Source organism: Oncorhynchus tshawytscha, linkage group LG07 (assembly GCF_018296145.1).
Source record: "Oncorhynchus tshawytscha isolate Ot180627B linkage group LG07, Otsh_v2.0, whole genome shotgun sequence".
Lineage (NCBI taxonomy): Eukaryota > Metazoa > Chordata > Actinopteri > Salmoniformes > Salmonidae > Oncorhynchus > Oncorhynchus tshawytscha.
The window spans coordinates 20,403,127-20,475,215 of NC_056435.1; the positions used below are offsets into that span (position 1 = coordinate 20,403,127).

The window sequence follows — 72,089 nt, forward strand, 5'->3', positions numbered from 1 at the left end:
TTTGGGCTGGTCTGGAGCAATGAAGTAGTGACTCAGGGTACAGTACTAAACCACAAATTACCTCTAAATCCCACAGAATAGTCACAAAACTTTTAGTGGAGCAACCACTGTACCAAGCAGTCAAACAGGGAAATGGCTTCAATTTTTCCACCATTCATTTTTCCCATAGGGAATTTTAGAAACACTTAAAATAAGGTCTGTGTTTTGTGTAGGTTTACCCTGGCTTGACGTTCTGACAACCATGTAAATCTCTCTCGGACAATATGACTTTTATTATTATATTCGGCTCGATTTACGTTCAGATTCGAAAATGCTAATTAGCATCAAAGTAGACATCATGCAAGACTACAAATCCCTGCAATCTCCAGCACATCTTCTCTAGCTGACACCTTTGCTAACAGGTATTGTGTCAATTTAAAACTTGCACAAGACAGTTCAAATAATTGTCAATTTATTCCAATGAACCATTGCATTTCTGTTCAAAATTTTGTAACAAGACTGCCCAAATGTGCCTAATTGGTTTTTTAATCACTTTTCAAGTACACTCTCCTCAAACAATATCATGGTATTCTTTCACTGTAATAGTTACTGTAAATTGGACAGTGCAGTTAGCTTAAATTCTTGTTAATCTTTCTGCCAATATCAGATATGTCTATGTCCTGGGAAATGTTCTTGTTACTTACAACCTCATGCTAATCGCATTAGCCTACGTTAGCTCAACTGATCCTGAAGAAATTAAAGAAATGTAGCCAATTTCTTAATTACTACATTTAACTACCATTAGATAGTTAATCCAGAGATTCTTACCTTTGACTCGATTTGGCAGTCTCATCCAGATCATCATGGCATTTGTAGCTCTTCATGATAGCCACATTTAGCATCTAATTAGCAGTTAAACATTTTTTGGGGGGTAAATACAGGCGAATATATCGCGATTTTAGAGATATACACGGTTATCAAAACGTCTCGCCAGGGTAACCGTACCTACACGAAACACAGCCCTTATTTTAAGTGTTTCTAAAATCCCCTATGGGAAAAATGAATGGTGGAAAAACGATTGGAACCACTTCCTTGTTTGACCTCTAGGTTTTATGGGTATTATGACTCATACTGTGGTACTCTATTGAGTCTTAACATAGCAATCAATGGTTCAGTACAGTGTATTGATACATACTGTACCATAGATCTGGCAGACGACTGCGATGAAATTTCTCTGGACCGCGACCACAGATTATTTATAGCATGCGTCATTAGATGAGCACGGGAAAAAAGAAGCAACAACAGTGTTTCGCACTCATACATATTTCTCAGCACATCAGTGTTTAAAAAAAAATATTATTGTCTGTTTACACGGTGTATACTGGTTTGGGATTTAAAAAGGTACCTTTGCAGTTACATGTAGCCATTGTTAGTTTGTATTAGCAACGTGGAAGAAAAGATATTCGTAGCTTCAAAACGAGAGGCCTGCTAGCTACTGTTTGCTTGTTGCAACAAGAACCAGCTACAAGAAACCCTCACGAGTTGGTCTTGTTTGAGCAGAAACGTTTTCCACAAATTTCAGGTACGTTAATGTTCGCTACTTGTATATCTGAACGTTGTCTTTCGTAACACGTTGTATAACTAGTTAATTAACTTGCATACAGTATCTTAGTACAGTAACTATCTACGTGTGTGGTCATAGATTGCTACAGTTGTTACCTCCCCTGTCCATCTGTGCTAGCTAACTAACGTGGTCAAGTCAAATAGGGTCTTTGGTCAAATGAACAACCTTAGCTAACCAAGATCAGCCGGTGTGTCAAACACACAGGCCGGTCGGATTTAACTAACTAGTAATGTTATGTGGAGTAAACTGAAACGTAACTGTTCGCTAATTAACTAACTATGTTAGCAGCATGTGTTGGCTAGCTAATGTTAGCTTAGGCAGCAAGTTGTGGTACAATAAATGCAAACAAACTTGCATCAACGGGGTGTAAAATCCACGGTTCTCGTAAGACTAACGCCGTTTATTATGACCGTGTTTAAATTATGTTTATCTTCCCCTCTAGTGCTCAATCATCATGGCTGATGACTTTGACATAGAAGCAATGCTTGAGGCTCCATATCGAAAGGTGGGTTTTGGCCTAAGGTATTGTTTGTGATTGTAATGCACTTTATTGTAAATACTGTGGTGGTCTATGTCACTTCTTTGCCCCAGACCCAACATTTCTAGCCTATTCTATGTGTGTTTCTGATGTGATGCTGCAGTTCCTTTTCAGACTATGAATAAATGCCCATCTATCTCTTTTTGTAGACTTGCCTAACGATATCTCACCTCTACTTCCATGAATTCCAGTGTGATCTGTCAAAAAATGAAGGTAGTAATTGCCCAATGTATTGCTGTACTGTGGTCCCCTTGGTAACATAATTGTGGTCATTGAATGGCCAGTCTACAAGGCGAATGCAGTGGATGCACAATAACATTTAATTGAGGGACTGGGTTCTTGATCAGGCCTAGTTGGCATTCTCCTTTATCTCAACAACTGGGCTAATGTTTTGTGCATGGACTATGCCGAACCTGTCAACAAATGCCTAAACCATCTTCTGAGCATATGGGTGTTAACCAAGAGTTTGACAGCTGTCAAACAATGTCTGTCACATATCTGTGAAGTTTGTCAAAAAGTAGAGAAGTGTTCAGAATAGATTCCATATTTTAGCCTACATGGCAGACGATTGTAGGCCAAACCTTCTGACTGTTTCACCTCACATACAGCCTTTCTGCTTTGTGATAAACTGCAGAACTTTAGCCAGCTCGATTAGAAAAACACAAATGCCCATCGGGCCTGGTCGAGAAGCCAGTTCCTTTAATTTAAAAGACATACCATGGAGACAGTATTCAAATATCTGTATGCATGGTGTGGTTGTTCCACATGATTGACTTTACCCTGCTATTGATTTAAGACCGATATAGTGAAATCGGTCTCTGTAATGATAAAGGTTTGGTAAGCTGACACATTATTGAAAACATGATTGCATGTCCTTTACTTTCAATACATGAGATGTGTATGGTTAAGTACAGGACGCAGGTATGTTAGTTCACAATGTTCACTCTCATTTCTCATTCTAGTGAGGAAGGAAGTGTGGATTTTGTTGTTACACTGCATTCACCAACAAGTTATACATTTTACATAACCTGTATAACTGAAAATTGCTTTTTCTCCATGATTGACCAGAATGTAATTTTTTTGCATGCTCATTCACGAGGAGTAGATGTTTATTTATTCATAAGTCCATTATATTTGCCACACTTTGATGTAAGGCCTATATTTAATAGAGTACAAACAGTAGGAAACATGGAACTCTTCTATGCTGCTGGCGACAGTACCAACTAGGGAGTTTCATATACCTCATCTTATATTTAATCATGACTTTCCTTGGTAGTTGATATTACTAAGCAGTGTGAATCCCTGTTTGCTTCAGGGCGAGATGTGTGACAGAGGTGGCATCGAGCTCTTACAGTCCACGAACGAAAATTGGTGAAGACCACTGGAATGGCACCCCCCCCCACACTGGAAATCGATCAGTTTTGGGTTGCTAGCATGGCCACATTGGTCTTAGGCAAAGAATAGCCTTGGAACTGATCTGGATGGGGCTGCTTAAGAAAAATGCACCAGAGATATGACTTTAGACATGGATAATTACTCATAGAACTTGACTAGATGCTAAATGTCTCATCGACAGTATGATTGGAGAGAGAGAGAGAACAAGTGAATAGACACTATTTAAAAGCCCCTAACTGTAGATCTCAGTCCCCATGTAAACTTTAGCATGAATACTTTTTTTAACAATTATTATATTTTCTCTTGTTCCCACCCCCCGTTTATCCTGACAACTTCAAATGTTGCCTCTTCGTCCTCATGCTGTTCTTCTATCGACCCTGCTTAGGATGAGATCAAGCACAGTAGTCCAAATGGGCACAAGGAACGCAGCAAGAAGTAAGTGAAACAGACATGGTGTAGTAACAAGCAATGCTCACCCAAATCTATTTATTATTTTGACAATTGTTCTAAAATGTTTATTGATCTTTACTTATTCACTGCCTCACATTGAGTCATTCTCTTTCCTCAGGAAAAAAAATAGCAGGAGTCGAAGCAGAGACAGGAAGAGAAGCAAAAGCCGGGATCACAAGAAGAGCCATGACCACAAGCAGAGCCGCAGCCACGAACGAAAGCGGAGCCGCAGCAGGGAGAGGCGCCGGAGCAGAGAGCGCAGCGGCCGCTACAGGGACCACAAGACCACCTTGTATGTATGCATGCCTCATCTGGTGTCAGTATTTCCCTTCATTCTGCATCACCCTAGTTTTAGAGGCTGCTGCCCTATGTACCATAGTCATGGAACACTGGTCACTTTAATAATGTTTACATTCTGTTTTACCAACTTCATGTATATACTGTATTCTAGTCGAGGCCTCCTATTTAACTATTGCTGTACATATACTATTCTTCAGATACACTACATATTCTATCCATGTTGTCTTTATATATATATATATACAGTGGGGCAAAAAGTATTTAGTCAGCCACCAATTGTGCAAGTTATCCCACTTAAAAAGATGAGAGGCCAGTAATTTTCATCATAGGTACACTTCAACTATGACAGACAAAATGAGAGAAAAAAAATCCAGAAAATCTCATTGTAGGATTTTTAATGAATTCATTTGCAAATTATGGTGGAAAATAAGTATTTGGTCATCTACAAACAAGCAAGATTTCTGGCTCTCGCAGACCTGTAACTTCTTCTTTAAGAGGTTCCTCGGTCCTCCACTCGTTACCTGTATTAATGGCACCTGTTTGAACTTGTTATTATAAAAGACACCTGTCCACAACCTCAAACAGTCACAGTCCACTATGGCCAAGACCAAAGAGCTGTCAAAGGACACCAGAAACAAAATTGTAGACCTGCACCAGGCTGGGAAGACTGAATCTGCAATAGGTAAGCAGCTTGGTTTGAAGAAATCAACTGTGGGAGCAATTATTAGGAAATGGAAGACATACAAGACCACTGATAATCTCCCTCGATCTGGGGCTCCACGCAAGATCTCACCCCTTGGGGTCAAAATGATCACAAGAATGGTGAGCAAAAATCCCAGAACCACACGGGGGGACCTAGTGAATGACCTACAGAGAGCTGGGACCAAAGTAACAAAGCCTACCATCAGTAACACACTATGCCGCCAGGGACTCAAATCCTGCAGTGCCAGACGTGTCCCCCTCCTTAAGCCAGTACATGTCCAGGCCCATCTGAAGTTTGCTAGAGAGCATTTGGATGATCCAGAAGAAGATTGGGAGAATGTCAGATGAAACCAAAATATAACTTTTTGGTAAAAACTCAACTCGTCGTGTTTGGAGAACACCATACCTACTGTGAAGCATGGGGGTGGAAACATCATGCTTTGTGGCTTTTTTTCTGCAAAGGGACCAGGACGACTGATCCGTGTAAAGGAAAGAATGAATGGGGCCATGTATTGTGAGATTTTGAGTGAAAACCTCCTTCCATCAGCAAGGGCATTGAAGATGAAACGTGGCTGTGTCTTTCAGCATCACAATGATCCCAAACACACCACCCAGGCAACGAAGAAGTGGCTTCGTTAGAAGCATTTCAAGGTCCTGGAGTGGCCTAGCCAGTCTCCAGATCTCTACCCCATAGAAAATCTTTGGAGGGAGTTGAAAGTCCGTGTTACCCAGCAACAGCCCCAAAACATCACTGCTCTAGAGGAGATCTGCATGGAGGAATGTGCCAAAATACCAGCAACAGTGTGTGAAAACCTTGTGAAGACTTACAGAAAACGTTTGACCTCTGTCATTGCCAACAAAGGGTATATAACAAAGTATTAAGATAAGTATTTGGTCAATAACAAAATTTTATTTTCCACCATAATTTGCAAATAAATTCATAAAAAATCCTACAATGTGATTTTCTGGATTTTTTTTCCTTCTCATTTTGTCTGTCATAGTTGAAGTGTGCCTATGATGAAAATTACAGGCCTCTCATCTTTTTAAGTGGGAGAACTTGCACAATTGGTGGCTGACTAAATACTTTTTTGCCCCACTTTACATACATGCAGACATGCATACATACACAGTTGAAGTCGGAAGTTTACATTCACTAAGTTGACTGTGCCTTTAAACAGATTGGAAAATTCCAGAAAATTACGTTGTGGCTTTAGAAGCTTCTGATAGGCTAATTGACATCATTTGAGTCAATTGGAGGGGTACCTGTGGATGTATTTCAAGGCCAACCTTCAAACTCAGTGCCTCTTTGCTTGACATCACGGTAAAGTCAAAAGAAATCAGAAAAAAATTGTAAACCTCCACAAGTCTGGTTCATCCTTGGGAGCAATTACCAAATGCCTGAAGGTACCATGTTAATCTGTAAAAACAATAGTACGCAAGTATAAACACCATGGGACCACGCAGCCGACATACCGCTCAGGAAGGAGTCACGTTCTGTCTCCTAGAGATGAACGTGCTTTGGTGCGAAAGTGCAGCTCTTTCCCAGAACAACAGCAGACCTTGTGATGTTGGAGGAAACGGGTACAAAAGTATCTATATCCACAGTAAAACAAGTCCTATATTGACCTAACCGGAAAGACCCCTCAGCAAGGAAGAAGCCACAGCTCCAAAACCGCCATAAAAAAGCCAGACTACAGTTTGCAACTGCACATTGGGACAAAGATTGTACTTTTTGGAGAAATGTACTCTGGTCTGATGAAACAAAAATAAGATTGTTGGCCATAATGACCATTGTTATGTTTGGAGGAAGAAGGGGGAGGCTTGCAAGCCGAAGGACACCATCCCAACCGTGAAGCACGGGGGTGGCAGCATCATGTTGTGGAGGTGTTTTGCTGCAGGGGGGACTGGTGCACTTCACAAAATAGATGGCATGATGAGGGAGGAAAAGTACTTGGATATATTGAAGCAACATCTCAAGACATCAGTCAGGAAGCTAAAGCTTGTTCACAAATGGGTCTTCCAAATGGACAATGACCCCAAGCATACCTCCAAAGTTGTGGCAAAATGGCTTAAGGACAACAAAGTCAAGGTATTGGAGTGGACATCACAAAGCCCTTGACCGCAATCCCATAGAAAAGTTTTTGGGCGAACTGAAAAAGCGTGTGTGAGCAAGGAGGCCTACAAACCTGATTCAGTTACACCAGCTCTGTCAAGAGGAATAGGCCAAAATTCACCCAACTTATTGCGGGAAGCTTGTGGAAGGCTACCCAACACATTTGACTCAAGTTAAACAATTTATAGGCAATGCTACCAAATACTAATTGAGTGTATGTCAACTTCTGATTCCACTGGGAATGTGATGAAAGAAATAAAAGCTGAAATAAGTCATTCTCTCTACTATTATCCTGACATTAAACATTCTTTAAAAAAATGTGGTGATCCTAACTGACCTAGACAAGGGATTTTTACAAGTATTAAATATCAGGAATTGTGAATAACTGAGTTTAAATGTATTTGGTTAAGGTGTATGTAAACTTCAGACTTCAACACTAATGTGTGTATATATATATATATTGTACCAGTCAAAAGTTTTAGAACACCTACTCATTCAAGGGATGGATTTTCTCCATCTTTGTCTCAGCCATTGATGGAAAGCTATGCCTTTCTGATCAATTTAAAATCAAGCTGAATGTGAATGAAACTCACATTACCTTGTACAATTTTATTGCTAGCATAAACTTATTTGGCAGATGTTATTGCGGGTGTAGCAAAATGCTTGTGTTCCTAGCTTCAACAGTGCAGTAATATCTAACAATACACACATCTAAAAATGTTAAGCATGAAATAAAAAAATATATAAATGTTAGGATGAGGAATGCCCAAGTCTGGAGTATGAATCTCATTCAAGGGTTTTTCTTTATTTTTCATATTTTCTACATTGTAGAATAATAGTGAAGACATCAAACCTATGAAATAACACATATGGAATCATGTAGTAACCTAAAGTCTATTTATATTTGAGATTCTTCAAAGTAGCCACCCTTTGCCTTCACAGCTTTGCACACTCTTGGCATTCTCTCAACCAGCTTCACCTGGAATGCTTTTCCAAGTTCCCACATATGCTGAGCACTTGTTGGCTGCTTTTCCTTCACTCTGTAGTCCAAACTCATCCCAAACCATCTCAATTGGGTTGAGGTCAGGTGATTGTGGAGGTCAGGTCATCTGATGCAGTACTCCATTAAGCTCCTTCTTGGTCAAATAGCCCTTACACAGCCTGGAGGTGTGCTGGGTCATTGGCCTGTTGAAAAACGAATTGTAATCCCAGTAAGCTCAAGCCAGATGCAGCGTATCGCTGCAGAATGCTGTGGTAGCCATGCTGGTTAAGTGTGCCTTGAATTCTAAATAAATCACAGACAGTATCACAAGCAAAGCACCATCACACATATCCTCTGCGGCAGAGGTAACTCTGGGACTTCCTTTCCTGTGGCGGTCCTCATGAGAGCCAGTTTCATCAGTGTGCCTTGAATTCTATCACAGACTGTGTCACCAGCAAAGCATCCCCACACCATCACTCCTCTTCCTCCATGCTTCACGGTGGGAACCACCTACTCTGTGTCTCACAAAGACACGGTGGTTGGAACCAAAAATCTAAAATTTGGACGTATCAGACCAAAGGACACATTTCCACCGGTCTAATGTCCATTGCTTGTGTTTCTTGGTCCAAGCAAGTATTTTCTTCTTCTCTTCTTATTGGTTTCCTTTAGTAGTGGGTTCTTTTCAGCAATTCGACCATGAACGCCTGATTCACACAGTCTCCTCTGAACAGTTGATGTTGAGATGTGTCTGTTACTTGAACTCTGTGAAACGTTTATTTGGGCTGCAATTTCTGAGGCAGGTAACTGTAATGAACTTAACCTCTGCACCAGAGGTAACTCTGGGTCTTCCATTCCCGTGGTGCTCCTCATGAGAGCCAGTTTCATCATAGACCTTGATGGTTTTTGAGACTGCACCTTGAAGAAACCTTCAAAGTTCTTGAAATTATCCGCATTGACTGACCTTCATGTCTTAAAGTAATGACGCACTGTCATTTCTCTTTGCTTATTTGAGCTGTTCTTGTCATAATATGGACGTGGTCTTTTACCAAATAGTGCGATCTTCTGTATACCACCCCTACCTTGTCACAACACAACTGATTGACTCAAATGCATTAAGAAGGAAAGAAATTCCACAGGGTAATAGGGATTTTTTAAAATTTATTTTTTACTCTCATCAGACTGAAACTTTACCAGTTGTAAGAATACATAAATACAAGATGTTATTGTACTACACATTTTATTTATGTATTTTAAATATGCAAATGAGGCAAACCCTCATATGTGCTACTTTGCATATTATGAGAATCTGTTTCTCAACACATTGCTTCAAGGCAGAACGTTTCTTGTTTTTATTGTGATCAGACTCTCAATGGTCAGACTTTTACAGATCAATTTATCAAAATATTGACATTTCATGGAATTTTGTATGTAAGGCGGATGCATATTTTGTATATATTTCCACATAAAATGACAAAACGACAAGATCTATTAAAAAAATTGCCTCTGTAAAAATCTGACTACAAGACCTAACAACCTGTGGAATAATGTGAATGTACGTCCATTGAAGACTGAGAAAAATAAATTGAACATGTCATTTTGAGAAAATGGCCGATTTAAAGAGTTTTGCTGCTCTAGGGATGTAATTATTGTTTAGATAACCTTATTCACTATTATGTATTGATTTACTTATAATTTCATCACTCTTTATGTGATGTGCAATGCAGAGAACGCTGGAAGAATGATCATTTAATTACGATAGTGAGTTATTGTAATGTTTGTTTGTGTCAATTAATCCCATAAAGGATGGGTTGGCGATTTGACACGAAAATACAATTGCATTCATTCATTCGATAGGGTAATGCAATTAAAATGTACTTTCCATAAATATGACAATTTGTCACATTTAATTCAACTCTCATTTATATATCACTTCTAAACTGTTTCAAGCAATAGAGCATATGCTTTGAATACTGGTCTGTTGGGCAAGTATGCAGTTTTGGGACAATTCTCATATCACTTTGCTCAATTTATCACATACAATGACTTTGTATGGCTGTTGAAATGTGCAGAACATTAATCAGCAATGCCTGCCCCATATGTAAGGCCCTCTTTGAGTTGTTGCTGGTGCCCCTTTATTTTTCTTGACTGTGTCATGGGACCTGCGCTTACGCTTGGCACTCTCCATTGAAGCAGCATCAGCTCTCACAACTCCTCTCTGATTGCTTCCAGTGTCACCAAAGTGCTGTCAAGCCACAATTTGTTCATCACATTTGATATAGCAGTGGCTTCAACATTGAACGTGGCTACTGCCATAGTGGTTGCTCCGTCAATGCGGCTTTTGCCCATGAAGACAGTTTTGGGGTATCGTGACCATATTACAGAGTTCAGACAGTCATTTGCATTCTGGGTTCCTCCGTGCTACATTCTTTTGAGGTTATCATTTGACATTCTATGATAAACAGTTACCATTTTCTGTGCAACCTCTCACATTTTTTAAATTATACTCTCCAAGGTTTTTGTGACAGGGTGGATCTTCATTTCTATGGCTCTCTGGTACCAGCACCAATGCTCACAACTGTCCTGTTGTTGAAAGTGAATCCTCTCTTGTGCCAAGTGCCATCAAAGGATACATGAATGTCTTTGATGGCATCCTCATCTTCCTTCAGCAACTCTGCTATGTCTGGGTCTATATCTGCATATGCTCTTCTAATTATCTTTGCAGCACTCTCCATTGACTGTAGCCCTCTCTGAATATCTGCAACTAAAGTGTGGGGGGGGGACTTATGTCTGTCGACATTAGTCATAACTGCAGGACTAAATATCAGCATGTTACCCATTGTAAATATTAACATATCTGCATGTAGTTACTTTATTTAAAACTCATTTCTCTCTCAGCCCTATGACACTGTAGGCCTATGTGACAGTCTCATTGTATAGTTATGTTTTCCTATCACTCTGTTTTATTAACTTTGAATACATTTGCTGGAGCAAGGAAATAAATATTATTTATACACAGCAAGTCACCTGACAATAATGACCTACTCTCCCTTTTTATTTACCTGTCATTCTCCTGTCATGTCTCTATGAGCTGAGATGCAAGGAAGGAATCCCTAGGACTTATTTTCTTGAGCTGCATAACCAAGTCCAAGTTCGTGGGCTAGAAGAACCATCCTCACATTTCTATCAAATGCCACATCTCCCCTGGAGCACTCCTGCAGCCTGGAGGAAGTGGAAACACACCTCAAATTCATCACGATCACCTTCACAGTCTGCACATTCTATCACGACAGAATCCCTGGTTGGTGGGGTCTATGGTGATTTTTTTTTTTCAGTCCAGTGTTTAGACCCTTAGGGCAAATCAAATTGGTATATTTGTGACGTGGAATAGAAGACACTGTTGGCTGGCTGATTGCTGCTAGTTGTCATCTTCATCTCGACTAATTTGTGTCTCTAAGTCTGTACTTAGAGTACTAAGTACACACCCCTGAGGTGCCCCAGTGTTGAGGGTAAGCATGGCAGACGTGCCTTACCACCTTGGGGCGGCCCGTCAAGAAGTCCAGGATCCAGTTGCAGAGGGAGTGTTGAACGCTGAGCTGTAGTCATTCATTGATTTTATTTAGCTAGGCAAGTCCGTTAACAAATTATTATTTACAATGACAGCCTACCGGGGAACAGTGGGTTAACTACCTTGTTCAGGGGCAAAACAACATATTTTTACCTTTTCAGCTTGGAGATTCGATCCAGCAACCTTTCAGTTACTGGCCCAACGCTCTAACCACCTAGGCTACCTGCCACCCCAGATGAACATCATTCTCACATGGGTGTTCCTTTTGTCCAGGTGGGAAAGGGCAGTGTGATTGAGATTGCGTCATCTGTGGATCTTTTGGGGCAGTATGCCAATTGGAGTGGGTCTAGGGTATCCGGGAGGATGGTGTTGATGTGAGCCATTTTCAGCCTTTCAAAGCACTTCATGGCTACCGACCGTGAGTGCTACAGGGCGGTAATCATTTAGGTAGGTTACCTTCGCTTCCATGGGCACAGGGACTATGGTGATCTGCTTTAAAAATGTAGGTATTACAGACTCAGATAGGTTGTCAGTAAAGACACTTGCCAGTAGGTCCACTCATGCTTTGAGTACACATCCTGGTAATCCATCTGGCCCAGCGGCTTTGTGAATGTTGACCTGTTTAAAGGTCTTGCTCACATCGGCTACCGAGAGCGTTCTCACACGGTCATCCAGAGCAGCTGGTGCTCTCGTGCATGCTTCAGTGTTGCTAGACCCGAAGCTAGCATAGAAGGCATTTACCTCATCTAGTAGGCTTGCGTCACTGGGCAGCTCGCATCTGGGTTTCCCTTTGTTTTCCGTAATAGTTTTCAAGCCCTGCCACATCCAACGAGCTTCGGAGCCGGTGTAGTAGGATTCAATCTTAATCCTTCATTGACTCTGCTTGTTTGATGGTTCATCTGAGGGCATAGAGGGATTTCTTATAAGCGTCCAGATTAGTGTCTCGCTCCTTGAAAGCTGTGGATGTTGCCTGCAATCCATGGCTGCTGTTTGGGATATGTACGTATTGTATAAACTGCCTTAATTTTGCTGGACCCCAGGAAGAAAGCAGAAGCTAATGGGGATCCATAATAAATACAAATGCGTACGGTTTCTGTGGGGACGATGTTGTCGATGCACTTATTGATGAAGCCGATGACAGAGGTGGTATACTTCTCAATGCCATTGGATGAATCCCGGAACATATTCCAGTCTGTGCTAGCAAAACAGTCCTGTAGTGTAGCATCCACGTCATCTGACCACTTCCGCATTGAGCGACTCCTATACTTCCTGCTTTAGTTTTTGCTTGTAAGCAGGAGTCAGGAGGATAGAATTATGGTCAGATTTGGTATTTGGTAGCATTGCCTTTAAATTGTTTAACTTGGGTCAAACGTTTCGGGTAGCTTTCCACAAGCTTCCCACAATAAGTTGGGTGAAATTTGGCCCATTCCTCCTGACAGAGCTGGTGTAACTGAGTCAGGATTGTAGGCCTCCTTGCCCGCACACGATTTTTCAGTTCTGCCCACAAAATGTATACGGGATTGAGGTCAGAGCTTTGTGATGTCCACTCCAATACCTTGACTTTGTTGTCCTTAAGCCATTTTGCCACAACTTTGGAGGTATGCTTGGGGTCATTGTCCATTTGGAAGACCCATTTGCGACCAATCTTTAACTTCCTGACTGATGCTTCAATATACCACACCATGATGCTGCCACCCCCGTGCTTCACGGTTGGGATGGTGTTTTTCGGTTTGCAAGCCTCCCCCTTTTCCACCGAAAACATAACGATGGTCATTATGGCCAAACAGTTCTATTTTTGTTTCATCAGCTCCTTCCTGAGCGGTATGACAGCTGCGTGGTCCTATGGTGTTTATACTTGTGTACTATTGCTTGTACAGATGAACGTGGTACCTTCAGGCGTTTTGTAAATTGCTCCCAAGGATGAACCAGACTTGTGGAGGTCTACAATTGTTTTACCTGAGGTCTTGGCTGATTTCTTTTGATTTTCCCATGATGTCAAGCAAAGAGACACTGAGTTTGAAGGTAGGCCTTAAAATACATCCACAGCTCCAATTGACTCAAATGATGTCAATTAGCCTATCAGAAGCTTCTAAAGCCGTGACATCATATTCTGGAATTTTCCAAGCTGTTTAAAGGCACAGTCAACTTAGTGTATGTAAGCTTCTGACCCACTGGAATTGTGATACAGTGAATTATAAGTGAAATAATCTATATGTAAACAATTGTTGGGAAAATTACTTGTGTCATGCACGAAGTAGATGTCCTAACCGACTTGCCAAAACTATAGTTTGTTAACAAGAAATTTGTGGAGTGGTTGAAAAACGAGTTTTAATGACAACAACCTGAGTGTATGTAAACTTCCGACTTCAACTGTAGCTCCTCTGTTCTGCCGGTGCATGGAAAATCCCGCCAGTTCTATATGATCTGTGTTGTCATTCAGCAACGTCTCGGTGAAACCTAAGATATTACAGTTCTTAATGTCCCGTTGGTAGGATAATTGTAATCGTAGGTCATCAATTTTATTTTCCAATGATTGCATGTTAGCAAGTAGGACGGATGGCAGTGGGAGTTTACTCGCTCGCGGCGGATTCTCAGAAGGCAGCCCAATCTGCGTCCTCTTTTCCTTCGTCTTTTCTTCACGCAAATGACAGAGATTTGGGCCTGTTCCCAGGAGAGCAGTATAGCCTTCTCGTCGGACTCGAAGGCACACCTGTTAATTGAAATGCATTCCTGGGGACTACCTCATGAAGCTGGTTTCGAGAATGTCAAAAGTGTGCAAAGCTGTCATCATGGCAAAGGGTGGCTACTTTGAAGAAACTCAAATATAAAATGTATTTTGATTTGTTTAACACTTTTTTTTTTGGTTACTACATGATTCCATATGTGTTATTTCATAGTTTTGATGTCTTCATTATTATTCTACATAGTAGAACATAGTAAAAATAAAGAAAAACCCTTGAATGAGTAGGTGTGACCAAACGTTTGACTGGTACTGAACTCCGGACTCGGACATTCCTCGTCCTAATATTTCTATTTTTTTTCTTCCATTCTTAACATTTTTAGATGTGTGTGTATTGTTAGATATTATTACACTTACTGCAAGGAACACAAGCATTTTGCAACACCCGCAATAACATCTGCCAAATAAGTGTATGCGAGCAATACAATTGAACAGGGAAATGGGAGTCTCATTCACATTCAGCTTGATTTTAAATTGACCAGAAAGGGATAGCTTTTCGTCAATGGTTGAGACAAATATGGGGAAAATCCATTTATCCTTGCCGGGTGTACACTATATGACTTTCAAAATCCTAACATCTCGTCGCCTCTCACATTAAACTATCTTTCCTGTAGTTTTTTGTCCTGTCAACGTAGTGGTGCGCACACTAAACAATGTGGCACAGATCGGAGGAAGGGGGATGCCTAGTCAGTTGTAAAACTGAATGCATTCAACTCATGTGTCTTCCACATATAACCCAACCCCTCTGAATCAGAGAGGTGTTCGGGGCTGCCTTAATTGACATCCATGGCGCTAAGGGGCAGAATCACAGATTTTTACCTTGTCAGCTCTGGGATTCTATCCATCAACCTTTTGGTTACTGGCACAACGCTCTTACCCACCAGGCTACCGGCCGCCCCACACCCTTGGTCATGAGGATTCTTGACACTGCGCTGTCTCGCGAAAACAAATATGTAATTGTAAACATTCAGTCAGACATTTGCTCTTGTCATGCAGAGTTGAAATATCTAGCCAATACCTTTTAAAAATATATATATATTATTATTTATTTTTTGTGATATCCAATTGGTAGTTACAGTTTTGTCCCATCACTGCAACTCCCGTACGGGCTCGGTCAGGAGCCGTGCATCCTCCGAAGCACGACCCCGCCAAGACGCACTGCTTCTTAACAATGCTTGCTTAACTCAGATGGTTGCATAACCCTTTCTCTGGGAACTGAGAGGTAGTGTGAAAACTACTGTGTTCCCTGGCGCTCGCAGTGCAATCCTTTAGCAATGGAGCCGGGTTGCCAAAGTCCCACGGAACCGTAAGTAAACAAACTCGTAAGGGTATGAAGCTGAATTCTATGGTCCCCAAGCAACCAAGTATACCATTCATGGGGAGACTATGCATGCGCGGAAAATCTTCCCCAGCTAGTGGGGTGTGTAGGTGCTGAGACTGTTGTATGCCTGAGGCAAGAATGCCTTCTGTTGGCATGCAGTGTTTTCTACCAGCGCCGTCTGTCGGCTATACAGCAGACTAGTCATTTTTAGCCGGTTACTTTTTAGGCTTTTCAAATCGCTAGTCAGAAAATAGTCTGCAGAGCCCTATCCTGCTAGAATGAACAATATGCACCATCTAGCGATCTATTGATGGGACAGTCGCCTGTCAGTCACAAAGTGTATTGCAGATAGCTGAGAATAATGCCAATGAAATGGAAGCTTGAAAAAAAGTGCAACTGCCAACCCTACCACTGTGTAGTGAGGTCAAAAACAAAGAGCTGCTGTATAGTGGATAGGTATAACAAACGTAGAGGAATTCTTCCTTATCAACCCGTTCTACCTAGAGAGATGTCTATGCTGAACTGGAGAGAGGGTAGGGCAAAGAGCATGGAGTTCTTTGTGAACTGCCTCTTATAGGCTAGGGTGCTACTCCTAGGCTTTCCAGTCCTCCAGCCTACCATGGGGCTTGAGAGGTCAGAATTTCACTGTGATAGCAGCAAAGGACTGTTTGTGTCTGTGTCTGCCCTGGTTCTGGGACTTCGCCTGGGTATTAAAAGTTGGCTTTTCCGTTCTCCGTCCGGCGGGACATTGGACCACTCGATGCCGAGATTGGCCGCGGCTTGCTTGCAGATGTCGATGAGCGTGTAACCTGGGAGGGATTGGCAACCTTGTTACCGTCTGTGCCCTTGGCTAGGTGCCTGGGGACAGGTGCTGTGCTTGGGAGGGAGGTTGCGGGGGCTCCCCCTCACTTGCTCCATCCTCGGGCTCAAAGTTGGAGAAGCTGCTATTAGCTTGAGCCTCGTATCTCCCCTTCTCACAAGATTGTGTCTTCGTTAAATGAGGGAAGAGAATTAAGGTTATCCATCTCCTCTGCCCAGCTTTGTACAGACGAGCGCTTGTCCCCTATCCTGGGGGGTGGCTCGGAGGCGGGGGTGCACAGAGCAGGAACAATCTTTTTGAGTCTCTTGCTAACCTTCGACACCTTCGACACGACTCTGGGTAGTCGACTGTTTCTTGAGTATGCTTGTGTCCTAAACAGGCAAAGCATAGAGATTGCTCTTTCTCTGAGATGCGAGAGCAACAGGGGGTAGAGCTGGGGCTCAGGTGCCTGTCTTGTGTCATCCTGGCAAGGTTAAGCGGTAGCAATGACTCTGTGGAGAGGTTAATGGCACCCAGTAAGCCGGAGAGCACCGCAAGGTGGAGTTGCTCTGTAGGCTAGCAGTGGTGTAAAGTGCTTAAGATGAAATACTTTAAAATACTACGTATCAACTTCTTAGGGCTGAAATCCCATTAACGGGATCGATATGACAACAGCCAGTGGGCGCCAAATTCAAAACAACAAATCTCATAATTAAAATTCCTCAAACATACATGTATCTTATACCATTTTAAAGGTTATCTTGTTGTTAGTCGCACCACAGTGTCCGATTTCAAATAGGCTTTACAGCGAAAGCACCACAAACGAAGAGCCAAAGAGTTCCAGCCAAAGAGTGGAGTCACAAAAAGCAAAAATAGAGAGAGAATTAATCACTAACCTTTGATGATCTTCTTCAGATGACACTCATAGGTCTTCATGTTACACAATAAATGTATGTTTTGTTCGGTAAAGTTCATATTTATAAAAAAAAAATCTCAGTATACATTGGGCGCGTTATGTTCAGTAGTTCCAAAAACATCTGGTCAATTTGCAGAGAGCTACATCAATTTACAGAAATACTCATCATAAATGTTGATGAAAATACAAGTATTATACATGGAATTAAATATATACTTCTCCTTAATGCAACCGTTGTGTCAGATTTTAAAAAGCAAATCATGCTATAATCTGAGAATGGTGGTCAGAGAACTCATATACCTGCCATTTTGGAGTCAACAGAAGTCAGAAATAACATTATAGATATTCACTTACCTTTGATGATCTTCATCAGAATGCACTCCCAGGAATCCCAGTTCCACAATAAATGTTTGATTTGTTCGATTAGGTCCATTTATGTCCAAATAGCTACTTTTGTTAGTGTGTTTGGTAAACAAATCAAAACTCACAAAGCGCATTCACTAGTTGCAGACAAAATGTCAAAAAGTTCTGTTACAGACTGTAGAAACTTGTCAAACGATGTATGGAATCAATCTTTAGGATGTTTTCAACATAAATCTTCAATAATATTCCAATCGGAGAATTCCTTTGTCTTCAGAAAAGCAAAGGAACGGGAGATACCTCTCACGTGAAATGCGTGTGACCAGCGCGTGACTGCTGCCAGACCTCTGACTCATTCAGCTCTCATTCGGCCCCACTTCCCAGTAGAAGCATCAAACAAGTTTCTAAAGACGGTTGACATCTAGTAGAAGCCTTAGGAAGTGCAAGATGACCAATACCCCACTGTATCTTTGATAGGGGCTGAGTTGAAAATCGAAGAACCTCAGATTTCCCACTTCCTGGTTGGATTATTTTTTAGGTTTTTGCCTGCTATATGAGTTCTGTTTTACTCACAGACATCATTCAAAAAGTTTTAGAAACTTCAGAGTGTTTTCTATCCAAATATAATAATAATAATAATAATAATATGCATATATTAGCAACTGGGACTTAGGAGCAGGCAGTTTACTCTGGGCACCTTATTCATCCAAGCTACTCATTACTGCCCCCCAGCCATAAGAAGTTAAGTAGTTTTTTTTTGTATCTTTACTTTACCATTTATATTTTTGACAACGTACTTCTACTCCACTACATTCCTACATTCCTATCCTACGCTTTGCGGTGGAGTCCTTGAGGGTCCACCTGTGAACAGGTAAGTAGTAGAGCAGAGGTCCTAGTCAGTAGCTGAAGAGAATAGAGGCTCTTAATCATATATGTAAGGAAGCCAAAAAGAATGGAAGCTGGGAGCAGACTACGGACCCTAATGTGAAGTGGAGTGGTCCACTATTGGCCGTTGCTCCTGTCTCTCTACGAGAGATGTGTGATTGGATATTCATGGACTCCGCTCCTAAAAGCGGACGCTACCCATAATTGAGAGACCTAACGAGTAATTGAAATAGAATTCATTCTAGGTAATGCAATACAACATCAACGTGACACTGGCTTCTTATCTGGTGAGCTCTCATTGGCTATTGCTTTCCACCGTTGTCAAAACTTGTCATTGCACATCTCACTACAAGAGCATTGCATATTTTGTGCTGATAAAATAAAAGGTTGGAAAATATCTGGACGGTTCAAAGACTGGATCAGTGGCACACAGATTGTGTCTCTGAGGGAGGAGAATTAACGCGGACTGAGATTAACCTTGTTTTCAATCGCAGCTCTGGGCCGAAATGTAATGGTGTTTCCAGAGGGAAGATTGGCACCCCACCTGTCATCAAGCTAAGGTTTCTATTTCACAATTTTTCTGTTGTTTGTGTAGGTAGTTTTGTGCTGTGTGTGTGTGAATGTGATGAAGCAACTCAATTAGATGCTAATGGAACCCTTTCTTTCAGCCGAAGACGTTCCAGGAGCCGAAGCCCTTTCAAGAAAGAGAAGAGTCCTGTGAGGCAAGTGTTCCTTGGGGAGATGACGCAAAAGACCTCAATCAGGTTGACGTTCCACTTTTAAAGCTTGTGTACCCTTGTTCGACAAAGTAGGCTTACAATTTTGATAATACCTTTTTTGACAGACATACAGTGGGGCAAAAAAAGTATTTAGTCAGCCAACAATTGTGCAAGTTCTCCCACTTAAAAAGATGAGAGGCCTGTAATTTTCATCATATGTACACTTCAACTATGACAGACAAAATGAGACATTTTTTTTCTCCAGAAAATCACATTGTAGGATTTTTAATGAATTTATTTTCAAATTATGGTGGATAATACGTATTTGGTCACCTACAAACAAGCAAGATTTCTGGCTCTCACAGACCTGCTGTCAAAGGACACCAGAAACAAAATTGTAGACCTGCACCAGGCTGGGAAGACTGAATCTGCAATAGGTAAGCAGCTTGGTTTGAAGAAATCAAATGTGGGAGCAATTATTAGGAAATGGAAGACATACAAGACCACTGATAATCTCCCTCGATCTGGGGCTCCACGCAAGATCTCACCCCGCGGGGTCAAAATGATCACAAGAACGGTGAGCAAAAATCCCAGAACCACACGGGGGGACCTAGTGAATGACCTGCAGAGAGCTGGGACCAAAGTAATAAAGCCTACCATCAGTAACACACTACGCCGCCAGGGACTCAAATCCTGCCTTGCCAGACGTGTCCCCCTGCTTAAGTCGGTACATGTCCAGGCCCGTCTGAAGTTTGCTAGAGAGCATTTGGATGATCCAGAAGAAGATTGGGAGTATGTCATATGGTCAGATGAAACCAAAATATAACTTTTTGGTAAAAACTCAACTCGTTGTGTTTGGAGGACAAAAAATGCTGAGTTGCATCCAAAGAACACCATACCTACTGTGAAGCATGGGGGTGGAAACATCATGCTTTGGGGCTGTTTTCTGCCAAGGGACCAGGACGACTGATCCGTGTAAAGGAAAGAATGAATGGGGCCATGTATCGTGAGATTTTGAGTGAAAACCTCCTTCCATCAGCAATGGCATTGAAGATGAAACGTTGCTGGTTCTTTCAGCATGACAATGATCCCAAACACACCGCCCGGGCAACGAAGGAGTGGCTTCGTAAGAAGCATTTCAAGGTCCTAGAGTGGCCTAGCCAGTCTCCAGATCTCAACCCCATAGAAAATCTTTGGAGGGAGTTGAAAGTCCGTGTTGCCCAGCAACAGCCCCAAAACATCACTGCTCTAGAGGAGATCTGCATGGAGGAATGGGCCAAAATACCAGCAACAGTGTGTGAGAACTGTGTGAAGACTTACAGAAAATGTTTGACCTCTGTCATTGCTAACAAAGGGTAGATAACAAAGTATTGAGAAACTTTTGTTATTGACCAAATACTTATTTTCCACCATAATTTGCAAATAAATTCATTAAAAATCCTACAATGTGATTTTCTGGATTTTTTTCTCTCATTTTGTCTGTCATAGTTGAAGTGCACCTATGAAGAAAATTACAGGCCTCTCTCATCTTTTTAAGTGGGAGAACGTGCACAATTGGTGGCTGACTAAATACTTTTTTGCCCCACTGTATGTAGCATAAATGGTATCGTAACATACGTCACCATACTGGGATTTAAAACGTAGGCCCACAGTAAATTTTCCCCCGAAACTTGCAGACAGGAGCAGGCACAAGATTTTTGTTCTGGGTTATCCAGATTACCATTTTGCTGACAAAATATAGTAAAATATAGTAAAAAATAATATAGTAAAATATAGTAAAACATATAGTAAAACACAAGTGCTTTTACAGTGCTTTTACAACTTTTACAGTGCTGATACAAGATTGGGGCCACTGGAAAACAAAAAATGGCTTTACCACATAAGAGTAATTCAATGCTTTGTTTCTACAGGCAGCCAATAGACAACCTGACTCCAGAGGAAAGGGACGCTCGCACAGTGTTCTGCATGCAGCTGGCAGCCAGAATCCGACCACGTGACCTGGAGGAGTTCTTCTCTGCAGTGGGAAAGGTGAGTGTCTTTACTTGTAATGTCATTGTCATTCTTGCCAAAAAAAAATGTGGCCACCGATTTGCTAAGCATTTGCACCAGGTGAGATGTTTGCTCCAGTTTTTTTCAGAAAGTTATTTAACACCAAAGTAAACATGAAACTTTGCAATTTACAATAGTTAAAAAAAAATTATTCTAACCTTTTAGTTCAAGCCTCAATGTTTTATTTAGAAAAGATGGGTGTTAAAAATGTAAATGTATTTAGGTGTTATTCACAGCCAACAAGAGCAATGGATTTAGCAATGTCTTCTCTTCTTATGCTCCATCCATTCTAAAACAGATTATTTTGTTAATTTTCAAGGTGAGAGATGTGCGCATGATCTCTGACAGAAATTCGAGGAGGTCGAAGGGGATTGCTTATATCGAGTTTGTGGAGGCCAACTCGGTGCCACTGGCTATAGGATTGTCTGGCCAGCGACTTCTGGGGGTGCCAATAATTGTTCAGGCCTCACAGGTAATGGTTAGTAATCATCTCACAGGGATTTTATTCTTTCTATTTATTTGAACTAGGGCTGTCAATGTTAACACGTTAATTACTGTTACATTTTGAAATCTTCATGCCGCAATTAAAAAGTAACACATTTAAAGAGCAACTGCCCCTAAAAAACAACTTCTCATTTAGAAAACAGCCCATGTGTCATCAATATGAGTCAGAAACATTTATTCTGTCAAAATTGACTACAAAGTGTAAATAGAATAATTATATTGAATTCAAAACCGCTACTGGTCTTGACTGCTTCACAACATAAATGAAGGTTGTAATACCTGATTGTAATACCTGTGGTAAATTTGAGTTGACTTTGGATATCCTTATTGGGCTAGTTGGGAACCATTGGCAAATTACACAATGTACATGGGACAATGTGTTAACTGTAAATTGTAGACATGCCTATACAAATATTAAAAGCATTTAAAAGGTGTGCAACATGAAAAGATTGTCTCATATACATTGTAATTTATTGACAGTCCCTAGCCCCGGAGATGATCTATCCAAAGTTAAATTAATTTTGCCACGGTCGCACACCAACCGGCTGAAGCTAATTGGCTAAATAATTTGGCTAACTTGTCCCACCTACGAACACACACATGAGTCACCCACATCAAACCACCCTCTGAATTTAGTCATGGCCACTAACTTGCATTTCTTAATTAACCAAATCTTAAACGAGGCCAAATCATAAAGTGCAGTCACCCTTTAATCGCATATCAATTTTTTTAGACCACAGTCTGTTTCACGACACATTCCTTTGAGCGCACACACTCTTTGCTCTCGACAGCAAGCAACCTTTCTTGTGGTGGAGAGACCATCCACTATGCGTGCAGCTTTCAGCTACAAATGTTAAGGAAAACTTACAGAAAGTTCAACCATAAACACTTTCTCAGGTATTTCTTTAAATCATAGCAAAAACATATTTGCACAGAAGTAGCTAGTCAGTTATGCTAACATTAGCTAGCTGGCTAACCAAACAAGAATATTTAGAATGCCATGGCTGATTGCCTCTAGATTCAACACTAATTTCCCACAATGATTTGAATTAAAACAGAACTTCAATTCCATTTAGCTATTGTTTTTGTTGTCTCATTTCTAGTACAGTAGCAGCTTGTGACTAGTTCATGTTGGGCATGGATAAGAAGTAGCCTAGGCAAGATCTAATAGCTGTATGATATTTTACATTTATATCACACCTGAGGCGAGTTCAACAAGGCTTCTGTTTGTGGTGAACATGTTGCCAGAGTAACAATTTCAGTTGAATGAACATTGCAAAATGTTATGGTGAAGCATCAAACATTTACTTTTTGTAAGGATTACTGTGACTTTTTAGCGACAATGTTCAAACTGAAAATGACTTCGCTATTCCTACTAAATATAGTGGAAAGTCTACATAGCCAATTAATATATTTTTTTGCGCCAGTTAAGACCTGAAACACACACTTATGTTCGCGGCACACTACCTTCTCAGACTGTTAGCTAATGTTACGAACGGTCGCTGCTACCACAAAACAAATGGATTATGTTAACTATTTCCCTTGTTGAATGCACCTTGGCTGAGATGTTATTGTCTTAGAAAACAGTTTATTTTGAGGTTTCGGTGAGGTTCTGTTGACATGCATTGAAACGTGTGGCCTTTTAATGGATTTCTTTTCCAAATTACTACCAATGAACATACAAATTTCCTAAAACTTCCTAATACGAAACATAAAATACTTTAAATAAGGTGTGGGACATCATTGGTCTATTACATTTCAGCAAGTAGCAGGTCTATTATGCACCAGCAGCTAGAATTTGTCCATCCACAATTCAACTGTGGGAACATGGCAACTATCAACAGCAGACAACTGAAAGAGCTGGCCTGTACTATACGAGAGATTGTTTGAGGAGATTACCTCTGCCCTCGATTTACAATGAAAACCTGTAAATGAATCACTGGTTGTGCTCACTGCTAAATTGGATACCTGTTCAACCGAAGTGTAAAGTCTGGAGAAGACAGCCAATGCGACTCCATGACCTGAAAACAGCGCAAGCTATGTTTGAAGGGATAATCAAACTCTTAAAAGAGAAAACAAGTCTCTGAAAGACTACAACTTGTGTTGGGTGGTACTTCCTGCTCTGGGCCACAGTCTCTTCCCCCAAGGTGGGCTTTTTTGAAAAGGAGGCAGACACTAACAACACAATCCTTTGTTTAGGGACAATGAGGGGACATTGGGAGCTGCTTTTGAGAGGAAAGCTCAGTCAACATAGTGAATGGGTTGGGGGCCTAAAGTTTTAGGAGGGCAGTTCTTACACAGTATGAAATCAGAGTGTCTTGTTTGTAAATAATTCATGGGACAGTATTGTAGGATTTGGCTATACCGACATCTATGGATAGCATAATTGTGTTTGTCAAACAGGTAGGCCTACCACGTTTTTGAATAGGAAGAAATAGGCTCAAATTCTAAATGTAATTCTATGATTAGGCCCAGAAAAAAAATTGGTGCACGCGTGCACATATAGCGGGCATAAAGGAATTTTACTTTAACCCCTGTATCGGAAAGTTACAATGTTTCAATCACTGTGCAGCCAACTGCCTATAGTAGGTAACAGTTTATTTCCAATAAAGACACCTGTTATCACACATGGCACGACCCGACCATTGTTACAATTAGAATAAAAATAACATCATTTAATAATCCTGTAGAACTGTAAAAAGAGTGAGATCATTTGAACTTTGGAAACAAGTGCTTTCATAAATGCATGGCGGGCCTCGTTTGGCTGGAGCAGTGTAAAATGTTTTTTTTTTGTCAATGACCCAGCCTTAACTAATTTTGTTTATTTACATATCGAATTGGATTGTCCAACATTAAATTTCATCATTTCTTCATTTTGTGGCCCACATAGTGGTATCTTCCCTCTGCTGTCGTGCTGCATTGCAGTCAGCAATATTTTCTCTTGGTAGCTTCTCCATGGTCCTTAAATCAAATCAAAGATACCCAGCATTTCCACATTCAGCCTGTCGGTGGTCCCATGTAGCGCAATGTTCTGGGTGACCATTACGCGTATCAGGGCTATGAGCCTCTGCAGCACCTGCTGCCAATGGAGAGTCTCTCCGTCAATAGCCCGTTGGGATTGGGCATTGATAGTTTGCTTGGACACCAGCCTGTTCTCCAGCTCCTTCCACCTCCAGAAACTATGTAGATGGTCATGCAACTTCTCATGTGAGCTGAGGAGGTGGCACAGATTCTTCCAGTACCTGGTTTCATCCCTGACCAGCTCAGATTTGCCCTCATGTGAAAACATTTTGCAGCAAAAACAGAAGGCTGCATCATTTTGCTTGGAATAAATGAGCCATGGTCTCTCCACTCTCACCCCGTTTCCCATCCTCCTATTGTACCTTCTCCGCTGTGCAATCTGGTTTCCGAGCCGGTCACGGGTGCACCTCAGCAACACTCAAGGTACTAAACGATATCATAACCGCCATCGATAAAAGACAGTACTGTGCAGCCGTCTTCATTGACCTTGCCAAGGCTTTCGACTCTGTCAATCACCATATTCTTATCGGCAGACTCAGTAGCCTCGGTTTTTCGGATGACTGCCTTGCCTGGTTCACCAATTACTTTGCAGACAGAGTTCAGTGTGTCAAATCGGAGGGCATGCTGTCCGGTCCTCTGGCAGTCTCTATGGGGGTGCCACAGGGTTCAATTCTCGGGCCGACTCTTTTCTCTGTATATATCAATGATGTTGCTCTTGCTGCGGGCGATTCCCTGATCCACCTCTACGCAGACGACACCATTCTATATACTTTCGGCCCGTCATTGGACACTGTGCTATCTAACCTCCAAACAAGCTTCAATGCCATACAACACTCCTTCCGTGGCCTCCAACTGCTCTTAAACGCTAGTAAAACCAAATGCATGCTTTTCAACCGATCGCTGCCTGCACCCGCATGCCCGACTAGCATCACCACCCTGGATGGTTCCGACCTTGAATATGTGGACATCTATAAGTACCTAGGTGTCTGGCTAGACTGCAAACTCTCCTTCCAGACTCATATCAAACATCTCCAATCGAAAATCAAATCAAGAGTCGGCTTTCTATTCCGCAACAAAGCCTCCTTCACTCACGCCGCCAAGCTTACCCTAGTAAAACTGACTATCCTTCCGATCCTCGACTTCGGCGATGTCATCTACAAAATGGCTTCCAACACTCTACTCAGCAAACTGGATGCAGTCTATCACAGTGCCATCCGTTTTGTCACTAAAGCACCTTATACCACCCACCACTGCGACCTGTATGCTCTGGTCGGCTGGCCCTCGTTACATATTCGTCGCCAGACCCACTGGCTCCAGGTCATCTACAAGTCCATGCTAGGTAAAGCTCCGCCTTATCTCAGTTCACTGGTCACGATGGCAACACCCATCCGTAGCACGCGCTCCAGCAGGTGTATCTCACTGATCATCCCTAAAGCCAACACCTCATTTGGCCGCCTTTCGTTCCAGTACTCTGCTGCCTGTGACTGGAACGAATTGCAAAAATCGCTGAAGTTGGAGACTTTTATCTCCCTCACCAACTTCAAACATCAGCTATCTGAGCAGCTAACCGATCGCTGCTGCTGTACATAGTCTATTGGTAAATAGCCCACCCATTTTCACCTACCTCATCCCCATACTGTTTTTATTTATTTACTTGCTCTTTTGCACACCAATATCTCTACCTGTACATGACCATCTGATCATTTATCACTCCAGTGTTAATCTGCAAAATTGTAATTATTCGCCTACCTCCTCATGCCTTTTGCACACATTGTATATAGACTCCCCCTTTGTTTTCTACTGTGTTATTGACTTGTTAATTGTTTATTCCATGTGTAACTCTGTGTTGTCTGCTCACACTGCTATGCTTTATCTTGGCCAGGTCGCAGTTGCAAATGAGAACTTGTTCTCAACTAGCCTACCTGGTTAAATAAAGGTGAAATAAAAAATAAAAAAATAAAATTGTAGTGGGCCACCGAAAATATTTGTCTCATCTCTTGGGAAATTCCCCACCTTATTCTGATATTGCCCAGCATGCACTAAAATGTCCCATAAAGATCCATTCATATCTTTTGGCCACTCCCCAGGATCGTTTATGTTTTTTGTCTGGGAGTTGGATTTAGCAATAGCAGCACCACTGTCATTGGGGACGTAGAAAGACAAATCTGAGTCCGTGTCCCAGATAGTAGGGTCTCCGCTGGCATTGTTTGGAGGTGTGGCTCAACTGGTGCGACAACCTATTCTTGTCCACCCAGAGAGCGGTCATCATAGGTGGAAATGGATGGCTCTGTCTCTGTGAATTTATGTCCTTGTGGAGACTTGTTCTCGACAAAAATGTTTTTTACAATTTTACCATTATTTAACCAGGCAAGTCAGTTAAGAACAAATTCTTATTTTCAATGACTGCCTAGGAACAGTGGGTTAACTGCCTGTTCAGGGGCAGAACGACAGATTTGTACCTTGTCAGCTCGGGGGTTTGAACTTCCAACCTTCTGGTTCCTAGTCCAACTCTCTAACCACTAGGCTACCCTGCTGCCCCGGGCCCCAATGGCTTGATGGGCATTGCTGCACGCTGATACATTTCAGCAGCGAATCTCTTTGGCTTAGAGATTGTGCCTTTTCTCTCATTATTTCTACAATATTTTTTATATATATTCGCTTCCTGGTAGTTTTTGTCTCTTAGACATGGTAGCAAATTTGGTTGCAAATCTCTGAACTTCGGGAGAAGCGGGAATGGGGTGGGAATGGGAACTGCAGTAACAACTATGAGCTGGTTGCTTGGGTACCGCCGGCGGTGTAGTAGCCGATCAGGGGTACCAGAGGGCAGCAGCCAATTTCCAAATTGCCGCCCCAAATTCAAGTGACCGCTTCAAATCAAATTGTATTTGGCACGTGCTGAAAACAACCTTACAGTGAAATGCTTACTTACAAGCCCTTAACCAACAATGCAGTTTTAAGAAAAATACTTAATAAAATAAGAAATAAAAGTAACAAATAATTAAAGAGCACCAGTAAAATAACAATAGCGAGGCTATATACAAGTGGTACTGGTACAGAGTCAATGTGTGGGGGCACCGGTTAGTCGAGGTAATATGTACATGTAGGTAGAGTATTTAAAGTCACAATGCATAGATAATAAACAGAGAGTAGCAGCAGCGTAAAAGAGGGGGTGGCAATGCAAATATTCTGGGTAGCCATTTGATTAGGTGTTCAGGAGTCTTGTGGCTTGGGGTTAAAAGCTGTTTAGAAGCCTCTTGAACCTAGACTTGACATTCTGGTACCGCTTGCCATGCGGTAGCAGGGAGAACAGTCTATGTCTAGGGTGACTGGAGTCTTCGACAGTTTTTAGGGTCTTCCTCTGACACCGCCTAGTATAGAGGTCCTGGATGGCAGGAAGCTTGGCCCCAGTGATGTACTGGGCCGTACGCACTACCCTCGTAGTGTCTTGCTGTTGGATGATGATACAATCAGTCAGGATGCTCTCGATGGTGCAGCTGTAGAACCTTTTTAGGATCCATGCCAAATCTTTTCAGTCTCCTGAGGGGGAATAGGTTTTGTTGTGCCCTTTTCATGACTGTCTTGGTATGCTTGGACCATGTTAGTTTGTTGGTGATGTAGACACCAAGGAACTTGAAGCTCTTCACCTGCTCCACTACAGTCCCGTCGAGGAGAAATGGGGCGTGCTCAATCCTCCTTTTCCTGTAGTCCACAATCATTTATTTTGTCTTGATCACATTGAGGGAGAGGTTGTTGGCCTGGCACCACAAAGCTAGGTCTCTGTCTTGTTGTTGTCAGTGATCAGCCTGTTGTGGCCAACTTTTTTTTACCTTTATTTAACTAGGCAAGTCAGTTAAGAGCAAATTCTTATTTACAATGACTGCCTAGGAACAGTGGGTTAACTGCCTTGTTCAGGGGCAGAACGACAGATTTTTACCTTGGCAGCTCGGGGATTTGATCTTGCAATGTTTCGGTTACCGGCCCAACACTCTAACCACTAGGCTACTTGCCGCCCTAACTTAATGATGGTGTTGGAGTCATGCCTGGCCGTGCAGTCATGAGTGAACAGGGAGTACTGGAGGGGACTGAGCACGAACCCCCGAGCGGCCCCATCAGCGTGGCGGATGTGTTGTTACCCTTACCACCTGGGGAGGGCCCGACAGGAAGTCCAGGATCCAGTATCCAGTTGCAGAGGGAGGTGTTTAGTCCCTGGGTCCTTAGCTTAGTGATGATCTTTGAGGGCACTATGGTGTTGAACGCTGAGCCATAGTCAATGAATAGCATTCTCACGTAAGTGTTCCTTTTGTCCAGGTGTGAAAGGGCATTACGGAGTGCAATAGAGATTGCATCATCTGTGGATCTGTTGGGGCGGTATGCAAATTGTAGTGGGTCTACCGTTTCTGTGTTGATGTGAGCTATGACCAGCCTTGCAATGCACTTCATGGCTACAGATATAAGTGCTACGGGTCGGTAGTCATTTAGGCAGGCTACCTTAGTCCCTGTGCCCAATAACTTTATGGTGGCTGCTTGAAACATGTTGGTATTACAGACACAGACATGGAGAGGTTTTAAATGTCAGTGAAGACACTTGCCAATTGGTCAGCGCATGCTTGGAGTACACGTCCCTGTAATCTATCTGGTCCTGCGGCCTTTTGAATGTTGACCTGTTTAATCAATAAAGTAAAAATTTGACGTACGTATCTGATCATCGTGCTTATTACTGGCAGATACAGATGTCAGAATCTCCTTTAAAGAGCCACAAGATGTCGCTTTAGTGGTTACTTACTAGAAAATCAACCATTTTAAACTGAATTAAATGAATTAGTATTGATTAACAAAACATTTGTTGATGATCCTCGGATTCTATGGGGCGCCATCAAAGGTTTTAATAAAAACAACGCAACTGCATTTGCATCTGGGCTGAATAAATCACAGCTAAAGAAGATATCAGAATTGGAAAAGTTGTTAACAACTTTAGAGCGTTCTCAACAAACACTTTTTTTGGATTAGGTAGCTACTACTCTCTTCAAATTAGTGTCAGAACTAACTCTATTAATAAGACAGAGCGAAATTGCTATCCATCGAGTTGGACTCGCAGTAATGTATTGAATCTGATTCGGGTGAATTTTCAACCAAAGATTTTCCTGTTTCAATAAAAAATACACCTCTGTTTGTAAATCCACACCAAGCCAGATATATCTTTTAAAAAATAACAAAGAAATCTTCTTCTCTCAACTGATGAAGCCGGTGTGCTAGGAGCCCAAATCTCTCTCTATGAACTCAAAAGGGCATTTGATAACATGAATAAAGGCAAATCACCTGGTTGTGACTGTATTCCTCTTGAGGTCGATTTAAAATGTTGGGTTCAATTAGGTCCACTGTTACCTGAAATGATTATTATTATTTAACCAGGCAAGTGAGTTAAGAACAAACTCTTATTTACAGTGATGGCCTACCCCAGGCAACACTGGGCCAATTGTGCGCCGTCCTATGGGACTCCCAGTCACAGCCAGATGTGATGCAGCCTGGAGTCGAACCAGGTACTGCAGTGATGCCTCTTGCACTGAGATGCAGTGTCTTAGACCACTGCGCCACTTGGGAGCCCATAACACCACCTTTAACAAAGGTTAATTTAGAAAGGCTAAATACAGCACTAATTTTCTTTTATAAAATTGTTAAAAAAGGCAAGGACGCTCGCTATCGCCCTCTATCTTTGATGAACTTTTTATTTTTTATTCTGTTGTCTCAAAGCTTACTTACCCAAATTGATACATCTGGACCAAAGCAGTTTGTTAAAAAAACGTATCCTCAGATAACCTCCTTCTATTACGTATCTTACATGCTTCATCAGAAACCAAAGCTCCTTGCGCAGTTCTATCTCTCGACGCAGAAAAAGCTTTTGATAGACTAGATTGGTCTATTTTGGAAAGGTTTTATTGATATGATTAAAATACTGTATATTATGCCAATCCCACAGCCACAGTAATAACAGGCAATACCTGCTCTATTCATTTCAGAATAACTAGAGTAAGGTGATCCCATCTCATCACTGCTGTTTTTGTTGCCTATGAAGCCATCTCTACTAAATGGAATCCCAATCGGTTCCCATTTTAAATATTTGGGAATAGATATATTTCCTTCCTTAGATAACCATTGCCAGAAAGTTTAACAGCACGCTCAAATCAATTCAATCCGACCTCAGTAGATGGACTAATATCCCAGTTCTTTTACCGGCAGAACATTGTCAAAATAAATTAATTGCCACCGCTGAATTTCTGTTGTCTCCCCCTTCCAGCTATTGGGGTAAAATTCGTAGTGCGGTTTCAAAATATATATGGCAAGGTAAGCAAGCCTTGATATAAAATTAACACATTTGAAAAGAGGAGATGTGTAAGAGGACTATCTGTACCAAACTTGAAATTGTATTTCCAGGCACTGGCATTTCGTCCCATCCCAAATTGGTTTACAAATTATAATTTCGCACCCTGGCTGAGTATAGAGAGAAATATGTTGTCTCCTATTGCCCTGCAAGAGGTGGTCTTCACTAATATATCCCAATGTAAACTACGCTTTGGTCCTATTATTGCTCACACAATGTAACTGGGAATCAAAATTGCATGCCCATACTCCAATATTTCACAATAATGCCTTGCAGGGCAGCCTTGGAGGGCAGCCTTTTGCATCCCCCAAATGGTCCATATGTGGAATCTGTACCCATGCCATTATCATGGACAGTATTGGTTTGAGAACATTCCAAGATTTGAAAGACGTATACACCATTTCGGACTACAACATTTTCAGATGGGATGGACAAAAAAAGGGGGGGGGGGTTATTTATGTAAAATCTTCTCTTATGGCATCATGCTCTCTTAGCATCTCTGTTCTCAAAATATGTGAGCTGTTGGTTATAAGTGGCCATAAGCCCCCCAAAAACTATCAAACTCCTCATTGATTGACCTTTTCCTGACTAACCGTAGCCACTGCCCTATTGTTTGCATTTGAGATACCAATTTGAAAAACTCTGACCCTCAAATAATTTTGCAGAGAATTAAAAACAAAAAAATGTATTCACCGCTCCAGGCGTTCCTTAATTATCTGTATTATTCAGAGCTTTTTTCTACTAACTACACCCTGTTTTGGAACTTGAATTTTCCTCATCCATTTTTACCTCTGGCTGATAAACATGCCCTGTTCAAAAACCTAACTCTTGGTACTCTCAGACCTCCTCTTGATAAGGAATCAAGCCAAGGCTCAACAAACTGGCTAGTTAGCTGATTTGCAGCTATTTAGGCTATTGAGAAATAGGAGCACTGTCTCGGTTAAACAGGCCAAATCATACAACTTCCTTAGCGCTATGACGGACTGTTAGTGATCCCTCTAAATTACATAAAGGGGTGCCCCAATGTTTGATACTCGGCCCACTATTGTTTACAATGTATATCATATACAGTGCCTTCGGAAAGTATTCGGACCCCTTGACTTTTTCCCCACATTTTTTTACTTTACAGCCTTATTCTAAAATTCATTTTCATCAGCAATCGACACACAAATACCCCATAATAGCAAAGATATTTTTTTTTTGTAGAAATGTTTGCAAATGTATTAAAAATCAAAAACAGAAATACTTATTTTATATAAGTATTCAGACCCTTTGCTATGAGACTCAAAATTGATCTCAGGTGCCTCCTGTTTCCATTGATCATCCTCAAGATGTTTCTACAACTTGATTGGAGTCCCCTGTGGTAAATTCAATTGATTGGACATGATTTGGAAAGGCACACACTTGTCTATATAAGGTCCCACATTTGACAGTGCATGTCAGAGCAAAACCCAAGCCTTGAGGTCGAAGGAATTATCCGTGGAGCACCAAGACAGGATTGTGTCAAGGCACAGATCTGGGGAATGGTACCAAAACATTTCTGCAGCATTAAAGGTCCCCAAGAACACAGTGTCCTCCATCATTCGGATCCACCCCTTTTTTTCAATTTTCACCTAAAATTACATACTCAAATCTAACTGCCTGTAGCTCAGGACCTGAAGCAAGGATATGCATGTTCTTGATACCATTTGAAAGGAAGCATTTTGAAGTTTGTGGAAGTGTGAAATTAATGTAGGAGAATATAACACATAAGATCTGGTAAAAGATAATACAAAGAAAAACACATGCCTTCTTTGAAATGCAAGAGAAAGGCCACTGAATTATTCTAGCCCAGGCACAATTTAGACTTTGGCCACTAGTTGGCAGCAGTGTGTGTGCAACGTTTTAGACCGATCCAATGAACTATTGCATATCTATTCAAAATGTTGTATCAAGACTGCCCAAATGTGCCTAATTGTGCCACCAAGACTCTTCCTCGAGCTGGATGCCCAACCAAACTGAGCAATCGGAGGAGAAGGACCTTCGTCAGGGAGGTGACCAAGATCCCAATGGTCACTCTGGCAGAGCTCCAGAGTTCCTCTGTGGAGATGGGAGAACCTTCCAGAAGGACAACCAACTCTGCAGCACTCCATCAATCAGGCCTTTATGGTAGAGTGGCCAGACAAAAGGCACATGACAGCCCGCTTGGAATTTTCCAAAAGGCACCTAAAGACTCTCATACCATGAGAAACAAGATTCTCTGGTCTGATGAAACCAAGATTGAACTCTGACCTGAATGCCAAGCGCCACATCCCTTGGAAACCTGGCACCATCCCTACGGATCAAGGGAAAGATGAACGGAGCAAAGTACAGATAGATCCTTGATGAAAACCTGCTCAGGACCTCAGACTGGTTCACTTTCCAACAGGACAATGACCTTAAGCACACAGCCAAGACAACGCAGGAGTGGCTTCTCTGAATGTCCTTGAGTGGCCCAGCCAGAGCCCGGACTTGAACCCGATCGAACATCTCTGGAGAGACCTGAAAAAAGCTGTGCAGCAATGCTCTCCATGCAACCTGACAGAGGATCTGCAGAGAAGAATAGGAGAAACTCCCCAAATACAGGTGTGCAAAGCTTGTAGCGTCATACCCAAGAAGACTCGAGGCTTTACTCGCTGCCAAAGGTGCTTCAACAATGGGTCTCAATTACTTATGCAAATGTGAAAATTACAAAGCAAATAAAAACGTGTTTTCTTCCCCTATATTCAAAATATATTATACCTAATTAGCTTCAAATTTGAACTTGAATTTCTTAAATTTCATATGATTAATTAATTAGGTTATGATTCATCTCTGCGGTTAACTCTGTTCATTCTTTTAAATAATTTGACAGCCTTTTATTTAAACAGCCTGAGGCAATCTGCACCGTTTCCCTACGTTCACTTTGTGTGTGCTTTCTCTAGGCTGAGAAAAACAGGGCTGCTGCCATGGCCAACAACCTGCAGAAGGGCAACGCTGGCCCGATGAGACTCTACGTCGGATCCTTACACTTTAACATCACAGAGGAGATGCTACGAGGAATATTTGAGCCTTTTGGAAAGGTGAGAGGCGTTGTACATTGTACCATAGGCGTCGCATAAATGTCAACTTTGGGGAAGCTGTTTTTTCACACACACCAGAAAAATTACCTTTCTAATAACGCATTGCATGCATCCATCACATTTGCAGACTAACATAAGGTAAAATGCCTAATGTGATGAGTAGATTTGTGAACCGTAGGCCAAGTCATTGTTATAAGTATATATAACTCAATGAATGTTTGCAAAAAGTACTGTTCTGAACAGAATGCAGGTGAGCGATTGCAGGGGTTAAAATTCTCCGTCACTGCAATAAAAATCTCTGGGGGGTGATTTAGAGATGACATAACCTAATCCAGAAATATGTCTGTTCTACGAAAGATATTCCCAAATATTTATCTTTTCTGTTAAGCTGTGTGCACTGAACTGACATGCGTGACTGTTACTGACGAACAGCTCTTTGCGCAATACCAAGTGTCGGCTGGAGTGGTGTAAATCTCACCGCCTTTGGACTCTGGAGCAGTGGAAACGCTTTCACTGGATGGTGATGAATCACGCTTCACCGTCTGGCAGTCCGACAGAAGAATCTGGGTTTGGCGGATGCCAGGAGAACGCTACCTGCCCCAATGCATAGTGCCAACTGTAAAGTTTGGTGGAGGAGGAATAGTGTTCTGGGGCTGTTTTTCATTGTTCGGGCTAGGCCCCCAGTGAAGGGAAATCTTTATGCAACAGCATACAATGAAATTCTAGACGATTCTGTGTTTCCAACTTTGTGGAAACAGTTTGGGGACGGTCCGTTCCTGTTTTAGCATGACAATGCCCCCTTGTTCAAAGTGAGGTCCTTACAGAACTGGCCTGCACAGAGCCCTTACCTCAATCCCATAGTACACCTTTGGAATGAATTGGAATGCCAGCTGCGAGCCAGGCCTTACTGACACCACAATGTTCAGAAGAAGGGAATGAAATAGTCTATAATGTGGCGCTCAACCGAACTGGGTAGCCTACTGCAGCTGCTTGCAAAGCAATTCAAAGCCACTACTTTTAGCATTCAGGTAAGGATGTAACTTTCCAGTGCTACTATTTTTGCCATGTAATGCTGTTATTAAAACAAAATCAGACAACCCCATAGTAGAGTAGTTTACCTATTTACATAGTCAGCTTGTTGTGTGTTCTGTAAGATATATTCCTCTCGAGGCGCATTCAAGTTGCGATAGGGAGGCGAACCTGCATTCTGACAAGCAGTTAATGCACAACAATTCTTAATAAATTTACAAAATGATCCTCTTTCCCTAAAAGCATGATAGTCATCATCACTTTCTTACATGGAAGGGGAGGTTAACCCTGCTCCGTGTGTTGCATAGAGCAAACCTAGAGCTGAGCAGAAGCGTTTATTAGGATCTGCATGCAGGGCCTGGGAATAATAAATATTTACCCATTTCATCCAATTCTATGTCATTTCACATGACTGGAGAAATTAGCATCTTTTTAATACCACAACATGACCGAAAGACAGGCTACCCAACAAACTGAGATAAATAAAAAAGACATCGTCTTGAATGTAACCAATTGCGTAGTCCTTCAAAAAGAAGGGGGAGACAGATTGTAGGTCTACAATATATCAGTGCTATGTAGACTTTAATCTGTATTCCATTTTCTTCCACCAGATTGAGAGTATTCAGCTCATGATGGATAGTGAGACGGGGAGATCCAAAGGATATGGCTTCATCACTGTAAGTAGCACATTCTATCCAGTCAATGGATGCACACAATACTACGATTATTGTGAATACTCAGAATAATGAAATTGTTCGAATAAAACGTTTACATGCTTTGCAAATAGAACAATTTCCCTTACAATCCGATTTCCATGGACATATATTATAATCTGATGGGAAATAAACGTTATATCACAATGACCATATTGTTAATGGCTGGGAATTCCCAGGGATCTCATTATACAATGGTATCACGATAATTAGGTGCGGATACGATATATATTGCGATTCTATATGCATTTCAATTCTATATGTACACTATTTATACAAAAGTATGTGGACACCCCTTCAAATTAGTGTATTAGGCTATTTCAGCCGCACCCCTGGCTGACAGTTGCACACGTGCAATCTCCAAAGACAAACATTGGCAGTAGAATGGCCTTACTGAAGAGTTCATTGACTTCGAATATGGCACCGTCATAGGATGCCACCTTTCCAACAAGTTAGTTCGTCAAATTTCTGCCCTGCTAGACCTTCCCCGGTCAACAGTAAGTGCTGTTATTCTGAAGTTGAAACCTCTAGGAGCAACAACAGCTCCGACCGCGAAGTGGGAGACCACACAAGCTCACAGAACGGGGGTGCTGAAGCGTGTAGCGCATAAAAATCATATGACCTTAGTTGCAACACTCACTAACGAGTTCTCAGACTGCCTCTGGAAGCAATGTCAGCACAATTACTGTTCGTCAAGAGCTTAATGAAATTGGTTTCTATGGCCGAGCAGCCATACACAAGCCTAAGATCACCATGCGCAATGCCAAGTGTTGACTGGAATGGAAACACGTTCTCTGGAGTGATGAATCACGCTTCACCATCTGGCAGTCCAACAGAAGAATCTGGGTTTGGCAGATGCCAGGAGAACGCTACATGCCCCAATGCATAGTGCCAACTGTAAAGTTTGGTGGAGGAGGAATAATAGTCTGGGGGCTGTTCTTCATGGTTCGGGCTAGGCTGCCAGCGAAGGGAAATATTTAATCTACAGAATACAACGACATGCTAGACTATTCTGTGCTTCCAACTTTGTGGCAACAGTTTGGGAAGACCCATTCCTGTTTAAGCATACCAATGCCCCTGTGCACAAAGCAAGGTCCATACAGAACTGGCCTGCACATAGCCCTGACCTCAACCCCATCAAAGACCTTTGGAATGAATTGGAATGCCGGCTGCGAGCCAGGCCTAATCTCCCAACATCAGTGCCGACCTCACTAATGCTTTTGTGGCTGAATTGAAGCAAATCCCCGCTGAATTGTTCCAACATCTAGTGGAAAGCCAGCCCAGAAGAGTGGAGGCCATTATAGCAGCAAAGGGGGGACCAACTCCATATTAATGCCCATGATTTTGGAATAAGATGTTCGACAAGCAGGTGTCCACATACCTTCGTCATTGCAATTCAATACTGCAGTTTTATTGCGATTCAGTGTTCCGAACTTATTGCTTGTGCTCATTGCAGTAAAACCATGTGCCAACATTATAAGCAAGAAAACATTGAATGTTGGGTTCAACTTGGCTTTCCATGGAATGCGTTCTATTATAACATGATTAGCTACCGCTACTTGGACAGTGTGTTTGTGTCAGGAGCACCTTCCAGTATAAAAAAAAAAACGGCAATAATGCATGTAGTCCATTTTTAGAGGCCACATTATTCTGACATATTTTAGAATGTAGTAATAATGTGGTTGTCAATGCTTAATGCCATTGGGAAGACCATTCATTATTGTTATTGTTAATGCATACTTTTTTTGCATGCATTTTTTGGGGGGAGTGCTTTTTCTATATTACTACAATTAAATATAAAATTGAGGTCCTTGAAAATGACAATTAAGTGCTTAAGAAACTCCTTGAATTTGACTCTTCAATGTCTTTATGAATCCTGATTGGTGTGCATGTAAACATAGTCAATTCATTGGCATGTGTTTTCTCTCCAGTTCTCAGACACAGAGTGTGCCAAGAAGGCTTTGGATCAGTTGAACGGCTTTGAGCTGGCTGGCCGGCCGATGAAGGTGGGCCATGTGACTGAGCGCACAGACGCCTCCAACGCCAGCTCCTTCCTGGACAACGACGAGCTGGAGAGGACAGGTATCGACCTGGGCACCACTGGGCGCCTGCAGCTCATGGCCAGACTGGCTGAAGGTAAAGCCAGAGAGAGCCCAGGGCCTGTATTTACAAAGAATTCTGAGGAATCATGTAAGGGATGGTTCACAATGTACAGAATGGGGATCTGCAAGGAAAGGGGGAGGGTCATGTCATTTGTAATTGATGAAAGCAATGTCAGCACAATAATAATTTCAACATTTCTCAGTGTTTTAGAATTAGTTGCTTATTAGACCTGATGCTGCCCCTCATCTCTGATTCTGAGCTGGGCACGCAATATCAAGTGCGCCTTTAGGTATTTAGTGTGGTGTCAATCAAATGATCCATAGGCTGTACGAAGTGCATGCTCGGAGAAGCAGAGAGCAAAGTAATATTTTGATGAAAATGAACTTAATTGAGTCATTTGCTCTGCTGGTATGGAGTAAATAAAACGAGGCTGCATTACACACTACAGTGGATATTCCAACCCTGAGCCCGGACAGCTTTTTTTTTTGTGCTGCCGAACCAGTGGCTGTGCAGTGTAGGCAGTTCAGGAGGAGAGACAAAGGCTTTTTCCCCAAATATATAAAAAAAATCATTTTAAATGTAATATCGTGCGCGCGGACTAGCCTATATATTCTGTTCAGTTTGAGAAGGAGAGCGCTTTAGATGGTAAGTAGGACCGGAGGTAAACTTTGATAGCTTGCTACTACTATAATTGATATGATTAAAAACAATGTTTCCTGCTCATGATGTATTTATCAGAGTTATTGACCTCACAATAAGCCAGATTCGAGTAACTTACATTGTGGTGCTGAAACTTGAAGTGGCAGCGTGGCGAAATCGAGCGGAAATCAACAGCTCATCAAATCAAATTTTATTGGGCACATACACATATTTAGCAGATGTTATTGCTGGTGTAGGGAAATGCTTGTGTTCTAGCTCCAAAGGTGCAGTAATGTCTAACAATTCACAACAATACACACGTCTAAAAGAATGGAATTAAGAAATATATAAATATTAGGACGAGCAATTTCAGAGGGCATTGAGTAGAATACAGTATATACATATGAAATTAGTAAACATTATTAAAGTGATCAATGATAACCTGTCCTATGTACATTGCATTTGGAAAGTATTCAGACCCCTTGACTTTTTCCAAATTTTGTTACGTTACAGCCTTATTATATGACAGACTGTTAGTGATCCCTCTAAATTACATAAAGGGGTTCCCCAATGTTTGATACTCGGCCCACTACTGTTTACAATGTATATCATATACAGTGCCTTCGGAAAGTATTCGGACCCCTTGACTTTTTCCACATTTTGTTACGTTACAGCCTTATTATAAAATTGATTAAACACACAATACCCCAATAGCTATTTTCAGGTCTCTCCAGAGATGTTGGTTTGGGTTCAAGTCCGGGCTCTGGCTGGGCCACTCAAGGACATTCAGAGACTTGTCCCGAAGACACTCCTGCGTTGTCTTGGCTGTGTGCTTAGGGTCGTTGTACTATTAGAAGGTGAACCTTCGCCCCAGTCTGAGGTCCTGAGTGCTCTGTAGCAGGTTTTCATCAAGGATCTGTCTGTACTTTGCTCCGTTCATCTTTCCCTTGATCCTGACTAGTCCCCCAGTCCCTGCTGCTGAAAAACGTCCCTACAGCATGATGCTGCCACCACCATACTTCACCGTAGGGATGGTGCCAGGTTTCCTCCAGACGTGACACTTGGCATTCAGGGCAAAGAGTTCAATATTATTTCTCATGGTCTGAGAGTCTTTAGGTGCCTTTTGGCAAACTCCAGGAGGGTTTTCATGTGTCTTTTACTGATGAGTGGCTTCCGTCTGGCCACTCTACCATAAAAGGCCTGATTGGTAGAGTGCTGCAGAGATGGTTGTTCTTTTGGAATATTCTCCCATCTCCACAGAGGAAGTCTAGAGCTCTGTCAGAGTGACCGTCAGGTTCTTGGTCACGTCCCTGACAAAGGCCCTTCTCCCCTGATTGCTTAGCTTGGCCGGGTGGCCAGCTCGAGGAAGAGTCTTGGTGGTGCTGTCTCTGAGCTCTATGGACAATTCCTTTGACCTCATCATTTGGTTTTTGCTCTGACATTTACTGTCAGCTGTGGGACATTATATGTGACCAACTGGCTCAAATCGGTGTTCTGTAGAGCTACAAAATGGAATATCATACACTGCATTTTTGAGGAACAATGGGAAAGTAATTCTGCTTTGAAAGCTGATAAACTCGTATAATCACTTTTGAGAAAATGGCCTTTTAATATTTTGGTACCTACTGGAGAGCTCTCCTTTGTCTACACCCATTCAGCATTGTTTACACCCTCTTAAGCCAGCCCCACCCATCTCTATACGGATTCACATGTGAGCTCATGTGCTAAACAGTGAGTAGTATAGTAAAGATTAGGACTAAAAGTGGTAAAAGTAGTAGCCTACAATAAGGAAAAATTCCAGGTAAACAAAGTGTCAAGATAAAAATATTTTATAGATATCAGATGACGCTTACCCAGACACGCTTGTCCAAATTTGATGGGTCATGTGAAAGAAATGCTTTAACCTCCAGCCACATTTTGCCAAGTGGATGGGTCTCTACATAAGGTGTAAACTGTACAGCCAAATGGGTACTTGCATAGTAGCAATATCAGAAATAGATGGTGTCAATATAAAAATAATAATATACCATATGTACAAGAACAATATCAGTGATAGATGAGGTAGTTATATACTTACAATCAGGGGTAAAGTGGCTGAGCAGCAGGATAAAGAAAAAATATTAGCAGCAACGTATGAAATCCAATATTATTGGTCATATACACATGTTTAGCAGATGTTATTGCGGGTGAAGTGAAATACTTGTGTTTCTAGCTCAGACAGTGCAGTAATATCTAACAATTTTATAACATATACCCAATAAACACAAATTAAAGGAATGAAATTAAGAGTATATAAATATATGGATGAGCAATATCCGAGCGGCACAGACTAAGATACAGTAGAATAGAATACAGTAGACATAAGAGATGAGTAAAGTAGTATGTAAACATTATTAAAGTGACTAGTGTTTCATTTATTAAAGTGGCCAGTGTATTCAAGTCTATAGGCAGCATATAGGCGGCAGACTAATGTGATAGTGATGGCATATGTGCTAGTGATGGCCTAGTGGTGTGTGTGTTAGGAGAGAGTCATTTGAATAGAGGCACTGCAGATAGTGCTGATGACGGGTCCCTCCGAACCACACATGATCAAGGGAATCTATTTTTGGAGATCCTGTTTCTGTCCTGCCCATGACTTTGGTGCAGGGCATTTGATGTCCAGATCCTCTTCGTTGCAAAACTCCCTGATCTTCTCAAAAACATAACTATGTCTAGCTGTGTCCAGTCCAGGTGGTGCTTGTACAGGCAGATCATCTATGGAAGGATGATCTTGCGCAGCAGCTGAAACCTGGTCAGACTGAGTCGGAACACTCCTTGGTGACAAAAACACCAGGCTCCAGAGCATCGACGCTGTAAAACAGGAAATAACCCAAAAACTTAAGACATTACATCCTTGCGCAACATCAATTCACCTCCCAAATTTAAATAACCTCATACAATGCAATGAAAATTATATTCAGCTGAAGTGCTGGTACTGCTTGAACTGTGGCAGCGGCCTGAAGTACGGAGTCAGGTGTTGTTGCCAGCAATCTCAGGCAGTGTTCACTGGTCTTTCTGAAGTGCTGCTTGATGAGGCCAAAGCACCAGTCAGGGGGCAAACTTGATGTGACCTGTGATCAGGAAGTGAAGGTCCAGACTGATGGAGCTTGTGTGTGGTCCGCCAGGCCCAATACCAGAGCACAAACCTGTTCTTGTTTTGGCCACTACAGTTGCGAGGAGTTAAAAAGTAGATAGGACCTAGCGGCAGAAGGATAGTGCACTTGCAAACAACAAAATTACATTAAGTTAATGAAAAGAAAATGTAATGTAAAACGTAATGTTTTTTTATGCATCATTATCATGTTAGTTTCACTTACCTACAAATGTGCAGACCAGCAGCACTGCATACAGAAACATCTTGTAAACTGGAAGTTAAAATGATAACACAGCCCCTACACATACCTCTGGAAAATACAGAAATAATGTGAGATCAATAAAAGTAGTGCCAATCATGTTGGAGGTCAATTAAATAAACAAAATGTGTTGTTTATGCTTTACATACCAAGTGTTGTCATCGATTCCTTGTAGAGACGCCACACTGCTGCTTTTGTCACATGGGATGGTAGCAGCTTTCCACCAAAGTGTTTGTGTCCTGGGAGGAGAGTCAGGCGTGTTCTACTAATGCTGAAAGATAAATTCCAGATACAAATATTTTGGCATTATTATACAATAGATAGCCGTAATCACCGTCAGACACACCTGGCTAACTTGGTGGGTCATCATCTGGCGAAGTGGAGTCTTTTGTTTAGACATGCTAGCTAAACAATGAACCATAATCCTAATCCATAGAGTACTAGCAAGACAAACCAATTGTCATAGCGAGCTAAAGTTAACCAAATTGGTTAAATTTTTTGGCGATGTTTACTGACACAGGCCATATTCAAACGGTGTTGAGCGTTATTATTCTACGCTCAGGTACACAGACGAGAGTGCTCTAAAACAGTTGTTGCAGTGACGGTCTATTGAAATGCATACTTGCATACTGGAGTCTTTTGTTTGGCCCTAATGTGTCTGTTACATCTTCTTTTTACCATCACCCACTGTCCTGGCACTACGTCATGTCCCCCCTCGGGTGTTATTCCCCACGCCTCTTTTACTTGTATGCAATAGTTAATAGTTAAGCATTGTGTCACTCATAAAGTGAACGTCTGCTTTTCTCAAATCTAACGTGCCTGGTAGTGACATGGGTCGACCTGTGACGACCCCAAACAGGCTCAACCCTGTGGTTTTGCTATGTGTTGCCCGTATACTAAATAATACAATGCATCCGGCCATGCAATCCCTCCTTGATGCATCTTTGAAAGTCTCTCTTTCAAAACTTAATTTGTGCCTTCTACCTGCCCTCTCGATCGAGGATGGTACGGGCAGTGTAGTTGCCAGTCTATGTTCAGAAGACAAGCTACGTCCTGACACACTTTTCTTGTGAAATGAGTGCCTTGGTCAGAATCTAATTGTTCCGGAAATCCCCATCTGGGAATGATTTCTCAGTCAGAATTTTAGCTGTGTGTGCAGTTCCTTTTTTTGTAGTGTTGGCTTCAACCCATCATGAGAAACGATCAACAACAACCAGCACATCTTCATGTCCTTTACATTTGGGCAGTGCGATTTTGTTAAGATGTAGATATCTGAAAGGTCCTGGTGGGGCAGGCGCTCGTCGTATCTGTACTTTCCCTCGGCCCTTGGTGTTGTTTTCCATACAAATGTTGCAATTCGCCACAACATCCTCAGCCTCTTTCAGCACACCAGGATTCCACCATTTGCCCACAAAACGGTGAACTATCTTGTCCACACCAATGTGTGCCAAAGAGTAGATCTGTGTCACCAAGTAGGGTAAGAGTGCATTTGGCACTACACATCTCAGGTTGTATTTCCACACACCTTCTTGATTGAGTTTGCACCCTGCAGCCATCCATTCGCACTGCTTTGGATGTTTCTAATGTGTTGCAATGTATCCAAGGTGTATTTCCTAATCAGTTTATGTGACAGCCAAATCATTACCTTTACTCTCGTCTGTAAATATTTTTCCATGTGCTTTCATTTTCAAAATTGCAACTTGTCCAGGTAACTGGAGAGCATTCAGTAGAGCCATCACCTCTGGTCCATTCTTCACAGGAACTCCCAGTGATGTCATGAATCCTCAGTTTTTCCATATTTTTCCTAAATCCTGGGTAATGCTCAAAGCATACCTTGAGTCTGTGTAGATATTAGCTGTTTTTCCTTCAGCCGGTTTGCATGCGTCTGTCAAAGCCACCAATTCTGCGACCTGTGCTGATGTTCCTGCAGGTAACATGTCTGTCACTATCACATTGTTCACTGTAGTAACTGCCCAGCCTGCCTTCCTCACACCCCTCTCCACAATGCTTGAACCATCTTTGTAGAACATAAACTCAGGGTTTTCCAACGGATTACTTTTAGTAAACCCATCGGAAAGCTGTTTCATATGTCTTCCCCCCCACTCCTGTTGCTCTCATCTTCTTGCCCGTGTACTGAGGACATATATGTTTTGCATAAGATATGGGCAATACAGTGACTTCAGTGCCCGTATCTACTAAACAATCTACTGCAAAGTTGTTAACCATCATGTTCACATATATTCCATCCGATTTCATATGTACACCAGCTGAGATGGGATGTAAGAGGGGGTCTGTTAGTTTACCTCCACGACATCCAGCAAACTCCCCTGCTGAGTACTAAGCCGGAGAGAGCTTCATAAATTTGTGCATCAGCATTGTGTCGTTGGGGCTGTTGTCCTGTGTCCATTTTCCCTTAGACAGACCATGCTTCTCGCCATTTCTCATAAATATTTTATTTTCCAACATTCTCGATGCCAGAAATCCAGCAATAATGACATACACCAGGTTTCTCTTCTGCTGAACGAATAATGTTGTTGGTTTCACTTAGAACCTGCACAACTCTGATGACAGCAGGTTTATTGTGTTGATTGATGTCTCTGTCCAGTTGTGACAGCCTGTCGATGATGTTGGCATAGTTAAGTTTCCCCCAATCAGTAGTTGTGGGAAAAAAAGTTTTTCGCAAATCATTGTGTATGGATTGCACCATCTGATGTGTGATTGCCCATTTTTGGAGGAATTGAGTGCATCTTCATCCTCCATGTCAGGTAACCCTCTGTGTCTAACCACCTCTGCTTTGAACCTTTCTTCAAATTCAGCAAATGGTTGTTTCAGTTTTTGGACACATTTGGACACACATCTCTCCCCAATTGGTGGTTGCATTGGTCAGACCCTTAACTTATTGGTGACAGGGGGCAGTATTTTCACGTCCGGATGAAATGCACGCCCAAATTCAACTGCCTGCTACTCATCCCCAGAAGATAAGTAGTATAAGATAAGTTGGCCTAAGACATCGTTCCTCAACCCTGTCAGAATCTGTTGACTCAAAGCCAGGCAGTGCTGACCAGATGCCTGAAACCCGATCTGCCTTGCACAATTCAATGTGAGGGTAGATGGAGGGAACAGAGAACCCACAGGTGGGGGTCAAATCTAGCCTTCAATATCACTTGTTTCATAGTCTGCTAAGCATCATGATCTACTTTTACATAATGATGTTCAGTGGCAAAGGTAATAATGCTCTCAAGAGAGCGGCCTTATGTGAGCTTAGGGAGGAGATAGTTGCTTTTCTCTGCGATTGCCGCCACAAGAAAGCCAACACATACATAATCTAGCATCAGGAGGATTTCTAAGGGATGTGAAAGATTCAGCAGACTGCTGACATTACACCTCTGGCTAAAAGATTACTGTAGCTCTGCTGGAGTCACTTTTATTAATATCTTTGATACCTTCTTGAAATAGAAGATCCTCTCAAGGAATGACAGAGTCCATCCAAATCATCTTGGATCCTGGTCTCTGTCCACGCATTTCAAGGCTGTGTTGATACAATGACTGGTAAATGATCCAAGACCAGCTCAGTTAATCCCTACTATTGTGACAATGAGTCGTCATAATGCTGCATCAAATGTCCATGATCTTAGGGACATTGGCAAACACAATGTAAGTCGTTTAATTGATGTACCCCTAATTGCACCTAATACATCTGTTTATCCTACAGCTATTGTAAGCAGTAATCATCAGCCTATAAACCAGAGTTACATTGTTAGCACTGAGGCGGTGTGCAATAGTAAGAAGACCACTTAGTGCAGGCTGAGCTGCATAATCACTCCAATGTAAATAACATGAGTAAGTCTACTTCTGATAAGCTTCCCAGTAAAGCATTAACAACAATCAAGCAACCCAGAAAAGTGCAAAAAAAATAGCCCATATTAACATATGTAGCCTAAGAAACAAGGTCCATGAAGTCAATAACTTGCTTGTAACAGATGACATTCATATTCTGACTATCTCTGAAACTCACTTAGGTAATACATTTGATGATACAGTGGTAGCAATACATGGTTATAACATCTACTGAAAAGACAGTAATGCCGACGGAGGCGGTGTTGCGGTCTATATTCAGAACCACATTCCTGTAAAGCTTAGAGATGATCTAATGTTAAATACTGTTGAAATAGTATGGCTACAGGTTAATTTGCCTTACCTAAAGCCAATTCTGGTGGGAAGCTACTATAGACCACAAAGTGCTAACAGTCAGTATCTGGATAATGTGTGTGAAATGCTTGATAATGTATGTGATATCAACAGAAGTATATTTTCTGGGTGATTTAAATATTGACTGGCTAACATCAAGCTGCCCACTCAGGAAAAAACGTCAAACTGTAACCATTGCCTGCAACCTGGATCATGTTGTCAAGTCAACTTACCTGGGTAGTTACAAACAGCCCAGGAATTCAATCATCAACATATATTGATCACATTTTTACTAACGCTGCAGGTATTTGCTTTAAAGCAGTATCCAAATCCATAGGATGTAGTGATCACAATATAATAGCCATATCTAGGAAAACCAAAGTTCCATAGGCTGGGCCTAATATAGAGAATAAGAGGTCATACAAGAAGTTTTGTAGTGATTCATACACTGCTCAAAAAAATAAAGGGAACACTAAAATAACACATCCTAGATCTGAATGAATGAAATATTCTTATTAAATACTTTTTTCTTTACATAGTTGAATGTGCTGACAACAAAATCACACAAAAATTATCAATGGAAATCAAATGTATCAACCCATGGAGGTCTGGATTTGGAGTCACACTCAAAATTAAAGTGGAAAACCACACTACAGGAACTGAGAAGTGGTCTGTGTCACCACCTGCTGAACCACTCCTTTATTGGGGGTGTCTTGCTAATTGCCTATAATTTCCACCTGTTGTCTATTCCATTTGCACAACAGCATATGAAATGTATTGTCAATCAGTGTTGCTTCCTAAGTGGACAGTTTGATTTCATAGAAGTGTGATTGACATTGTGTTGTTTAAGTGTTCCCTTTATTTTTTTGAGCAGTGTATGTTGATGATGTAAAGAATATTTGCTGGTCTGTGGTGTGTAATGAAGAGCAATCAGACACTGCACTTGACACATTTATGAAACTACTTATTCCAGTTACTAATAAGCACCCACCCATTAAGAAAATTACTGTAAAAACTGTTAAATCCCCCTGGATTGATAAGGACTTGAAAAATGGTATGGTTGAGAGGGATGAGGCAAAATGTATGGCAATTAAGTCTGGCAGCCCAACTGATTGGCAAACGTACTGCAAATTAAGAAATCATGTGACTAAACTAAAAAAAAGAAAGTACACTATGAAACAAAGATAAATTATATAAAGAATGATAGTAAAAAGCTTTGGGGCATCTTGAATGAAATTTTGAGGGAAAAAGCCAACTCGGCTGCTTCATTCATTGAATCAGATGGCTCATTCATCACAAATCCCACTGATATTGCAAACTACTTGAATTACTTTTTCATTGGCAAGATAAGCAAATTTAGGGATGACGTGCCAGCAACAAATGCTGACACTACACATCCAAGTATATCTGACCAAATTATGGAAGACAAGAATTGTACTTTTGAATTCCCTAAAGTCCGTGTGGAAGAGGTGAAAAAATTATTGTTGTCTATCAACAATGACAAGCCACCAGGGTCTAATAATCTGGATGGAAAATTACTGAGGATGCTGGCAGACGATTTTGCCACTCCTATTTGCCACATCTTCAATGAACCTTTCTAGGGCAGGCGTTCCGCTAGCGGAACCCCTCTACAACATTCCGCTGAAAAGGCAGTGAGCGAAATTCTAAAATATTTTGGGGAAATATGTAACTTTCACACATTAACAAGTCTAATACAGCAAATGAAAGATACACATCTTGTTCATCTACCCATCGTGTCCGATTTAAAAAATGCTTTACAGCGAAAGCACAACATATGATTGTTAGGTCAGAGCCAAGTAAAAAAATAAATAATAATAAATCCAGCCAAAGATAGGAGTCAAAAAAGCAGATGACACTCATTGGACATCATGTTACACAATACATGTATGTTTTGTTTGATAATGTTCATATTTATATCCCAAAATCTCAGTATACATTGGCATGTTACGTGCAGTAATGTTTTGATTCCAAAATTCTGATTTGGCAGAAATACTCATAATAAACATTGTTAAAAGATAGACTTCTCCTTAATGCAACCGCTGTGTCAGATTTTTTTTTTAACTTTACGGAGAAAGCATAATCTGAGAACGGCGCTCAGAGCCCAATCCAGCCAGAGAAATATCTGCCATTTTGGAGTCAACAGAAGTTAGACATAACACCATAAATATTCACTTACCTTTGATGATCTTCATCAGAAGGCACTCCCAGGAATCCCAGTTCGACAATAAATGACTGATTTGTTCCATAAAGTCCATTATTTATGTCCAAATAGCCACTTGTTGTTAGCGTGTTCAGCACAGTAATCCATCTTCATGAGGTGCAGGCACTTCGTCCAGACAAAAACTTGAAAGGTTCCTTTACAGTCCTTTCCTTAACTTGTCAAACGATGTATGGAATCTTTAGGATGTATTTAACATAAAACATCAATAATGTTTCAACCGGATAATTCCTATGTCTGAAGAAAAGCACTGGAACGAGAGGTAACTGTCGGGAGCGCACGTCATGAGACCAAGGCACTATGCCAGGACACTGACTCAAACAGGTCTCATGAGCTCCTCCTTTATAATAGAATCATCATTCACGTTTCTAAAGACGGTTGACATCTAGTGGAAGCCGTAGGAAGTGCAACTTTATCCATATCCCACTGTGTGTTTGGTAGGCCAAGCTTTGAAAAACTACAAACCTCAGATGTCCCACTTCCTGGTTGGATTTTTCTCAGGTTTTCGCCTGCCATATGAGTTATGTTATACTCACAGACATCATTCAAACAGTTTTAGAAATTTCAGAGTGTTTTCTGTCAAATACTAATAATAATATGCATATATTAGCATCTGGGACAGTAGGAGGCAGTTCACTCTGGAAATGCTATTCATCCAATAGTGAAAATGCTGCCCCCTATCCCAAAAGAGACAGAATGGCCTTTCACAACCATCAGTCTTAGATTGTTGTCAATGCATTCAGTTTAGGATCACGGGATTTACATCTCTGTGCACTAGGCTAATCTATTGGGATCGTATGTCATCCATACTCAAAAGTAAATCCTGGGCAGTTAATCTTAACATTTTAGCTACATAGGTGCCTAGCATTAGAAGATGTCTACTTTATTATTAGGTACATTCTTGGCCAGCTGAAAATACAATGATGCTGTCTTTGCTAAAGTTTGTGCTTGCCGAACTGACTGCTCAAATACTAGAGAATAGTGGGCCTGGAAACACACACGATTGGTAGGCATTGATGTCGATAGATCCCTTTCATTACTGAAAAATAAGCAATATTTTAGTTCAAATATATTTTCTTTTTAGAGCTTTGTCATCAAATAATGATCATGGCTATTCCTAGCCTTTTTACTTTGGGAGACCTGTACACATTCAGCCCAATGTAGTGTGAAGTAGCTAGCTAGCTAATCAGATGCGTCAGAAATGTAACAGAAGGTCAATGATACATATAGTTAGGGCTGTTACCGTGACTGTATTACAGCCACACCAGCCGTCACGAGTCAAGACTGCAGTCAAATTCCACGTGACCGTTTGCTTCCTGCAACACTAACTCAAAAAAGTTCTGGGACACTGTAAAGTCCATGGAGAATAAGAACACCTCCTCCCAGCTGCCCACTGCACTGAAGATAGGAAACACTGTCACCACTGATAAATCCACTATAATTGAGAATTGCAATAAGCATTTTTCTACGGCTGGCCATGCTTTCCACCTGGCTACCCCTACCCCGGTCAACAGCACTGCACCCCCCACAGCACCTCGCCCAAGCCTTCCCCATTTCTCCTTCTCCCAAATCCAGTCAGATGATGTTCTGAAAGAGCTGCAAAATCTGGACCCCTACAAATCAGCCGGGCTAGACAATCTGGACCCTTTCTTTCTAAAATTATCTGCCGAAATTGTTGCCACCCCTATTACTAGCCTGTTCAACCTCTCTTTCGTGTCATCTGAGATTCCGAAAGATTGGAAAGCAGCTGCGGTCATCCCCCTCTTCAAAGGGGGGGACACTCTTGACCCAAACTGCTACAGACCTATATCTATCCTACCCTGCCTTTCTAAGGTCTTTGAAAGCCAAGTCAACAAACAGATTACTGACCATTTCGAATCTCACCATACCTTCTCTGCTATGCAATCTGGTTTCAGAGCTGGTCATGGGTGCACCTCAGCCACGCTCAAGGTCCTAAACGATATCTTAACCGCCATCAATAAGAAATATTACTGTGCAGCCGTATTCATTGATCTGGCCAAGGCTTTCGACTCTGTCAATAATCACATCCTCATCGGCAGACTCGACAGCCTTGGTTTCTCAAATGATTGCCTCGCCTGGTTCACTAACTACTTCTCTGATAGAGTTCAGTGTGTCAAATCGGAGGGTCTGCTGTCCGGACCTCTGGCAGTCTCTATGGGGGTGCCACAGGGTTCAATTCTTGGACTGACTCTCTTCTCTGTATACATCAATGATGTCGCTCTTGCTGCTGGTGAGTCTCTGATCCACCTCTACGCAGACGACACCATTCTGTATACTTCTGGCCCTTCTTTGGACACTGTGTTAACAACCCTCCAGGCAAGCTTCAATGCCATACAACTCTCCTTCCGTGGCCTCCAATTGCTCTTAAATACAAGTAAAACTAAATGCATGCTCTTCAACCAATCGCTGCCTGCACCTGCCCGCCTGTCCAACATCACTACTCTGGACGTCTCTGACTTAGAATACGTGGACAACTACAAATACCTAGGTGTCTGGTTAGACTGTAAACTCTCCTTCCAGACCCACATCAAACATCTCCAATCCAAAGTTAAATCTAGAATTGGCATCCTATTTCGCAACAAAGCATCCTTCACTCATGCTGCCCTTGTAAAACTGACCATCCTACCAATTCTCAACTTCGGCGATGTCATTTACAAAATAGCCTCCAATACCCTACTCAACAAATTGGATGCAGTCTATCACAATGCCATCCGTTTTGTCACCAAAGTCCCATTGCGACCTGTACGCTCTCGTTGGCTGGCCCTCGCTTCCTACTCGTCGCCAAACCCACTGGCTCCATGTCATCTACAAGACCCTGCTAGGTAAAGTCCCCCCTTATCTCAGCTCGCTGGTCACCATAGCATCACCCACCTGTAGCACGCGCTCCAGCAGGTATATCTCTCTGGTCACCCCCAAAACCAATTCTTTCTTTGGCCACCTCTCCTTCCAGTTCTCTGCTGCCAATGACTGGAATGAACTACAAACACTTATCTCCCTTACTAGCTTTAAGCACCAACTGTCAGAGCAGCTCACAGATTACTGCACCTGTACATAGCCCACCTATAATTTAGCCCAAACAACTACCTCTTTCCCTACTGTATTTATTTTATTTATTTATTTATTTTGCTCCTTTGCACCCCATTATTTTTATTTCTACTTTGCACATTCTTCCACTGCAAATCTACCATTCCAATGTTTTACTTGCTATATTACTATATTACTTTGCCACCATGGCCTTTTTTTGCCTTTACCTCCCTTATCTCACCTCATTTGCTCACATCGTATATAGACTTGTTTATACTGTATTATTGACTGTTTGTTTGTTTTACTCCTTGTGTAACTCTGTGTCGTTGTATGTGTCGAACTGCTTTGCTTTATCTTGGCCAGGTCGCAATTGTAAATGAGAACTTGTTCTCAACTTGCCTACATGGTTAAATAAAGGTGAAATTTAAAAAAAGGTCACGGTAAGTAGGCTTCTCCAAGCTCCGATGCTGCTGATTTTCACTAGTAGCCTTCCAAACTTGCTAACTGATTGGTACTCAGCACTCTATTGTCCCTCTAATCACTCTGACATCAATGCAATTGTAATCAAACACTTCATGAGAGCCCATGAGCTCATGTTGCCCAAATGTCTATAGTCTATGCAATTGCCTCTGTTAAAAATAGCCACCCTTGGCCTTGATGACAGCTTTGCACACTCTTGGCATTCTCTCAACCAGCTTGATGGAGTTCCCACATATGCAGAGCACTTGTTGGCTGCTTTTCCTTCACTCTGCGGTTCAACTCATCACAAATCATCTCAATTTGGTTGAGGTCGGGGGATTGTGGGGGCCAGGTCGTCTGATGCAGCGCTCCATCACTCTCTTTCTTGGTCAAATACACAGCCTGGAGGTGTGTTGGGTCATTGTCCTGTTGAAAAAATGATATGCCATCCCATCTGGTTTGGGATTAGTGGGACTATCACTGCAGAATGCTATGGTAGCCATGCTGCTTAAGTGTGCATTGAATTCTAAATAAATCACAGACAGCGTCACCAGCAAAGCACCCCCACACCATAACACCACCTCCTCCATGCTTTACGGTGGGAAATACACATGTAGAGATCATCTGTTCACCCACACCGCGTCTCACAAAGACACAGCGGTTGTAACCAAAAATCTCCAATTTGGACACTATACCAAAGAACACATTTCCACCAGTCTAATGTTCATTGCTCGTGTTTCTTGGACCAAGGAAGTCTCTTAATATTGGTGTCCTTTAGTTGTGGTTTCTTTGCAGCAATTTGACCATGAAGGCCTGATTCACACAGTCTCCTCTGAACAGTTGATGTTTAGATGTGTCTATTACTTGAACTCTGTTAAGCATTAATTTAGGCTGCAATTTCTGAGGCTGGCAATGCTAATGAACGTATCCTCTACAGCAGAGGTAACTCTGGGTCTTCCATTTCTGTGACGGTCCTCATGAGGGCCAGTTTCATCGTAGCGCTTGATGGTTTTTGCGACTGTACTTGAAGAAACTTTCAAAGTTCTTGACATTTTCCGTATTGACAGACCTTCGTGTCTTAAAGTAATGATGAACTGTCGTTTCTCTTTGCTTATTTGAGCTGTTCTTGCCATAATATGGACTTGGTCTTTTACCAAATCGGGCTTCTGTATACCACACCTACCTTGTCACAACACAACTGATTGTCTCAAACGCATTAAGACGGAAAATGATTTTTAAGAAGGCACACCTGTTAATTGAAATGCATTCCAGGTGACTACCCCATGAAGCTGGTTGAGAGAATACCAAGAGTGCAAATCTGTCATCAAGGCAAAGGGTGGCTATTTGAAGAATCTCAAATATAAAATATATTTAGATTTGTTTAACATTTTGATTACTACATGATTCCATGTGTGTTATTTCATAGTTAAGTATAAAGTTAAGTTAAGTATTAACACAGTGGGACCACGCAGCCGTCATACCGCTCAGGAAGGAGACGCGTTCTCTGTGAAAAAGTGCAAATCAATCCCAGAAGCGAGATCAGGTGTGTGTATGTATAAGTCTGTATGTGTAAGCAAGCATGTAACTGAGTATGTGTGTGTGTTCATATCCACTTAATAATGTTCATGTATTTTTACAGTTCCCATACTTTCTTTTTTTCGTAACCTGAAGTCCCTGTAGAATTTAGTACAGCCATGGTGTTATGGAGCTGTCTCGGAATAGCTGTCCATCTATAAAGAGTTTGTCCACAATGAGAAAGGCATGCTTAGCCTTCTCCCTTTGTTGCCTTTGTACCGGATACAGTCTCTCATGATGTTCGATTATCTCCCTTGGAAATTGGTCATTGAGACAAAAATTTGGTCCCTTTAAGCTCCCTACACCTGCTTTTGATCAGCTCCTTTAGTTGGTAGTGTTCAAATTTTGCGATGATCGGTCGGGGACCCTTGGTCTTGTTGCTCCGAGCTCCAAGTCTGTGTACTCTGTGGAAAGCCACCTTGTTTCAAGTTTCTATAGGAAGTTTCAAAGCGGGTTGCATGAATTCTCTGATCCCGCCCCTCTGGATTATTGGATGCGTCCAGAGGAATCCCAGAAAGAAAAAAAAAATTCAAGCATGCTACGACTTTGTATGTCTAGCGACTCCTTCATTAGCCTGTTTTCCTTGAGTAGACAATCCATGTTGGAATCGTGGATTTTTACCTTGGCTGTGAATGCCTTGTTTTCTCCTTGGAGCGTGAGAATTTCACTCTGGCTGAACTCCAAACTCCCCCTCAGCCCTGCTACCTCCTCATACAACCTTTCCAGTGTTGCACTAGCCTCTACTTCAACGGGAAGTAAATCATCCTTGTCTGTAGATAAATCTGTTTTTCTTTTTTTTCCCGAGTTAAAGTTATTTTGTGAGGTAGTCGGATCTTTCCATGATGGGAGTATGTTGTTCCTCCATAGCGTAAAGCTGTTGGTTCTCGTCGATTTTCCTCGGGATCTCCTTAGTATCCAGATTGGCTCTTTACTGCAACCAGTTTTACGAAAGCTAACAATGAGTCTTTCCCACGACGACGACAGGTGCCTGTAGTACAGCCAGCTATCACTTGCGGTATTCACGCAAAAAAATGGAACACAAACTTGCAGTCCCAGCCGTAAAGGCTAACCGCGTCGTGAAAACCTTAGCAACAAAAATGTATTTCTGATTAAAATCGATTTAATGAAACAATTTTAGTATAAACAACAAACCGAGTGTAGACAGTACAATGTTCTGTTGCGCACTCTGATGACATATCTGATGACGTATATCCGTCTCTCAAAATACCCAGATAATTTACAGGTGATGCTCAAAGACGATCTGGGCTTTATAATACTCTAATGTACTTGTCCTCTTGCTTAGTTGTGCACCGGGGCCTCCCACTCCTCTTTCTATTCTGGTTAGAGCCCGTTTGCGCTGTTCTGTGAAGGGAGTAGTACACAGCATTGTACGAGATCTTCAGTTTCTTGGCAGTTTCTCGCGTGGAATAGATTTCCTTTCTCAGAACATGAATAGATTGACGAGTTTCAGAAGAAAGTTCTTTGTTTCTGCCCATTTTGAGCCTGTAATCGAACCAACAATTGCTGATGCTCCAGATACTCAACTAGTCTAAAGAAGGTCAGTTTTATTGCTTCTTTAATTAGCACAACAATTTTCAGCTATCATAATTGCAAAAGGGTTTTCTAATGATCAATTAGCCTTTTATAATGATAAACGTGGATTAGCTAACACAACTTGCCATTGGAACACAGGAGTGATGGTTGCTGATAATGGGCCTCTGTACGCCTATGTAGATATTCAATACAAAAATCTGCCATTTCCAGCTACAATAGTTATTTACAACATTAACAAAGTCTACACTGTATTTCTGATCAATTTGATGTTATTTTAATGGGGGGAAAAAATGTTTTTCTTTCAAAAACAAGGACATTTCTAAGTGACCCCAAACTTTTGAACAGTAGTGTATGTGGATACCAAGATATGTTTCAATTTCAATGGTTTTCTGGAAGAAATTGTGCATTATTTGAAAAAAGTGCAAGGGTGCCAATATCTTTTCAACAGAAAATAAATATTGTCTTGGTCAGATTTGAGTTGAACTAGCTAGCCCAGTTTGAATGCAAATCCAAGGTTCAGTAATTTTGGGCTGGTTTCTAAGGTTATTTTGGTGTGGCAGGTATCCTAGTGGTTAGAGCTTTGGGCCAGTAACCGTACGGTTGCTGGATCGAATCCCAGAGCTGACGAGGTAAAAATGTGTCATTCTGCACCTGAACAAGGCAGTTAACCCACTGTTACCCCGGTAGGCACTCATTGTAAATAAGAATTTGTTCTTAACTGACTTGCCTAGTTCAATGAAGGTTAAAAAATATTAATAATGTTTTCCGTTTTTGCCTGTTGGCTCTCCAAAGTTCCCAATTTCTTTGGGTTTGATTGCGCAGCTGCCATAACTGTAAGCTATACACTAGCGAAAGCGAAGACTCTATGGCCCAAATATATTAAATTGTGTCAGCTGAGCTCATAGTGGATCTCATCATTCATTACGTTATTCAGTATGTGCAGCACTAAATCTGGTGGGAATACTGACCTGACAGGGAAAATGAATGGAGCGGTTTCCAGGCAGGCTGGTGGGGCAAAATTATCACAGATTAATCACATTGGTGACTTATTATAGCTTTTGAGCATTAATAAATACTAAAAGCTACATAATATAGCTTTAAGAACCGTATCATAAAGTGTAAACAAGGACGAATGTCAAGCCCAATGTCTTCTGTCTTTCAGGCACGGGACTGCAGATTCCCCCAGCAGCACAGCAAGCCCTGCAGATGGGTGGGGCCATTGCTATTGGTGCCATGGCCGCTGTATCAGGTAATAAAATGATGATTAATTGGACAAGCCTATCTGACTGCCATTATTGCTTTTCTCTGAGCTATTTGGAGAAGGCTAATATCATCCAGCATTGATCAAATCTGTTGGTTTGCAAGTAAGACACTGATTGGTTGATTTGGTGTGAGGAGCTGGTCTGTTGTGAGACTCGTGTTAGAATTAGGCTGGATTGAACATGAATAAATAATAAGGAACATTAATAAATGTAACATTTCTAGCACATAGTTTAGTTATTTTAATGTGATATGATGCATTTTTATACTTTAAAAAAAACTTTTTTTTTTTTTAACTTTTAGCTGCCATGAATCCTGCCATGAATATGAACATGAATACAGCTATGAACTTACCCTCACAGCCACTTGCTACACACTGTTTCCAGCTGTCTAACATGTTCAACCCTCGGTCGTAAGTATTTAACATTTAATCAAGTTGTTCAATCTAGCATATTCGTATCCCAAGGAGGCCAGCTGATGAAAGTACACAAACTTAAGACTTCTTAGACCTTAAGATGTTATTTGTTCCCATAGACTGGTTCCCAATCACTAGTCCTTTGTGGGTGATAATTTCCCATCTGATTTTACAGTGAAGATAACCCAGGCTGGGATGTTGACATTCAGCATGATGTCATTGAGGAATGCAACAAACATGGAGGAGTTGTGCACATATACGTTGACAAGAATTCCACTGAAGTAAGACTTTTAAGTGTATTTGAATGGTTTTGAAATGGTTGCTGTCTTAAATAGCAACTCAATAAAGTTAATATAATTTTTTTTAGGGCAACGTGTATGTGAAATGTCCATCCATTCCTGCTGCCATGGCTGCAGTAAACGCATTACATGGTCGATATTTTGCAGGTAAGAGGGACTGACTAAAGAATATGGTACTCAATTATGAATTGTCATTGATGCAGTCATTTAAAAATAAATATGTTTTTTTCTAAACTGTCATAATATCCTTAACATTTTCTTCACAGGTAAAATGATCACAGCGGCATACGTCCCTCTCCCAACATATCACAACCTTTTCCCTGACTCTGTGAAGGCTACCCAGCTCCTGATCCCTCTTGCTCACTGATGATCTCTCACAGCAAGACACGAAAAACCCAGATTGGTGGGACACTGTATAATAGATTTTTTTCCCCTTCAATTTTCTCTCTTTAAAAATTTGACATTTTACAGTCTGTGGTCGTTTTTTCATTCCTGCAAGTTATGGCAGTATGTTTTTATTTTATGTTAGTAGATGAAGTAAAATCTTCTTTTTTTTGGCTTTACATATGCAAAAAATAATCCAAGCTTTACTTGCATAGCCACATCCAAACATGTGTTGGGCATTGAGGGTGGAGTTTCAGCCAGTCTAAGAGTTCATACATTCTTGTGCTTGAAAGCTTTGATGGGCATGTTGTCCCTGATGAAGTGTACAACTTACAGTTGAAATCGGAAGTTTACATACACTTAGATTGGAGTCATTAAAACTTGATTTTCAACCACTCCACAAATTTCTTGTTAACAAATTTAAAAAATTATAGACCTCCACAAGTCTGGTTCATATTTGGGAGCAATTTCCAAATTCCTGAAGGTAACACGTTCATCTGTACAAACAATAGTACGCAAGTATAAACACCATGGGACCACGTAGCCATCATACCGCTCAGGAAGGAGACGCGTTCTGTCTCCTAGAGATGAATGTACTTTGGGGCGAAAAGTGCAAATCAATCCCAGAACAACACCAAAGGACCTTGTGAAGATGCTGGAGGAAACGGGTACAAAAATATCCACAGTAAAACAAGTCTTATATCGACATAACACGAAAGGCTGCTCAGCTAGGAAGAAGCCACTGCTCCAAAACCGCCATTGAAAAGCCAGACTACGGTTTGCAACTGCAGATGGGGACAAAGATCATACATTTTGGAGAAATGTCCTCTGGTCTGATGAAGCAAAAATAGAACTGTTTGACCTTAACGAGTATCGTTAAGTTTGGAGGAAAAAGGGGGAGGCTTGTAAGCCGAAGAATACCATCCCAACTGTGAAGCACGGGGGTGGCAGCATCATGTTGTGGGGGTGCTTTGCTACAGGAGGGTCTTGTGCACTTCACAAAATAGATGGCACAATGAGGTAGGAAAAGTACGTGGATATATTGAAGCAACATCTCAAGACATCAGTCAGGAAGTTAATGATTGGATGCAAATGGATCTTCCAAATGGACAATGACCCCAAGCATACTTCCAAAGTTGTGGCAAAATGGCTTTAGGACAACAAAGTATTGGAGTGGCCATCACAAAGCCCTGAACTCAACCCTATAGAAAATTTGTGGGCAGAACTGAAAAAGCGTGTGTGAGCAAGGAGAACTGCAAACCTGACTCTGTTACACCAGCTCTCTCAGGAGTAATGGGCCAAAATTCACCCAACTTCTTGTGAGAAGCTTGTGGGAGGCTACCTGAAACATTTGACCCAAGTTAAACCATTTAAAGGCAATACTACCAAATACTAATTGAGTGTATGTAAACTTTTCACCCACTGGGAATGTGATGAAAGAAATAAAGCTGAAATAAATCATTCTCTCTACTATTATTCTGACATTTCACATTCTTAAAATAAAGTGGTGATCATAACTGACCTAAAACAGGGAATTTTTACAAGGATTAAATGTCAGGAATTGTATAAACTGAGTTTAAATGTATTTGGCTAAGGTGTATGTAAACTTCCAACTTCAACTGTAGATACCCAGACATAAGAAAAGAGGATGTTGAATCTTTTTGGAAAGCAAAAATAAAATTCAAACATTGCAGTTTCGTTTATACATCAGAATATTTGTGGCCATTGTGGAGAGGTTGGAGTCTGTTTGATTGAGCTCCATGAGCTCTGGAAACATAATGACTGATTTCATTTGTGGTCGTTTAGAGACCATTTGGTTTTTCAGTATATGTTTTCTAATCAAGATTAGATTTTATAAAGACCTTGATTAAAATGTATTTTAGTTACACTCAAGTAGTTTCTTTCCTTGCTCAATACTGTCTGTAAGCACATCATTCTATGATCCTCCCATTTGGTATAAGCATACATAATATACCCACAAAATATATACACTTCGAAGAAAATCAAAAACTTAATTGGAAAAAATGTCAATGCTGATGAGACAGAATCCCAAAACTCTGATTTACTGGTCAGCCGAACAGGCAATATCGATATGTTATTAAAAATCTTCTGTAGGCAACAGACTAATGTAAAGGTTGCTTTAAAGGGGCAATCTGTGAATATAACTTAGCTTAGTTCAACTGTCATGCCCCATCCCTCATCTTTTTACCAAAACTGGTGGGGTGAAACATTTTTGTGTGAGGAAAAAAAACTTGTGAAAAAACAATATTCGGCTAAACAGTTAAAACATGTTTAGACAATTTAAGATTTTCCCACAAAATGTACTCTGTTTAAAACATGTTTAGACAATTTAAGATTTTCCCACAAAATGTACTCTGTTTAGTTCAAAGTAACAAACATTTCAGTATTACGAACAACATCCATTACCAACTTATCTGAGATTCTACTGTAATTAAGCTTTGGTATGAATTTGGAGCAAAACTGGACTCTATGTAGGCTGTCTTTTGTAAATAAGAATTTGTTTTTAACTGAATTGCCTAGTTAAATAAAGGTTCAATAAATAATAATAATAAAAATATATATACAGTGGGGAGAACAAGTATTTGATACACTGCCGATTTTGCAGGTTTTTCTACTTTTTTTTCCTAATTTTTATCATAGGTGCACTTCAACTGTGAGAGATGGAATCTAAAACAAAAATCCAGAAAATAATATTGTACACGGCAGGACCTGGTCAATGACCTGAAGAGAGCTGGGACCACAGTCTCAAAGAAAACCATAAGTAACACACTTAAAATCCTGCAGCTCACGCAAGGTCCCCCTGCTCAAGCCAGCGCATGTCCAGGCCCGTCTGAAGTTTGCCAATGACCATCTGGATGATCCGGAGGAGAAATGGGAGAAGGTCATGTGGTCTGATGATACAAAAATAGGGCTTTTTGGTCTAAACTCCACTCGCCGTGTTTGGAGGAAGAAGAAGGATGAGTACAACCCCAAGAACACCATCCCAACCGTGAAGCATGGAGGTGGAAACATCATTCTTTGGGGATGCTTTTCTGCAAAGGGGACAGGATGACTGCACCGTATTGAGGGATGGATGGGGCCATGTATCGCGAGATCTTGGCCAATAACCTCCTTCCCTCAGTAAGAGCATTGAAGATGGGTCGTGGCTGGGTCTTCCATCATGACAATGACCCGAAACACACAGCCAGGGCAACTAAGGAGTGGCTCCGTAAGAAGCATCTCAAGGTCCTGGAGTGGCCTAGCCAGTCACCAGACCTGAACCCAATAGAAAATCTTTGGAGGGAGCTGAAAGTCCATATCGCCCAGTGACAGCCCCGAAACCTGAAGGATCTCTATAAGGAAACGTATGATCTCTGTAATTGCAAACAAAGGTTTCTGTACCAAACATTAAGTTCTGCTTTTCTGATGTATCAAATACTTATGTCATGAAATAAAATGCAAATTAATTACTTAAATCATACAATGTGATTTTCTGGATATTTGTTTTATATTCCGTCTCTCACAGTTGAAGTGTACCTATGATACAAATTAGAGACCTCTACATGCTTTGTAAGTAGGAAAACCTGAAAAATCAGCAGTGTATCAAATACTTGTTCTCCCCAATGTATATATATATTAACAAACCTAGCGCAATGGTCAATCTTACTGCAGCACTGTTGAGTTTTGGGTGTCAAATATATTTGCTATTTTCAAAGTGGGTTAATTATGGGCACAATAGTTAGTTTGACGATTGCTTGACCACTTCCAGGCCAATGAACGCCCTCTATGGCTTACAGTTTTTTTTATCACTTTGGTGCAATTTTCACAACTCTTAACAAAAACTCAAAACAGATTATCGAGAAGGCAGTTGCTTAAAACTCTAAGCACATTTTCAATTGACTAAGTACATCAAACCAAATCATAGTCACTTTTTCACAACTTAATCAGTGTTTCATCTAGAAATACATGTTTCACATTGCAATACATGATCCAATAAAGTAATTGCCTCAAATGTACTATTATGGTGATTGCTATGATGATTTAACTTCACAGTAAATGTTTTAAAAAATTGGATATTGAAAAGATTAGAGATGCACTGGATGTAACAAATTAAATCAAAGTTTATTTACATACAGTTTACATACAGAGATTAGCTGATGTTGCGAAATGCTTGTGTTTCTAGCTCATTCAGTGCAGTAACACAATATCAATACGCAAATAATCCAAAAATTCCACACTGCTTTCCTAAAATTGAATTGGCCAATACAGTACTGTAATACTGTAATATATGCAATTTACTTAGCAGACACATTTATCCAAGTGACAACAATCCACCATTGTGGTATGTGACCCCAGTTGGATTCAAACCCACAACTCTGGTGTTGCTCGTGCCATGCTCTTATCAAGTGAGTCACAAACAGACCACAAAAATACATGCAGTGTCTTCAGAAAGTATTCATACCCCTTGACTTATTCCACATTTTCTTGTGTTACAGCCTGAATTCAAAATGGATTAAATATATTTTTGTTTCTCCACCCATCTACACACTACCCCATAATGACAAAGTGAAAACATGTTTTTATAAATGTTAGCAAATTTATTGAGAATGAAATAGAGAAATATCGAATTTACATAGATTAACAGTCAAACGTTTTTCTTTATTTTTACTATTTTCAAAGCTGTCATCAAGGCAAAGGGTGGCCACTTTGAAGAATCTAAAATACATTTTCATTTGTTTAACACTTTTTTACATGATAACATGTGTAATGTGATAGTTTTGATGTCTACTATTATCCAACAATGTGTAAAATAGTGAAAATAAAGAAAATCTCTTCAATGAGTAGTGGTATCAAAAATATTGACTGGTACTGTAAGTATTCACAACCCTAAGTCAATACTTTGTAGAACCACCTTTGGCAGCGATTACAGCTGCGAGTCTTTCTGCGTAAGTGTCTAAAAGCTTTCCAAACCTGGATTGTGCAAGATTTTCCCATTTATTATTTTCAAAATTCTTTCATAAGCGCTGTTAAATGTGTTGTTGTTCATAGCTAGACAACCATTTTCAGGTCTTGCCTTAGATTTGTAGGTAGATTTAAGTCAAAACTGTAACTCGGCCACTCAGGTACATTCACTGTCTTCTTGGTAAGCAACTCCAGTGTATATTTGGCCTTGTGTTTTAGGTTGTTGTCCTGCTGAAAGATGAATTCATCTCCCAGTGTCTGGCAGACTGAACCAGGTTTTCCTCTAGGATTTTACATGTGCTTTGCTCCATTCTTTTTTTTTTTTATCCTGAAACACTCCCCAGTCCTTAACGAATACAAGCATACCCATAACATGATTCAGCCCCCAAACGGATGTGTTATGGCTTTACACCCCCTGCTATAATGTGGCTAAAGAGTTACTTTTCTAACAGAACACAGAGGGTGTTCTTTAATGGAAGCCTCTCAAATATAATCCAGTTAGAATCAGGAATTCCCCAGGGTAGCTGTTTAGGCCCCTTGCTTTTTTCAATTTTTACTAATGACATGCCACTGACTTTGAGCAAAGCCAGAGTTTCTATGTATGTGGATGACTTAGCACTATACACGTCAGCTACTACAGCAACTGAAATGTCTACAACACTCAACAAACAGCTGCAGTTAGTTTCAAGAGTGGGTGGCAAGGAATAAGTTAGCCCTAAATATTTCCAAAACTAAAAGCATTGTATTTGGAACAAAACACTCACTACACCCTAAACCTCAATAAATCTTGTAATAAATCATGTGGAAATTGAGCAAGTTGAGATGACTAAACTGCTTGGAGTAACACCAGCTTGTAAACTGTCATGGTCAAAAAATATTGATGCAGTAGTAGCTAAGATGGGAGAATTCTGTCTATAATAAAGTGATGCTTTGCCTTCTGAACAACACTATCAACAAGGCAGGTCCTACAGGCCCTAGTTTTGTCGCACCTTGACTACTGTTCAGTCGTGTGGTCAGGTGCCACAAAAAAGGACGTAGGAAAATTGCAATTGGCTCAGAACAGGGCAGCACAGCAGGCCCTTGGGTGTACACAGAGAGCTAATATTAATAATATGCATGTCAATCTCTCCTGGCTGAAAGTGGAGGAGAGATTGACTTCATCACTACTTTTATTTATGAGAGGTATTGACATGTTGAGTGCACCGAGCTGTCTGTCTAAACTACTAGCACATAGCTCGGACACCCATGCATACCCCACAAGACATGCCACAAGAGGTCTCTTCACAGTCCCCAAGTCCAGAACAGACTATTGGAGGCACATAGTACTACATAGAGCCATGATTACATGGAACTCTATTCCACATCAAGTAACTGACACAAGCAGTAAAATTTGATTTAAAAAAACACCTTTTGAAACAGCGGGGACTGTGAAGCAACACAATCACTGGCACAGACACATGCATATATACACACACACACATAGTAACATATGCACTATACATACACATGGATTTAGTAATATAGATATATGGTATCAAATCAAATCAAATCAAATTTTATTTGTCACATACACATGGTTAGCAGATGTTAATGCGAGTGTAGCGAAATGCTTGTGCTTCTAGTTCCGACAATGCAGTAATAACGAGCAAGTAATCTAACTAACAATTCCAAAAAAAAACAACTACTGTCTTATACACAGTGTAAGGGGATAAAGAATATGTACATAAGGATATATGAATGAGTGATGGTACAGAGCAGCATAGGCAAGATACAGTAGATGATATCGAGTACAGTATATACATATGAGATAAGTATGTAAACCAAGTGGCATAGTTAAAGTGGCTAGTGATACATGTATTACATAAGGATGCAGTCGATGATATAGAGTACAGTATCAACGTATGCATATGAGATGAACAATGTAGGGTAAGTAACATTATATAAGGTAGCATTGTTTAAAGTGGCTAGTGATATATTTACATAATTTCCCATCGATTCCCATGATTAAAGTGGCTGGAGTAGAGTCAGTGTCATTGACAGTGTGTTGGCAGTAGCCACTCAATGTTAGTGGTGGCTGTTTAACAGTCTGATGGCCTTGAGATAGAAGCTGTTTTTCAGTCTCTCGGTCCCAGCTTTGATGCACCTGTACTGACCTCGCCTTCTGGATGACAGCGGGGTGAACAGGCAGTGGCTCGGGTGGTTGATGTCCTTGATGATCTTTATGGCCTTCCTGTAGCATCGGGTGGTGTAGGTGTCCTGGAGGGCAGGTAGTTTGCCCCGGTGATGCGTTGTGCAGACCTCACTACCCTCTGGAGAGCCTTACGGTTGAGGGCGGTGCAGTTGCCATACCAGGCGGTGATACAGCCCGCCAGGATGCTCTCGATTGTGCATCTGTAGAAGTTTGTGAGTGCTTTTGGTGACAAGCCGAATTTCTTCAGCCTCCTGAGGTTGAAGAGGCGCTGCTGCGCCTTCCTCACGATGCTGTCTGTGTGAGTGGACCAATTCAGTTTGTCTGTGATGTGTATGCCGAGGAACTTAAAACTTGCTACCCTCTCCACTACTGTTCCATCGATGTGGATGGGGGTGTTCCCTCTGCTGTTTCCTGAAGTCCACAATCATCTCCTTAGTTTTGTTGACGTTGAGTGTGAGGTTATTTTCCTGACACCACACTCCGAGGGCCCTCACCTCCTCCCTGTAGGCCGTCTCGTCGTTGTTGGTAATCAAGCCTACCACTGTTGTGTCGTCCGCAAACTTGATGATTGAGTTGGAGGCGTGCGTGGCCACGCAGTCGTGGGTGAACAGGGAGTACAGGAGGGGGCTCAGAACGCACCCTTGTGGGGCCCCAGTGTTGAGGATCAGCGGGGAGGAGATGTTGTTGCCTACCCTCACCACCTGGGGGCGGCCCGTCAGGAAGTCCAGTACCCAGTTGCACAGGGCGGGGTCGAGACCCAGGGTCTCGAGCTTGATGACGAGCTTGGAGGGTACTATGGTGTTGAATGCCGAGCTGTAGTCGATGAACAGCATTCTCACATAGGTATTCCTCTTGTCCAGATGGGTTAGGGCAGTGTGCAGTGTGGTTGAGATTGCATCGTCTGTGGACCTATTTGGGCGGTAAGCAAATTGGAGTGGGTCAAGGGTGTCAGGTAGGGTGGAGGTGATATGGTCCTTGACTAGTCTCTCAAAGCACTTCATGATGACGGATGTGAGTGCTACGGGCGGTAGTCGTTTAGCTCAGTTACCTTAGCTTTCTTGGGAACAGGAACAATGGTGGCCCTCTTGAAGCATGTGGGAACAGCAGACTGGTATAGGGATTGGTTGAATATGTCCGTAAACACACCGGCCAGCTGGTCTGCGCATGCTCTGAGGGCGCGGCTGGGGATGCCGTCTGGGCCTGCAGCCTTGCGAGGGTTAACACGTTTAAATGTCTTACTCACTTCGGCTGCAGTGAAGGAGAGACCGCATGATTCCGTTGCAGGCCGTGTCAGTGGCACTGTATTGTCCTCAAAGCGGGCAAAAAAGTTATTTAGTCTGCCTGGGAGCAAGACATCCTGGTCCGTGACTGGGCTGGGTTTCTTCCTGTAGTCCGTGATTGACTGTAGACCCTGCCACATACCTCTTGTGTCTGAGCCGTTGAATTGAGATTCTACTTTGTCTCTGTACTGGCGCTTAGCTTGTTTGATAGCCTTGCGGAGGGAATAGCTGCACTGTTTGTATTCAGTCATGTTACCAGACACCTTGCCCTGATTAAAAGCAGTGGTTCGTGCCTTCAGTTTCACACGAATGCTGCCATCAATCCACGGTTTCTGGTTAGGGAATGTTTTAATCGTTGCTATGGGAACGACATCTTCAACGCACGTTCTAATGAACTCGCACACCGTATCAGCGTATTCGTCAATGTTGTTGTCTGACGCAATACGAAACATCTCCCAGTCCACGTGATGGAAGCAGTCTTGGAGTGTGGAGTCAGCTTGGTCGGACCAGCGTTGGACAGACCTCAGCGTGGGAGCTTCTTGTTTTAGTTTCTGTCTGTAGGCAGGGATCAACAAAATGGAGTCGTGGTCAGCTTTTCCGAAAGGGGGCGGGGCAGGGCCTTATATGCGTCGCGGAAGTTAGAGTAACAATGATCCAGGGTCTTTCCACCCCTGGTTGCGCAATCAATATGCTGATAAAATTTAGGGAGTCTTGTTTTCAGATTAGCCTTGTTAAAATCCCCAGCTACAATGAATGCAGCCTCCGGATAAATCGTTTCCAGTTTGCAGAGAGTTAAATAAAGTTCGTTCAGAGCCATCGATGTGTCTGCTTGGGGGGGGATATATACGGCTGTGATTATAATCGAAGAGAATTCTCTTGGTAGATAATGCGGTCTACATTTGATTGTGAGGAATTCTAAATCAGGTGAACAGAAGGATTTGAGTTCCTGTATGTTTCCTTCATCACACCATGTCACGTTGGCCATAAGGCATACGCCCCCGCCCGTCTTCTTACCAGAGAGATGTTTGTTTCTGTCGGCGCGATGCGTGGAGAAACCCGCTGGCTGCACCGCTTCGGATTGCGTCTCTCCAGTGAGCCATGTTTCCGTGAAGCAGAGAACGTTACAGTCTCTGATGTCCCTCTGGAATGCTACCCTTGCTCGGATTTCATCAACCTTGTTGTCAAGAGACTGGACATTGGCAAGAAGAATGCTGGGGAGTGGTGCACGATGTGCCCGTCTCCGGAGTCTGACCAGAAGACCGCTTCGTTTCCCTCTTTTTCTGAGTCGTTTTTTTTTTGGTCGCTGCATGTGATCCACTCGGTTACACTGGTTGTAAGGCAGAACTCAGGATCCGCATCGCGAAAAACATATTCTTGGTCGTACTGATGGTGAGTTGACGCTGATCTTATATTCAGTAGTTCTTGTCGGCTGTATGTAAAGAAACCTAAGATGACCTGGGGTACTAGTGTAAGAAATAACACGTAAAAAAACAAAAAACTGCATAGTTTCCTAGGAACGCGAAGCGAGGCGGCCATCTCTGTCGGCGCCGGAAGTACATGGTAGTGGTGTAGTAGGGGCCTGAGGGCACACAGTGTGTTGTGAAGTCTGTGAATGTATTGTAATGTTTTAAAATTGTATTAACTGCCTTAATTTTGCTGCACCCCAGGAAGAGTAGATGCTGCTTTGGCAGCAGCTAATGGGGATCCATTATAAATACAAATACAGATGAAGTAGTCATTCAAAAAGCATGTTAAACACTATTATTGCACACAGAGTGAGTCCATGGAATTAGTATGTGACTTGTTAAGCACATTTTTACTCCTGAACTTATTTAGGCTTGCCATAACAACTTACTTATTGACTCGGGACATTTCAGCTTTAAATTTTTATTAGTTTGTAAAAAGGAAAAACATAATTCCACTTTGGTATTGTATGTAGGCCATTGACAAAAGAAATCTCAATTTTATTGATTTTAATTTCAGGCTGTAACACAACAAATTATGGAAAATCTTTTAGGGGCTCCCGAGTGGCGCAGTGGTCTAAGGCACTGCATCTCAGTCCTAGAGGTGTCACTACAGACCCTGGTTTGATTCCTGGCTGTTTCACAGCTGACCGTGATTGGGAGTTCCATAGGACGGCGCACAATTGTCCCAGCATCATCCGGGTTACGGTTTGGCCGTGGCAGGCCTTCATTGTAAATAGGAATTTGTTCTTAACGTACTTGCCTAGTTAAAATAAAGGTTAAATAAACATTGTCTGAATACTTTCTGAAGGCACTGTAAGTACAATATTGTAAGATACAATACACGATTACAAGACGGAATGTATTCAGATTCCTTGACTTTCTCCACATTTTGTTACGTTACAGCCTTATTATAAAATTGATTAAATAAAAAAAGCCTTGTCAATCTACACACAATACCCCATAATGAAAAGGCAAAAACTTTTTTAGAAATGTTTGCAAATGTTTTTTTTTTTTAAACAGATACTTTATTTACATATGTATTTAGATGCAACATTGAGCTCAGGTGCGTCCTGTTTCCATTGATCAGCTTTTTGATCGGCCTAGAAACATTCCATTGATGTTTCTAAAACTTGATTGGAGTCCACCTGTGATGAATTTGAATGATTGGACATGATTTGGAAAGGCACACACCTGTCTAAAAAGTTTTACAGAGTTGACCGTGCATGTCAGAGCAAAAAACAAGCTATGAGGTAAAAGGAATTGTCCGTAGAGCTCAGAGACAGAATTGTATTGAGGCACAGATCTGGGGAAGGGTACCAGAAAATGTCTGCAGCATTGAAAGTCCCCCAAAACACAGTGGCCTCCATCATTCTTAAATGGAAGACGTTTGGAACCACTAAAAAATACTCTTCCTAGAGCTGGCGACCCAGCCAAACTGAGCAATCGAGGGAGAAGCGCAAATAACCAAATCACTCTGACAGAACTCCAGAGTTCGTCTGTGGAGATGGGAGAATCTTCCGGAAGGACAACGATCTCTGCAGGACTCCACCAATCAGGTCTTTATGGTAGTGGAGTGGCCAGACAGAAGCCGCTCCTCAGTAAAAGGCACATGACAGCCCACTTGGAGTTTGCCAAAAGGCACAAGATTCTCTGCTCTGATGAAACCAAGATTGAACTCTGGCCTGAATGCCAGGGACTGGGAGATTAGTCAGGATCAAGGGAAAGATGAACGGAGCAAAGTACAGAGAGATCCTTCATGAAAACCTGCTCCAGAGCGCTCAGGACTTCAGACTGGGGAGAAGTTTCACCTTCCAACAGGACAATGACCCAGGAGTGGCTTCAGGAAAAGTCTCAATGTCCTTGAGTGGCCCAACCAGAGCCCGGACTTGAACCCGATCTAACATCTCTGGAGAGACCTGAAAATAGCTGTGCAGCAATGCTCCCCATCCAACCAGACAGAGCTTGAGAGGATCTGCAGAGAAGAATGGGAGAAACTCCCCAAATACAGGTGTGCCAAGGTTGTGCCGTCATACCCAAGAAGACTCGAGGCTGTAATCTCTTTCAAAAGTGTGTCAACAAAGTGCTGAGTAAAGGGTCTGAAAACGTACGTAAATGTGGGGGGGGGCTGTTCAATCCATTTTATAATAAGGCTGTAATACAGCAGAATTTGGAAAAAGTCAAGAGGTCTGAATACTTTCCGAATGCACTGTATGATTGCCATCCCCATGAGTGTACCACCCTCCTTCAGGCCATGGATGAGGCATGCAATGACTTCAATCAAGATCTATCTCAGGCTTAGATTCACCAGGCCAAAATATTTTTTCCCAGGTGCATGAACAATGAGGATATTTACTGTGATTTCAATAAGCACCTATGGCCAAAGGCTCGAGACAGGCTTAATTCAAACTAGTGCCTGTTAAACATAGTTTAATTTATTTCATTTGATTACATCGTGAAAGATGTCTTTAATGATCATTATGGAAATGTGATGCTCAGTAAATTTGTATGGGTAGTTCGTTTATTGCCTAATTTGAAAACAGTGTAATGTACTGTAATTTACAGTGCTGTAGCATACTACTTTCAAAGGCCAATATAGATAATGTTTTGCTGTTGGATTTACTGGTTATTACAATAACTTAATTCAAAATATCTAATATGTGTTATTATTTATTACAAATGCCAATGCAGCATCTATTTTTCCTGTGGTCCATCAAAATTAAGGCAGTTATATTCCATTTTAAAAACATTACAATACATTTCACAACACATTAACTGTTTGCCCTCAGGCCACTACTCTGTCACATATCTGCAACACAGAATCCATGTCTACATGTGTGTATAGTGCGCATGTTGTCATATGCGTGTGTCTGTGACTGTGTGTCTCTTCATATTCCCTGTTGTTCCATGAGGTGTATTTTTATCTGGGTTTTTTTTATCAGATTTTACTGCTTGCATGATGTACTTGTGGAATAGAGGAATAGTGATGTGGAATAGATGTGATATGAGTAGAGTTCCATATACTGTGCATCTCCCATCGTCTGTTCTGGACTTGGGGACTGTGAAAAGACCTCTAATGGCATTATATTCTGTTTTGGTGAATAAACCAATGTACTCATTATATTTCACAGTAAAAATATGTTTTGGATCAATAGATGTGTGGTGAAAGATGTCTACAAAGAAAATGAATGCACAATGAAAGGTTTTGAATGTAAGAGTGGCTAGTACAAGTGTTACCCATTTGGAGTTTTGTACTAAGAGTTTTGAAAATTCACCACATACTTGAAAATAGTACCAAAGCGATAAAAAAAACTGTAATACTGATTTGCGGTTGTCTATAGTTGTGTATGCTGTTGACAGTTTGCGTTATCATCAACTCCAATTTGGCTTGAGGGCACGGAATATTCACATATTAGTGGATTGATGCCTTTATTAAATAGCATACAGTAACGAATAATAGCAACAGTAGAATTGCATCCAGTTTTGCTAAATATGTTTGGTGTTTGCAGTCCACACTGTTCTAGATGGCTTCATCATGTACTGTTGGTAGTTTACACATTACATTCACGCATCTCCAAAAGTAAAAATATTATGCTTCTATAAATGGTATTGTATATGTGAGGTACATACTCAATAGGCAAGATATCTGCTGTTGATATGGTATTATAGGACTGAACCATGTAAATAAGTTTGATGAGCCCCAGCTATCAATGAGGAATCGGCCCAGAAGCCTCTTCCGGGGGGCTGGAACTGATTGAATCGGCCCGGTGTCAAGATAAATGACTGCTCAGAATCAGCTAAGTACGTCTTTCCGTCTATCGGAATTCAGCTGACTTTGCCGGCATTTTACCAGAATCCCCTAGAAGCAGCCCGATGCAAATAAAAAAAAATTTATACAAAATTACCTGATTTTTGTCATTTTAAATATTACTATTATACCTTTTATACATATAAATTATACCCATCCACAAAAAAAAAACATTTTGTCAGAGGAAACACCATACACCTGGTGACCATGTCAGCGTGCATGCGCCTGGCCCGCCACAGGAGTCACTACAATGCGATGGAACAAGGACATCCCAGCCTGCCAAACCCTCCCCTAACTCGGACGACGCTGGGTTAATTTTCCGTAGCCTCATGGGTCTCCCGGTCACGGCACAGTGTCTTAGACCACTGCACCACTCGGGAGGCTCAATCCACAAAGTGTTTAATGCTTATCAATTGCCCTGCACAAAGTATCAAAATACTACACAGGACTCTAAAAGAATTTCATTTAAATGTTAAAGGTATTTTTTGATCACAAAAACTGAGGAAATATGGAAAAATAAATAATGAAATGTTAATTATATAAAGCAGCCCATGTAATTATCTGCCAGAGAGTAGCCCCAATCGCCCCGAGCCCCAAGTAATACATTTGGGCCAGATAACTCTCACCGGAATCGGCCTGAGCTCAATCCCCACATCCTAGTCATAAGTAATAC

At 41.5% G+C, this 72,089-nt stretch overlaps 2 protein-coding genes across 5 annotated transcripts in view; one reads left to right on the forward strand and one right to left on the reverse strand.

The window, feature by feature from the left end:
* Positions 1–1,099: 1,099 nt before the first annotated feature.
* On the forward strand, positions 1,100–57,796 carry LOC112254122 (RNA-binding protein 39). Of its 4 annotated transcripts, XM_024426374.2 has the most exons (17): positions 1,102–1,561; positions 2,046–2,108; positions 2,291–2,354; positions 3,922–3,971; positions 4,105–4,278; positions 19,164–19,229; positions 19,338–19,433; positions 21,299–21,416; positions 21,757–21,915; positions 34,281–34,418; positions 36,059–36,124; positions 38,092–38,296; positions 56,517–56,603; positions 56,918–57,026; positions 57,205–57,310; positions 57,397–57,475; positions 57,595–57,796. In XM_024426374.2, exons 3-17 carry the CDS (start codon positions 2,322–2,324, stop codon positions 57,693–57,695), a joined length of 1,587 nt encoding a protein of 528 aa, XP_024282142.1. In that variant the 5' UTR covers positions 1,102–1,561; positions 2,046–2,108; positions 2,291–2,321; the 3' UTR covers positions 57,696–57,796. The 4 variants fall into 4 exon arrangements, with proteins under 4 accessions (XP_024282141.1, XP_024282143.1, XP_024282140.1 ...); XM_024426373.2 differs by lacking the exon at positions 2,291–2,354 and having other exon boundaries at positions 1,100–1,561; positions 21,757–21,909; XM_024426375.2 differs by lacking the exon at positions 2,291–2,354 and having other exon boundaries at positions 1,100–1,561; positions 19,338–19,391.
* A 14,069-nt stretch (positions 57,797–71,865) lies between these two features.
* Positions 71,866–72,089, reverse strand: part of si:ch211-15p9.2 (uncharacterized protein LOC562650 homolog) — a 3,681-nt gene continuing 3,457 nt past the window's right edge. Inside the window, exon 2 of the mRNA XM_024428419.2 lies at positions 71,866–72,089. This exon is cut by the window's right edge and continues 2,068 nt beyond it. The gene's annotated coding sequence lies outside the window, so the exon portion shown is untranslated.

Excerpts from the sequence above, each read along its gene's own strand:
- LOC112254122 (XM_024426372.2), top strand. The coding sequence starts at position 2,058 with ATGGCTGATGACTTTGACATAGAAGCAATGCTTGAGGCTCCATATCGA. Across the intron at positions 4,279-19,163 it reads AGGGACCACAAGACCACCTT|CTCTGGGCCGAAATGTAATG; the intron begins GTATGTATGCAT and ends TTTCAATCGCAG. Across the intron at positions 57,476-57,594 it reads ACATGGTCGATATTTTGCAG|GTAAAATGATCACAGCGGCA; the intron begins GTAAGAGGGACT and ends TTTTCTTCACAG.